Below are 72,089 nucleotides of genomic sequence, written 5' to 3'. Positions count from 1 at the left end.
ATGAAGCCAGATTGAGTCAGTCAGCTTAGAAGATAAGATTTTATGGAGGATATAAAAGCAAATCTGTTTTAAAAATGTAGGAGTATAAAATAAAGTGAACTATGGAGATCACACATTTGTTCCAAGCACTAAAACCAAGTTTCGATAACAATTCTCTTCAAACTCTAATTTTCTGGATATTTTGGAAGCTAACCTTCTATATGTATACTTACAACATGTTTTATAATAAAACTGCCCTTACTAAAAATATTGAGAATATTATTCTCTGAAAATATTTTTTGTGTCTTCTGTTTAGTCATTTAGTGCTAAAATTATTAAAATATTACTCTTACAACAATATGGGATTGCCACCAATGTAATAATTACTCAAGCAATTCATTACCAAGACAAAACAAGCCAACAAACAAACAAAAAACTACAGCTTCCTCCTAAACAGAGTGATCTACTGTCCCAGTCACTTCTCATAACCTAAGGGTTGATGTCAGTGACATCAGATACAGAAATGAGTCATTTCTCCCTAACATTACAATGGCCATTTTGGAAGATTTTCCATTGTATAAAATTTAGTGTGGACAGTCACAGAAACATTAAGGACTGGTTATGTTTCAGAGATAAATCCTTAATTTTAATGAGATACAGTCATACATTTACCTCTGCTTTCTGTTACCTTTTGAAACGGAGGGGAATGAAATCCAGTGTGGGAAGACCCAACACAGACATGTGTGTTTCCATTCATGTGCATTATAGAGATGTTGTTCCTTCAGTCTAAAGTGTCATGAGGCTTGGATTTCAACTCTGAATTCATGAGACATGTATGTATGTGATGGATGATGGATGGATGTACTTCCTCCTTTACAAGGGCCCGGGTTATATGACACATTCATTTTGTTTTCTTTCCTTTGTAACATCTGGCTTTTCCTTGGATGTTTCTGTTGTTCATTGCCAGAGTCAAACACCTTGCTGCAGAGAGCCAGCCCTTCTTTGTTGTTGTTGTTTTATTAATTAATTAACATCCCCAAAGCTACTTATCCTCTTGGTCCCTCCCTCATAGACTCCTTCTTCCCATCTGTCTCCCCTTCTCTTCTGAAAGGGTGAGACCCCTATGGGTATTTCCCTATTCTGGCACACTAAAACTCAGCCTGACTAGGCACATCCTCTCCCACTTAGACCAGATAAGGTAGCCATGAAGACTGAACTGCCTGACTGTTACATATATGTGGTCCCTCATTCCAGACCCTATATGTCCTTTGGTTGGTGGCTCAGATTCTGAGATTTCCCAGGGTACAGTTTTGTTGACTCCTTTGGTCTTCCTGTGGGTTTCCCATCTGCTTCAGGGCCTTTGATTCTTCCTCATTCCTTCCATAAGTGTCCCTGACCTCCATCAATGTTTGGCTATGGGTATCTGCATCTGTTTCAGTCTGCTGATATGTAGATACTCTCAGAGGACAGTTATGCTCCTGTCTGCAAGCATAACAGAGTATCATTAATAATTTCAAGGATTAGTTATTGTCTATGGGATGGGATTCGAGTTGGGCTACTTACTGGTTGGCCTCTCCTTTGGTCTCTGCTCCATCTCTGCATTCTTTATTTTTAGAGAGTGTAAGTTTTATGTTGAAAGTTTTGTGGGTGGGTTGGTTTCCTTATCCCTCCTCTGAGCAGGGGTGGGTGGCAGGTTCTGCCTGGCTACCAGAGGTGGCCTGTTCAGGTTCCATGTCCCCACTGTTAGGCATCTTTCCTGAGGTCACCAGCATTGACTACTGGGAGCCTTCCCAATTCCAAATCTCTAGGACTTCCTAGAGATTCTCCCCTCCTCCCACCCCTGCAGATGTTGATTTTCATTTGTTCTCCTGGTTCTCTGGGTTTCTCTCCTATCTCTCTAGCACATGATTGTGACCATACCCATTTCCCTCCCCCACACCACTATCCCTCCCTCTGTCTGCTTCCTATGACTATTTTGTTTCCCCTTTGAAGTCAGATTCATGCATCCTTGTTTGGGCCTTCTTGTTCAACTTCTTCGGGTCTATAGAGTATATTGGGGTATGTGATACTCACCTGTATATTCACATAGACCTCTCCAATTTATGCCCACCCATCATCTGACAAGCCTACAGCTTTATGATATTGTGACCATGTCACATGATGTGTACAGTTTGTGGTTAGGGCATACTGATCTTGCTATCTAAGTCTCTATGTTCATCTGAGGAGAGGTTGTTGCTTCTGGTCCCAGGTATGAAAGTTCAGAGAGAGAGTCATGTGACTCTCTGGTCTCTGTTCCCATTCCTACTTCTGTATTTGTAGGTAGTATCTAGGTATTTTTCCCATGGAAGATGTTTGTAGTCCAAAACACTTCATATATAAATCCACACATCTCTGATAGTATCACTGACAAGTGATGTAAACTCATTTCTTTCCATTTATCAATTGGATCTGTAAACTGTAGAAAAAAAGTTTTCCTGACCAAATCAGGACATGGGAACAGAGAACATCTATTTCACTCTTTACAGAAATGCCTAAAGTCTTTTGAGATGAATCACATAAAATGCAGAGCCTCCTTTCTTTAGCACAAGGGAAGGCTAATACAGGGAGAACCCAGTGTACAGGGTGAGGGTGGAAATATCTGAGTCCTTTATTCAGAGTAGAAATCTTTGGGAAGAACAAAGATGACAGTTTGCATTCACTGAGGGAATTAAAAGCCACTAAAACATTACAGTGCCTTCTCCCTCAATGAGAAAGGAATTGTTTGAGTTGGTCTTGATGTGAGAAACAATAAAATAATTTAGCCAGTGTTCCCTAGAAAACTTTTAAAAATTTGTATGTTTTAGTCATAAATACACCAATTAAATGGTTTCAAATTTATGAGATGTGGGTAACTATGAGAGAATGTGGTGGTTTTACTACATAATAGGATATCAACATTGGTCATTCTAAATAATAATTAATAATAATAATAATAAAACAATGCCAGTTAAACTTTTCCCACATTGACTTCCATAAATTAAAGTGCATATGTTTTATATAGTGGATGCTTCATTAAAACGTTTATATATTTTTATTTTTAAGTATATGAGTTTTCTGTCTGCATGAATGTCTGTATGCCATACAAGCTTGAGAAGGAGTGTCAGATTCTCTGAGATCACCCTGTGGATGCTGGGAACTAAGAGAGTTCTTAGGGAAGAAAAGACAGTGCTCTTAATCACCAAGCCATAACTCCAGCTGCTAGTGGATGATTTTAATTTAAATATATTCAGCATTTATTCTATTTTTATTATATTCATGTAACACATTATAGACACACACATGCATTTTCTGGTAATGTGTCATTGTCTAATTGCCCTTTTTAAAAAGTGGTTTTGACAGGTCTTTAAAACTAATGCATCTCTATGCATTTTTTAAAAATGGAGCCCAATAGAAAGAAGAGCATAGTCACTGTAAAACAAAGTTTTTTTCTTTCTCCAAACTTCACCCATTTCAGAGAATGTCTATAAACTTGAAATATGGTTGCTAGTATAGAGAGTCAAAATGCGCAAATGGGTTCACTACGAATTCTTTGCCAGTATCTCACATTAAACTGGCCTCTATAGAGAAAGATTTTCTAGTACAAGCAAATAAACTGTAGGTAGTTACTAGCTCTTTGTTTGCATGACATTTGGTCCAGTTCAATAAATAATACATTTTTAAAATTCATGCAAATTTGACAGCAGTAATAAAAGAAAACCACATAGCAGTTGGAATTGTAGTTGGGTGGAAGGATAGGTATGATGTTTAGTGTGCAAATTTCTCTTACTCAGTCCTTAGTGTCAAGGAAAGTAGAAAAACAGTAAAGGAGAGGCAAGGAGTACAGTGAAGAAATCCAATCTCCACTCTCTCTCCAAGACATGCTACCTTCTTCATGTGCTCACATATATTTTACTTCTCTCCAAAAAACAGTGAAGTACATGTCATTGTGACTGTATGATAAATGCAGTGTTGCCCACAATCCATAGCAGGTCCTAATTAGTCTGTACTCAGTCACATCAGAGTCAGTTTCTATCAAAATTCTCCCAACGTGGCATTTTCATGGAGCAAGTTCTTGTCTTGATCGGTGCTAAAGGACTGTACAGACTCTGAAGTACCTAGGATGTGGAATTCTGATGTTAAGAATAATGCTCTTGACATTAAGACAAATGCCCTATCCAGAGTCTTTGGCTCTGCAGAAATAAATAAGGTAAATGCAGCAGACAGTGATATAGGAGAGGGTGGTTATGTGACCAGTAGAACCAGAAGTGCATGAGTTCATCTCCAGCATAGGTGTGCCTGAAGACTAAGGAATACTTCCTTTCTTTCTCGGCTCTCTCTAGAAAAACTTGTTACTCAAAGTCTAGAAAATGCATTTTCCCAATCTTCTGTCAATCTCTACTACAACCGAGACCAGATCCTTGATAAAGACCATGTGAGTAGACAAACTTACTTCATGGCACAAAGGGTGATCAGACTCCATGTGTCTTGTATAATTTAAAACAAATATTACATGAGCAACTCTTGCATCATTTAATACAACTCAACTCAGCACAAGTTGTGCTGTTACCATGTATTTCCATCTTCTGTATATTTTTAGCCCACAATGCAAGAGCCATTTTCTGGCTTGTTGGTACTATTTTCAGTTCTTCACCTTTGTGTCATTCTGTTCTCATGGGTGAATTCTTCTGTCTGAAGAGCCCCAGTGTCTCTTAGTAGAGCCAGTAGGCTGGACATCTCTCTCTCTCTCTCTCTCTCTCTCTCTCTCTCTCTCTCTCTCTCTCTCTCTCTCTTTCTCTCTCTCTCTTTCTATCTCTTGTCAGAATTAGTCTGTTTTCTCTTGGTTTTTCAATGACATACTCCTTTGCTTGGAGAATAATTCCACTTTATTATGTGCTTTCTTTATACTCTGTATATTCTTTATTCTTTATTCTCTCGGTCATATCTGTGCCTATGTAAGCATTCTGACTGATCATTTTCTCCTGAAAAAAATAAGACCTAGGAATCTTTTAATCATCCCCTTCCTTCATCTTTCAATGCTGTGATAATGAAGCTTCTCCAGTAGTTTTCATGCAAGTTTCACTGCTGCAGAGTTATTGAGAACTTTGGTTTCATTCTTGCAGCTTTCCTTTATGTTTGAAGAGCTCTTTCAACATCTTCTCAAAGTCTAGAAACCTTCCTCATCTCCTATTAGGATTATTAATCTGGGTTCAAAGATTTTATCTAATAGATTTCATGCATGGTTCTCTCCATTTTTTCTTGTTTCTGTTCAGTCTGTGCACATTATCATGCAAAGTATAGAGTGATCTACACATATTTTATTCTCTATCTGAATTCTCCTGACCCTCTGCAGTAAAGTCTATTGGTTAATATCAGAATTTTGGGTATTTTTTTCATACATATAGTTCCTGTCAATGTTTTTCTATGTTTAAAATTTGTATGAAAAGTCTACAAGTTAACATTAATTTTCATTGGTTGCCTATTAGTCACTGTTTGTTTTATTTTTATGATGATTCTCAATTATCAACTATATGTGGAATATTTATATCAGTCCCCCTATTTATGTCAGAAAGAGCAGTATCATGTAAGAGTGGGCAGAAGTAACGTAAGAGCTGGAACATGAAAAGAAGTGCTATGACATGTTTTCTTCTGGACATGGCCATAACTATTGTGAACAGTAGCTGTGATGATCTCCATAAGAGGTACTTAAAATTGTCATAAAAACTGCACCACAGACTGGAGATGAGTAACAAGTTCCTATCCTAAGTTGATGAGCAATTAGCTGTTAATTGGCTGGGGGAAAGTAAGTACCTTAGTTTGGTTTCCACTGTTGTGAAGAAACACCATTACAAAAGCAACTGTTATAAAGGGAATCAGTTAATCAAGGCTGGATTACAGTTTCAAAGCTGCAGTCCCTCATCATGATGGCAGGAAGCATGGCAGCTTTCAGGCAGACCTGGTACAGGAGGAGCCAAGAATTCCATCTTGATCCACAACCAGCAAGGAGGAAACTGGATGCTTTTCTCATTGGGCATAGCTTGAACATTTAAGATCTCAAAGACCCTAGTACTACAGGAAGATCCTGCAATATCTCTCCTGGGCATATACCCAGAAGATGTTCCAATTTGTAATAATGACACATGCTCCACTATGTTCATAGCAGCCTTATTTATAATAGCCAGAAGCTGGAAAGAACCCAGATGTCCCTCAACAGAGGAATGGATACAGAAAATGTGGTACATTTACACAATGGAATACTACTCAGTGATTAAAAACAATGAATTCATGAAATTCTTGGGCAAATGGATGGATCTGGAGAATATCATCCTGAGTGAGGTAACGCAGTAACAAAAGAACTCATGTGATATGTACTCACTGATAAGTGGATATTAACCCAGAAACTTAGAATACCCAAGATACAATTGGCAAAACATGAAAATCAAGAAGAAGGAACAAAGAAGTGTGGATACTTCATTCCTCCTCAGAATGGAGAACAAAATACCCATGGAAGGAGTTACAGAGACGTAGTTTGGAGCTGAGATGCAAGGAAGGACTATCCAGAGACTGTCCCACCCAGAGATCCATCCCATAATCAGCCACCAAATGCAGACACTATTGCATATGGCAGCAAGATTTTGCCGACAGGACCATGGTATAGCTGTCTCTTGTGAGGCTATGCAAGTGCCTGGCAAATACAGAAGTAGATGCTCAGAGTCATCTATTGGATGGAACACAGGGCCCTCAATGGAGGAGCTAAAGAAAGTACTCAAGGAGCTGAAGGAATCTGCAACCCTATAGGAGGAACAACAATATGAACTAACCGGTACCCCCAGAACTCGTGCCTCTAGCTACATATGTAGCAAAAGATGACGGAGTAGGAGAGGAGAGGAGAGGAGAGGAGAGGAGAGGAGAGGAGAGGAGAGGAGAGGAGAGGAGAGGAGAGGAGAGGAGAGGAGAGGAGAGGAGAGGCACTTGGTCTTGTAAAGATTATATGCCCCAGTACAGGGGAATGCCAGGGCCAGGAAGCAGGAGTGGGTGGGTTGGGATCAGGGCTGGGGAAGTGTATAGTGGACTTTCGGGATAGCATTTGAAATGTAAATGAAGAAAATATCTAATAAAAAATTGTTAAAAATAAAAACCCAAAGATCTCAAAGCCCCACCTCCCCAGTGACACACTTCCTCTAACAATGTCACACTTACTCCAACAAGGCTACACGTATTAATAGTGCCACTTCTTGTGGCCAAGCATTCAAAATAATGAGTCTGTGAGGTCTATACCTATTGGCCACTAGTACATTCTCAGGTTAAAATGAATGATCCAGACACACAGACTTAGGGTAAGCATTAGTTGGACTCAGTAGGTTATAGTAACAAGGAAAGAGAAACATAACTAAAAGAAGACATAAAACTGGTAAAGAAACATATTGGAAGAAATGGAGAAGTATTGGGGGAAAGTAGTGGGATGAATATTATAAAATGCACCAAATGCATGGATTAAGTGCAAAAAGAATAAATCACTACTTATAGTACAAAGTAAAATGTTATTAATATGTGTATATAAACTGTTTATATGTATATTTCTTTTAAGTAGAAAAAACTTTGTTTCTTTTATTTTCCCTGCACTCTCTTTTTCTCTCTCTTGGCATGCTTACTATGTGTAAATTAATGGCAGTATGCATGCCAATTATAAGTTTTGGAAGCTAAGAACAACGTTTAATTTTGCAAATATGGGAACATTTTGTAAAGTCACAGATACAATCTTCTCTACAATATAGATGTGGTTTTCCTAATAGGGTATGTGTGAGTGTGTGTTTATGTTTGTGTTTGTGTGTGTGTGTGTGTGTGTTTATGTTTATAAAACTTCAATCAGGTTTTCACCATATTTGACACTTGGATTTTCTCTCATCATAAAAAGAGGAATAAGTCAGTGTTTTTAAAATTATTTTGGGGAAAATAACATGTTGTGTGGCATGGAAAACATTTGGGAATTAATTTTTCACATTTATTCCAGGATGCTGAAGAAGCATGAGAATAGCCATTAGCTAAACAGGAAATGGGCATTTTCCTATCAGACAGATATGCATAAAGGGAGCAATGCAGACTGGACTGACATTAACACAATTTCAAAGTCTTATTGAATGCTGATATTGACATTAAACAGTAGGCAAATTCTGTGAGTGCAGATGTGTGAGCACGGTGTCTGTTACTACCTGTGTCAGGGAAGTATATTACATAGATTACTAAATCACTGAGTTATGTGGTCACAAAAAAAGAAAGGAAAACAAAATGGGAAGTTAACATCACAGGACATTCAGAGCATTGATGATTTCATGCCCAAGATCAGCACAACATCAGGCTGGCTCAAATCCTTGCATGAATGGGGAGGTTCTCACAAAGCTTCAGCCCAAGTTGAGAAGATATTGGCAGCTGCTGGCTGTTGGTAGAAGGAAAAAAAAAAGATCATCTTCAAGGATGGGGCTCCTGGTAGACCCATTTACACTAACACATATGCAAGCAGTACTGGTTTGGTTCACTGGGTTCAAAATAAAAGTAGAGGTCTTTGAGAAGGAAATGTAGCAGGAGGCAGACAGAGAAACAGAGGGGAGATGGGAAAGGGACAATTGGATTTGATTGGCACGTATTATAGGCATGTATGAAATTCTCAAATTTATAAAATGGAACTTGGGGCAGCCTACTGACAAAATCATGAAATATCTTGCAATAACGTGTAATTGTTTGAAAGCCATGGATGTGATTGAAACAGAGAAATAATGGTTAAATATAAGTACCAGTATATATAAAGCTTTGAGTACTAAAATATGTGTCAGTAGTTTAAAAACCTTCAGTTGCAAAGGTGATCCACAGAATAGTGGGACAGCAGAATTCAAATTGAAAGGCAAGAAACTTCAAGAATTCATTAGGCAAGAGCAGAAGAAAAACCTTAAGAAGCAGAGGTGGTCTGCTAACCTTGCCAGAGGAACCTGAGAAGGGCTACGTGAACTCAACACGGGGCTTCAGAGTCACTCAGATCCCACACTGAGAAAAAAACATGCATTGGTTTAAGTAAGGAAGAAATCAAACACAATAAACAAAATCTCAGTTTCATACTGTAATGCATGGCTGGCAATGAGAGACAATGGAAAGTTTGATGAGATGTTTACATATTCCTGGATGGATCCAATAGAAGAGACTTAGAGAAAACGTAGTTTCACTCTAATGGTTAACAGGACACACTCAGACAAACAGAGACAAGAGTAGAGCCTGCTGTGGTAATTCCTTGTCATGAGGGGGAATCATGGGGTATTATCAATAGGGGAATATCAGCAACAATCTGTCAAAGAAACCAGTGCCCCATCTAGAGGGAATCCCAGGCTCAAATATTTCTTCAGCCATAAGAGCCTGACTTTAAACACACTCTGAGAAAACATAACATGGTAGTCATTGCAAAGTAACTATAAAATATTCAAAGAAGCACAAAGCAGACATTTCTGGTTACTTTGGAGACTGTTGCGTCATGGTTTTTCTGAAAGTTGTCCTATGAAAGGACGTTTTGCTGAGGCAGATGCTTGAGAGGGCATGTGGTGATTGTAAAGAGTATGTGTAGAACCCAGCAGGCCATAAATGTCACTCTTGTATTGGCTTGCTTTGCAGTGCTTTGCCAGTCTTCACTGATCTTTATTTGCCATGGCTTTGTAGAAAGACCACCAAAGAACATCTTGTGGTATTCTGGCTGCTTCCTGTCACTACTGCAGACTCATACCAATTTGGTGGAGCCTCTCAGTTTCTTCTGAATGGAGCCTCAGCTACTGAGTACTGTTTTGTGCTTTCAGATTGGACTGCTGCTACTGATTCATGGTTGAAGTTTTGGACTGGATGGCTAATATCCTGACAATGAAGACTGGAATCACACCCAAAGAACTAGCTATAAGCAGGTACATATCCCCCTTGTCCTACTATCTTTCTCTACTACCTTTGGTCAGTGGGCTGGAAAGGAGGTTGAAGAATTTATGAGCCATTATTAAAGTAGGTTTTGGAAAATATGTTCCTACAGGGGAAAGTTCTTTCTTAGCCATTACCATCTGAGCCATAGATATCACTCATTCATTTACAGCTTAAACAGAACTGATTAATGTGCATGTCTAAGAAGTAATGAGTAAACTTAAAACTTGAATAATTTGTTTTAATTATTGGTTCAGAGATTTGGGCTTCTGCTTGACTGTGGAAATGAGGCCATGCCTTGTTCTGGAACTTCACTCTCTGGGCTCCTACCTTGCTCTGCATACACATGCTTTCAGCCAATTGCCCACTGAGGGCCCCACACTTTGGATACCTGAGTTCTTCTCAAGGGATCATAGTCTGACTCAGAGAGCTCATCTACACCTTTCCGTCCTCACCTCCTGAACATTTTCTCTTAAGGAGCTATCTCGTCTGCATTTGCTACCTCCGCACTAATCACCTTGTTAGTCTTTGAACAAGCTTTATTTTGTGACCTCTCTCAAAGCGTGCATCATATTTTCCCTTAATACTGAATTTCAATTCGAATGTGTTACATGTCAGCCAGCCCTCTTAAATGCATGCTCCTTGCAGTCTTGTTACATTCTATCCTTCTAAGGAGCCTGTTATGTTATCACAATTACGATGAAACTTTAATAGGTGTCTTTGAATACAGAATCCTCTGTTAAATACTGCATGGTTATTCCACGCAGAGAATGTATTTATGCAGCTGGTAAATCCTTTGAGAGTGTTCGGTTTTTCTGGGCACATAGAGGATTTTGAAATACTAGCAACTTGTATCTCAGTCAGATTCTCACCATGGCAACAGCTGCTTACTTCAGGAAGAATGACAGCAACTGTTGTAGGCTTTGCAAAGCTTGATGCTCAGTGTTTTGTTTTGCTTTGTGAGATAGCATTGTGCCATGTGCACACAATAGCTCTCTTTACATAGATTATAAGTGTGAGATTATATGTCGTTAAAGACCCATTTATAAACATACTTTAAGTTAAAGGAAGATTACAACTATGATCCAGCTTTACATAGTGTAAAGACCCATGCCTATTGTTCACTAAAACTGTTTAGCTAGAAATTCATCTAATTTATGCTGTAAAATGACAGTATAATTTTCAAGGCAGCTGAAAAATCTTATTAATATACAACTCTCTGTTTTACATGTAAATATGTGTATAAATATAGATTTTACCACATTTTGGTATGTTTCTGACTATCTCATTGCAATGGCTTATTTTTAAATTTAAAAGTTTTGTGATCATTAGTGAAATTTAAAAATTAGAATCTACATTTATGTGAATCTTCTAAAAATAACATACATATTTCTCATGCATAGGCCTCTCCATTATTATTTGGTATTTTTCTGAGTATTATGTGACTTCCTCCCCAATATAATTTTATGACTTCTTTCTATGTTTACCCAACTCTCATAGAAACACATCTCTAAGATTTTCAGTGCTCAGATGAAGAGAAATAAGACCCTTAGAAAATTCTTTTTGTCCATATTTTTTTCTGAAAGAATAGTGGTTTTGATTATAAAATGATGCTATTTCTGTAATGCCACCTGAAATGGGAGGTACTTGTCTCTTTTGGTGCTTTTTTGGCCTCAATTTTATGCCATAAAATATTCTTGAAAGTAAAAATTTTGGATGCCCTGTATCTTAAAGTGTTTTAAATTCATATCAGACACATGTGTATGTTAGTACCAAAGTGTTTCTCTCTCTGAGTATTGAATACCATTTATTAGAAAATATGTTTCTGTCACACATTGCTTCTTTTTTTATTTTTTTTTATTTTTTTTTATATTTTTATTACATATTTACCTCAATTACATTTCCAATACTATCCCAAAAGTCCCCCATAGCGCCCCCCACTTCCCTACCCACCCATTCCCATTCTTTTGGCCCTGGCATTCCCCTATATTGGGGCATATAAAGTTTGCAAGTCCAATGGGCCTCTCTTTCCATTGATGGCCGACTAGGCCATCTTTCGATACATATGCAGCTAGAGACAAGAGCTCCAGGGTTCTGGTTAGTACATCATGTTGTTCCAACAATAGGGTTGCAGATCCCTTTAGCTCCTTGGGTACTTTCTCTAGCTTCTCCATTGGGAGCCCTGTGATACATCCAATAGCTGACTGTGAACATCCACTCCTGTGTTTGCTAGGCCCCGGCATCGTCTCACAAGAGACAGCTATATTTGGGTCCTTTCAGCAAGATCTTACTAGTGTATGCAATGGTGTCAGCGTTTAGAAGCTGATTATGGGACGGATCCCTGGATACAGCAGTCTCTAAATGGTCCATCCTTTCATCACAGCTACGAACTTTGTCTCTGTAACTCCTTCCCTGGGTGTTTTGTTCCCAATTCTAAGAAGGTGCACAATGTCCACACTTTGGTCTTCATTCTTCTTGAGTTTCATGCGTTTATCAAATTGTATCTTATATCTTGGGTATCCTAAGTTTTGGGCTAATATCCACTTATCAATGAATACATATTGTGTGAGATCTTTTGTGATTGTGTTACTTCACTCAAGATGATGCCCTCCAGGTCCATCCATTTGGCTAGGAATTTCATAAATTCATTCTTTTTAATAGCTGAGTAGTACTCCATTGTGTAAATGTACCATAATTTCTGTATCCATTCCTCTGTTGAGGGACATCTGGGTTCTTTCCAGCTTCTGGCTATTATAAATAGGGCTGCTATGAACATAGTGGAGCATGTGTCCTTTTTACCGGTTGGGACATCTTCTGGATATATGCCCAGGAGAGGTATTGCTGGATCTTCCGGTAGTACTATGTCCAATTTTCTGAGGAACCGCCAGACTGATTTCCAGAGTGGTTGTACAAGCTTGCAATCCCACCAACAATGGAGGAGTGTTCCACTTTCTCCACATCCTCGCCAGCATCTGCTGTCACCTGAATTTTTGATCTTAGCCATTCTGACTGGTGTGAGGTGGAATCTCAGGGTTGTTTTGATTTGCATTTCCCTGATGATTAAGGATGTTGAACATTTTTTCAGGTGCTTCTCTGCCATTCGGTATTCCTCAGGTAAGAATTCTTTGTTCAGTTCTGAGCCCCATTTTTAATGGGGTTATTTGACTTTCTGGAGTCCACCTTCTTGAGTTCTTTATATATATTGGATATTAGTCCCTTATCTGATTTAGGATAGGTGAAGATCCTTTCCCAATCTGTTGGTGGTTTTTTTGTCTTATTGATGGTGTCTTTAGCCTTGCAGAAGCTTTGTAGTTTCATGAGGTCCCACTTGTCAATTCTCGATCTTACAGCACAAGCCATTACTGTTCGATTCAGGAATTTTTCCCCTGTGCCCATATCTTCAAGGCTTTTCCCCACTTTCTCCTCTATAAGTTTCAGTGTCTCTGGTTTTATGTGAAGTTCCTTGATCCACTTAGACTTGACCTTAGTACAAGGAGATAGGAATGGATCGATTCGCATTCTTCTACATGTTAACAACCAGTTGTGCCAGCACCATTTGTTGAAAATGCTGTCTTTCTTCCACTGGATGTTTTTAGCTCCCTTGTCGAAGATCAAGTGACCATAGGTGTGTGGATTCATTTCTGGGTCTTCAATTCTATTCCATTGGTCTATTTGTCTGTCACTATACCAGTACCATGCAGTTTTTATCACAATTGCTCTGTAGTAGAGCTTTAGGTCCGGCATGGTGATTCCACCAGAGGTTCTTTTATCCTTGAGGAGAGTTTTTGCTATCCTAGGTTTTTTGTTATTCCAGATGAATTTGCAGATTGCACTTTCTAATTCGTTGAAGAATTGATTTGGAATTTTGATGGGGATTGCATTGAATCTGTAGATTGCTTTTGGCAAGATAGCCATTTTTACAATGTTGATCCTGCCAATCCATGAGCATGGGAGATCTTTCCATCTTCTGAGATCTTCTATAATTTCTTTCTTCAGAGACTTGAAGTTTTTATTATACAGATCTTTCACTTCCTTAGTTAGAGTCACGCCAAGATATTTTATATTATTTGTGACTATTGAGAAGGGTGTTGTTTCCCTAATTTCTTTCTCAGCCTGTTTATTCTTTGTGTAGAGAAAGGCCATTGATTTGTTTGAGTTAATTTTATATCCAGCTACTTCACCGAAGCTGTTTATCAGGCTTAGGAGTTCTCTGGTGGAATTTTTAGGGTCACTTATATATACTATCATATCATCTGCAAAAAGTGATATTTTGACTTCATCTTTTCCAATTTGTATCCCTTTGATCTCCTTTTGTTGTCGAATTGCTCTGGCTAGGACTTCAATACAATGTTGAATAGGTATGGAGAAAGTGGACAGCCTTGTCTAGTCCCTGATTTTAGAGGGATTGCTTCAAGCTTCTGACCATTTACTTTGATGTTGGCTACTGGTTTGCTGTAGATTGCTTTTATCATGTTTAGGTATGGGCCTTGAATTCCTGATCTTTCCAAGACTTTTATCATGAATGGGTGTTGGATCTTGTCAAATGCTTTTTCCGCATCTAAGGAGATGACCATGTGGTTTTTGTCTTTGAGTTTGTTTATATACTGGATTACGTTGATGGATTTCCGTATATTGAACCAACCCTGCATCCCTGGGATGAAACCTACTTGGTCAGGATGGATGATTGTTTTGATGTGTTCTTGGATTCGGTTAGCAAGAACTTTATTGAGGATTTTTGCATCAATATTCATAAGGGATATTGGTCTGAAGTTTTCTATCTTTGTTGGGTCTTTTTGTGGTTTAGGTATCAGAGTAATTGTGGCTTCATAGAATGAGTTGGGTAGAGTACCTTCTGTTTCTATTTTGTGGAATAGTTTGTGAAGAACTGGGATTAGATCTTCTTTGAAGGTCTGATAGAACTCTGCACTAAACCCATCTGGTCCTGGGCTTTTTTTAGTTGGGAGACTATTAATGACTGCTTCTATTTCTTTGGGGGATATAGGGCTGTTTAGATCATTAACCTGATCTTGATTCAGCTTTGGTACCTGGTATCTGTCTAGGAACAGATCCTGAAGACATCCAAAACACCATCAGATCCTTCTACCAAAGGCTATACTCAACAAAACTGGAGAACCTGGATGAAATGGACACACATTGCTTCTTAATGCAGCACAAAGGTCACTGATATTAAGAAAATAAATTATTTTTTTGTATTCTTTTCCCAGTTCTATTCTAAACTTCCTTCATTTGAACAAAGATATGCTTAAAGAAAGACATATATTTCACTGGTGATGCAATGGTTGGATCAGTTTGTGGCAGAGAATGGAGTATTTGTCTGCTGACCAAGGCCCTTCTCCCTTCTCTCTGCTCCACTCTCTTCTTTCAGCTACTGTGGCCATAAAAATAAGCTATAGTGCATTTCTTCAGAGTTTAGTTACAAGGACAAAGATCAATTTCCAGTATGATGAGAGCTGAAGGGATTTTTAGAGCCACAGTGGATGACAGACAACAGAAGATGTGATGCTGCTTGGGAAAAGAGGACCACAGGGAAGCCTGCAAAGAAACTGGGCTGCAGAACAAAGAGCTTGTAATCTGTTAGAAGTAACACTTTCTAAAAATTCTACTCTGCTTATCCTTTAAAAGCATGTGATTTTATGTATTATGATTTGTATTGTTATTTAAAATCTTTCTCAGTTCTCACTTTGCATTACACAAAAAGCTAAAAAAAAAAATCCATGAGCACATTCTTCCAATAAATTGGATTTCAACTATAATATATATAACAAAAGAATAACTTTGAGGAAGTCACGAATATTCTGTTTCTCATCAACCTTAAGATGTCTATCAACAAGCAGATAAAAGAAAGAGACTGCAACTGTGAATCTGAGCCCCAGTGAGCCATCTGCCACTCACTGAGAACTCCACCCAGCTTAACTGTACGAATTTCTTCTCTAAACATCATTCTTCCTTCTCTAAATGATAAGCCAGGAAGCAGACATAGGTGTAGCAACTCACACATAGGTGTAGCAACTCCATCAACTTAAAGAACAGATGCTTTCCCAAGGCTATAAATGCCAATAATAACATAGGTGTATCAATCCATCCTTTTACAGAATGATGATTCCCCAACCTTATAGATGTTAATAATAACATAACTGTATGGATTCTATCAATTTACAGAACATATGCTTCCTTGAAGCTATAAATGTCAATAATAATATGTGTATCAATGCATCCTTTCACAAAACAGATGCTTCCCCAAACTTATAGATGTCAATGAAAAACGTTAAAGGATTCATCGGTTTATCCTGATCTATTTTCACAATGGAACAATTTCCAGGAGGGTTAACTCAGAGAAAGTAACAGTTTACTGCACACTACACAAAATTAAAAGCAAGAATTTTAAAATTTGTTCTTCATGTAACAGTAATAAAGGTTTGAAACGGTGAAATACACTGAATTTTAAGGCATTCACTAATTTTTATACATGTATCAAACACAAAGTTACTCAATAACATGCTTAAGCTTTATTCAAACATCAGTTAAAATGAACTTGAATCAGATAGAAATTTTTGGTGTATATTTGTTGATTTGTTATCACTCCTCCTAGCACTTAACTAAGTAAATCCTAATGTACATGAAATGAATTATTCATTCTGACGTGTAGTTTTTGATGAATCCCGACAATCACATATAGCTATGTAACTCTGGAAGCCTAGCTAACCCAAATAGTCTTTCAAAATGTTGTCACACTGATGTTATACCCCAGGAAACACAATGGAGGCCAGTGTTACTTGAGAATATTAAAGCCTTGTACCACACAATGGGATCAGAATCGGAGTTTATCAAGTGCAAGTATATAGGCAGAGCAGCAAAGGACTTGATCACATAAAGCGATGCTTAAATCATTGAGAAGAATTGGAATCATTTACACACAAGGAAGCCATGCTGGTAGAGATGGATTTTTAAATTCAAGTCAAAATCCCATGACGTCAGTATAAGTGAGAGTATAGGAGCCCAAAGGCACATGAGACAAATCTGTAGTAAATCTGGTAGGCCTCGAGTTTTGCCTTCATCAACAATTACATAATCTGGATCAACAGGTGTCTTAAGGTATTTCCTACTTGAGTTATTTTAGAAGTACCAAAGCACAATTTATAGAGGAAAAGAATACTTAGCTATGAAATGAGGTTCTAATCAAGGGCAAAGAAAGAAGTCATTCAATCAGAACTATAAACTTTTCTAATTACCCCAGCTAAATGCAAGAATGTTCACTGATCAGTAGTGTGCAAAGCTGTACACTTACACAAGTTATCTTCTCCATAAGAAGCAAACAGGTTATAAATCTTTCCCATAAATCAAAATAATAGTGTAGTCCCTTTGCCTGACTTATTGCTGTATATTAGAGTGCTTGGGCATTTTTAAATTTTCTCAAGCTGATATATAAGCACAACATTTATTTTTGATAATTTCCACAAATGTGTGTTTATATTTAAACACATGAGCTATCACAAAGTACATGCTTTTCTGTTTTACCTGATGTGGCACACAAGTCATTTGTCTAAATGGTAATGTTGGTTATACTTTGGCCATTGCATGCCACATACTGTTGTCTGAAACTATGTAGAGATTAAGACTCCTACATACCATCCATTACTTCTGATTTATGTACGGTGGTCAGGATATTTCAGGAAATAACAAAAAGTTTCATGAATTTATCTTAGGAGAAAATGGTCATTGAAACCATCATACAGTAAAAATAGCACAGGTAATTCTGCAACTATGAGCCATAACAAAATCAGAAACTCAAGAGTTTGAAATATATTTTATATTAATGTATTATGTATTAAAGGTAATAAGCATAAGCCATTCAATACAGAAAAAAAATAGAAAATGATCAGAATTGTTACTAAATTTAAACATTCAGAAGCCCCAAATTGCATATCAAAAGTAAAAAACAAGCACAGGCATAGAAATAAATACTTCAATATGTAAAATTATGAAAATCAAATTTAATTATCAAACCAAAAAGCTTATAACAAATGAACAACACGAAGATTATGAGATGAGAATCATATTTCAAGAGGTTAAGAAAATTTAGCTCATGGTCTATCAAGGATTCTTTGTACAAACAAAACAGTTACAGTTCCCTGACTTTACTTCAAGCCTGAGGTAGTTAGACAGCATGGTGTTGTGTGGGATTTATAGAGAAGAGGATAGGAGAGCAGGGGAAAGGATGAGGTTGGGCTGGGTCAGGCTGGGTAAGTATTGTACATAGAGTAGAAGAGAGCAGAACAGAGCAGAACAAACAAGAGAGAATACTACAGGAGTGGAGGTGTAGAATTATTTAGAAATAAAGAAAAAATCTAGAAATATAATGTTCTTTTATTCTAGCTGTAGCTGTTCTTTAATACAGTATATTTCATGTGAGGAAAAAGTAGACTATAAAACTGGACATTACCATTCATAAAAATTAACTCAGAAAAAAGCTATATCTTAACTATGTGTGTACACAAGCCACTTTAAAATTGATGTAAAATTCAAAGTCAAATTTTATTTCAAATTAAATAAATATATTTGAATATTTCTGCAATACAGGAAATAGTCTATATATTTTAAAATTCAATTTAAGAAGACTGGGAAGAATTCTTTAGTGACAGTTTTGAGAGATGTTGATAAGGGAGAATTTAGTCATAGATTCAGAGGGTCTAGTAGAAAGACAAAATCTATCATAGCACCATCAGTCATTTTATGGGTCTAGTTTGAACCCATGTTCCCTTTGAGTAAAATCACATGACTTTAATTTTCTCTCCTCCTCTCCTCTTCTCCTCCTTCTTATGATTGTCCAGATCCAGTGCTGTGGAAGTGTGTTTTTAAAACATAAAGACTAAAGAAGAAAGGGCATCTGCTTTCACACTACTATTAGAGAATTACCCCCACAATCTCCAACACCTGGACCCAGCAGGCCTTGCTGCTGTGCTCAGTCCTACGGTGTGTATTGATTTGTGTGCTCAGGACAAGGTTCTCTCTTTAATCAGAAGAAATAAAATGACACTGGGCATCGACTTCATTGGCTCTACAAACATTATGGGTAATTATTTTAAACATCAGGGGAGGTGGCTTTTGTCTTTGCTGACTAACAACTGATTGATCCTTTTCTGTTCTTTAGGCATCTCTGAGTAGACAAAGCACACACATATCAGTAAACAGAAACTGTTCAGAATGCACATTATGCTGAAAATATGATCATTCAGTGTTTCCAGCTGAAATTAGTGTCTTTGTTACACTTTTAAAATCATTCCTAGATTATTATGCGGTTCCAAACAGTATGGATAATCAAAATCAGGGCCTTACACAAAGTAGGCAAGCATCCTACCAAAGTACTACACCCCCACATCCATGGACTTTCTATCTAAATCTTGTCTGATTCTGTCAGAACACTTAACTATAGAAAGATTTCTAACAGTTGTTTTGTTTTGTTTTTCTTTTAACAGAAAAATACCTAAACATTGAAAATATTCTGTTAGTTGCAATTGTATACTTGTCACAGATATTAGGGAGTTGTTTTCTTATATCTGAGCCATGCTTTTTCCTGTAAAACTTAAATGCACAATATACAGTCAGAAATATGTGCTTGGGGAGTGACATTTGGTGTTCTGGACCAAAATTCAGAGATTACTAACTTGTTAACCTTGAATCACTCTTAAAGGTGTTACCTTGTCACCTTTAAAGTGGTGGTGGTGGTGACACTAAAAAGTATTTCTCAAAATTCATTGGGAAGTTGATCACTCTAGTACAGAAAAAAACATGAACACATTAAGTACAATAAGAATAAAGTCTGGTACATTCCAGGCACTAAGTACTTATCAGCTGTTATTTTATGTATGGATAGATTCAATTCAATTTGTTCTGTATGGTAAAAATAAGCATAAATATTCTGCAAATAAAATTTGTTATAGTTTATTATAATTTATTTTTATCATTTCAGTTGAAAAAAAATGAGTATTTGTACCTGACTCTATTCTGCATTAAATTCTGGTAACCACATTATTTGTCATCACTTAAAACATAGTGTTTTACGGAAAACTATGGATTATATTGGGAAGAGATGGCTGCCTTAACCTATTTAAAAGAACTGAAAAAAAAAAAGCCCTAGAGCCCCTGAATGTTTGTAACAAAGTCTAAATTCTGCCAAGAAAATAGACTAACTAAAGGTCTGTTAATAACTATTCATTGCATGGCACTTTAGCCTATGATGTTTTGTTTAGATTTTCATATTTTATCTGCTGCTTTCTGTGTAGACTGGCTAACTCTAACTTCTCTTTTGAGTGCAAGCCACACTTACATTAATAAATTTATATTGGTTGAGTTCTAAGGACTCAAGGCAATGCATTTGAATGGGACTTAAATGCAATGCTACAGGAAAACTCAACATGTGTGAGAGGGTTCTGCCATACTGCTTGCCTGTTCTTTTCTCTGGCGTCCAGGACTCACTAAGGGGGCTTTCAAGACAGCACATTACAATTGATCGTTTTGTTTTAATACATAGATTCTCACTGTTAGCTCAGGCTAGCTTTGAATTCATTAAAAAGACCATGCTTGCCTCAACCTTATGGTAATCCTCCTCTTATACTCACTGATCCTGGGAATAGTGTAAGTATTTATCAACAAGAATGGCAAGTGTTGGCACTTCATTTGATTTTCTCAGCTTCCAGAACTATGTGAATAGATTTGTGGGGAGCCATTCCGGACTTCCTGGCCAGCCGGATGGAAATCTGATCCAGGCAATAAACAAGCCCATGTTTGGTGGATGGCCCGCCCTTAATCCCTGATTGGCTGAGCAAGCCTGCCTGGTGAGGTGATGTGACCTGTGGTAATTTGTGGGGGCGTGGTTGTGGCTGGAGTGGAAAACACTTGTAACCAGAGAGGCTGGGGGATTTTTAAGAAAGAAGCTGCCTGAGTAAACTGCTTTAAGAAGAACCGGTGGTTGCATCTTGCTTGCTGGTCGAGTTGGACTCGACAAATGGTGCCAAAGAAATCTGGGACCTGATTCCCCCACCGAAGAGGTTCAGAACTTTCTGCAGTCAGGGTCTGTCGACAGGATGAGTATGGTAAGTAACTCAGTATCCTGGGATTGGGATTAGGCTCTCAGTAAAGAGACAGTAAGGCTCTAGGTAAAGAGACAAATAGGCTCTCTGGCTCTGGAGACAAGAAAGTGAAAGTAAGAGAGAAAGTGAAAGTAAGATGGTAATAGGGACAGACTATGGGTTATTTTCATTTTCTAGCCATTTGAGTAATTTTTCTGAGGGTGTGAGTGACTAGGTATGGGGTCGTCACAGTCACACCCAATTTTTTTAGCATTTGATGAGCTGCTAAGAGCGAAGGGTGCAAAACTCAAAAAGCATACCATTCAAGCCTTCCTCGAGGAGTGTGACAAGGTTGCTCCTTGGTTTGCCATGTCAGGCCATTTGACTCCTGCTAGCTGGAGTAGATTGGGAAGAGACCTAGATTTCTCCTGGGAGCAGGGTGTCCTTAAAGAAGGTACTAGAGCAGTGTGGAAACTAGTGAATAGCTGTTTAGAAGATGAGCGTGTTGTCAAGCAGTGGAAACAGGCAAGCAAGCACTAGAACAATTGAAGGAAGAGAGATCATTAAAGCCCAAAAAGGAGAGCTCATCAAGCTCTGAAAGTGGATCAGAGGAGGATATAGAGGAGCTAGCACGGGAGTTAGGAAGAAGCTCCTTGTATCCTGATTTTACAAGATTAAGGAAAGATAAGGAAGGGCATGATGGGATGTTTCAACCATATGTGTTTGAGCTGCCCATTACCTTAGGGGGTAGGGATTTGTTAAAAATAGTGTCCTGTTTAGGAGCAAGGATCACGGCCCTTTGGCCTCAAAAGATACAGCTGAGGGTTGATTCCTTGCATACTTTGTTTCAAATTTTAGAAGGAGACTCAGAGTTAAGTTTCAAAGGGAATTAACACCTGAGGCTAGAAAGGCCCTTACCCTAGTGGAAGAAGAATTGATTAAAGCCCAGCTTCAGCATTGTAGAGAAGGGTTACCCATCATTTTGATATTACCTACTGAGATGCAACCCATAGGATTATTGTGGCAAGAAGGTCCATTGTTATGGATCCATTCCAAAATATCTGCTGGGAGGACATTAGATCATCACCCTACAGCAGTGGCTTCTTTAGCCTTGATGGGAATTCAGCATTGTTTGCATTTTTTCGGTATAAAACCCAGCTCTATTGTAATCCCTTATGATTGGTATCAGCAAAAGGTCCTAACAGCAAATATTGATGAATGGGCTATTTTAGCCTGTATTAATGAGGGCCCATTTGATAATCATTATCCCAAACATCCGTTAATGACCTTTTTTAAGGAACATCCAGTCATTTTCCCTCAACTGGTGAGGAAAACACCCATTAAGGATGCAGTTAACGTGTTTACTGATGGATCAAAAACCAGATGTGGAGTATATATGGTAGAGGGGAAAGATCCTGTGGTCAGGCAGTATTATCCCTGTACTCCGGAGATGGTGGAATTACAAATAGTTGTTGAGGTCATTAAGGATTGTGATTTTCCTTTTAATCTAATTTCAGATTCACAATATGTAGTTAATTTAGTTTTATCCCTAGAAGTGGCAGGCCAAATAAAAGCTCGTAGTACCATCCAAGCCTTGGCCTTACAATTACAGAAGTTGCTGTGGGAAAGATGCCAACCATTATATATTGGACATGTCTGTGCCCATAGTAGGCTTCCAGGACCCTTAAGTAGGGGAAATGATATTGTGGATAATTGTACTCATATGGAGTTCATATTTTTAGCATCCCCTATGGAGTTAGCCTCACAATTTCATTCTAAATTTCATGTTAATGCTAAACCTCTGCAGAGAAAATTTGGAATCTCTAGAGCACAAGCTCGGGATGTAGTCACTACCTGTGGACGTTGCCTTGAATTTCAACACCCACCTTCTTATGGTGTGAATCCTAGAGGATTGCTCCCTCTACAGGTGTGGCAGATGGATATGACACATTTTTCAGAATTTGGCAAATTGAAATACGTTCATGTATCCATTGACACATGTTCAGGAATAGTTTATGCATCTCCCATGGCAGGGGAAAAGGCCTCCCATGTTATACAGCATTGTTTGGAGGCCTGGGCAGCTTGGGGTAAGCCCCAACAACTTAAAACAGACAATGGCCCTGCATATACTGCCAAAACCCTGGTGTCTTTTTGTCAACAGATGGAAGTACAAGTTAAACATGGCCTACCATATAATCCTCAAGGCCAGGGAATCATTGAATGAGCACATAGAACCTTAAAAGAATTATTAATAAAACAAAAGGGGGGAATAGGCTATGGCCATACCCAAAGATAAGAATTTCATTAGCTCTTTTTACCTTAAATTTTTTTGCAATTGGATAAGGAAGGTCGCTCTGCTGCTGAACGACATGCTAATACCAGCCCCAGTAAACTGGGGTATGCTAAATGGAAGGATGTGCTTACAGGATCATGGAATGGTCCGGATCCCGTGTTAGCCTGGGGGAGAGGGTCTGTTCCACAGAATCGCGCAGAGCCAGTGTGGGTTCCAGAGCGACTAGTGCAATGCTGTCAAAATGAAGAAGATGATATTGCTGGTGATGAGCATGTGTCTGCCCCTGATGGGTGCGAAACCCAGATGGGGAATACTGTCGGTGTTTAAATTGGACTGTAAAATTTGAGGCAAGATGAATGAGCTTCACTTGGTGATTGTCACTGTGAATTCTACCCGAGTGGATCCTGGCTTGGCATCGGGAAAGAATGGACTGGGATAGGTGCCCTCCCTGTGGCCCTTGTTTTGGCATGCATGTTGGGTGTATGGTGTATGTGTCTGTTGCAGAATGCCCAGGTCCACACTGCCGCCATGGTGGTGCAAGCTTTTGCCACAGTGGAAGCAGGGCAGTCACCTCAGATTTGGCTTGCTGCCATGAAGAATGAACAATAAATCCATCGCTCCGTAGGGTTGTATGGCTAAGCACTGCACAGAGGTTAGTCTGGAAGCTGTTTGACAATCTCTGGGAGGTATGTCTGATTGCATGAGGGTTGAGTGTCCTAGTGTCCTTCCCCCCAGGAAAAACGGCACGGGAGCAGGTCAGGGTTGCTCTGGGTAAAAACCTGTGAGCCTAAGAGTCAATCCTGTACATGGCCCCTTTTTCTGCACACTGGGGATCAGACCTCTATCTTCACCCATGGAGCTTGTTCAAAAAAAATATAAAAGGGGGAATTGTGGGGAGCCATTCTGGGCTGTAAACATGCCAGCTGGATAGAAATCTGCTCCAGGCAATAAACAAGCCCATGTTTGGTGGATGGCCCACCCTTAATCCCTGATTGGCTGAGCAAGCCTGCCTGGTGAGGTGATGTGACCTGTGGTAATTGGTGGGGGCCTGGTTGTGGCTGGAGTGGAGAAAAACACTTGTAACCAGAGAGGCTGGGGGATTTTTAAGAAAGAAACTGCCTGAGTAAACTGCTTTAAGAAGAACTGGTGGTTGCGTCTTGCTTGCTGGTCGAGTTGGACGTGACATAGATTAACATTTTTTTTACATATTTATTGTGACTCTGGTATTCTTTAATAGCAATAGATAACATGGAATTATATCATACTATAGAAAATGGAACTATAGATTAACTTTGCTTAAATCCCAAATTCTTTGTTTTTTTTCGATTTTTTATTGTATATTTTCTTTATTTACATTTCAAATGTTATCCCCATTGCCAGTCCCCTGAAATCCCCTATCCCATTTACCCTCTCCTGCTTCTATGAGGGTGTTCCCCCACCCACCCACTCTTACCTCCCTGCCCTCAAATTCCCCTATACTGGGACATTGAGCCTTCACAGGATCAAGGGCTTCTACTCTTATTGATGCCCAACAAGGCCATCTCCTGCTACATATGCAGCTGGAGCTACTTAAGAAAATGTGTGTACTTTTCCAAACTTTCATCAGAATATGGCTTTCTGCATTGACTTACTAGAACTTGCAGATAACCACAGGTAGGTTCCCAGACTCTGTCACTCTTACTCAGGCATGGGCAGAGCGCTCTCTGGCCATCAGTGCCTTGCCTGTCTGATCTTAAATGCTTCAGCACAGTATTTTAGCTTTCAATGCCATGAAGCAATTATTTGAAATTCTTTAGATTCCATGCTGTTTTATAAAATCACAGCTATAAAAACAACTGAATTAACACCTGTCCTTGCCAATAAATCCAGCTTGATGGTGAGGCAGCCTGCTTTATAACCATGGTGATATGCCCTCTGTGTCTTAATACAACATAATTGTAAATTTAATTACTATTGTGTCCTTATAGTATCCTATCTCCTTAACTTACAATGCACCATTGGTTCTTTAAAAAATATAAATAAATAAATAAATAATGATGCTTTAAAATCTCTCTCTCTCCCTCCACCTCCATCCTACTCTACACATGAAAGTTTTAGTATTAATACCTGATGGCTTTTAAAATATGAAAATGATTACCCTAATTTTCAAAAGCTCTACATTCCAAGGGCACTAACATGACAGTAAATTACCCAGTAGGCAAGACTGCCAACTTCAGGTTCTGATAACATGAATTCTAACCCAAGGAACCACATGATAGAAGGAAAAAATGTCTTCATATGGTCATCTGACTTCCACATGAAAGTTGTGGCCTCCACCACTCTTCTCAGAATAATGACATGCAAAATAAATCAGAAACTGTAATAAAAGATTAAGTGTTATTGTCTTAAATATCTATACCTACAACATTATGTCTGAGAAATGACATACAATATGTTAAAGGATAATTAACAATTTTTATAAATAAACAATGTTACATTCCTTGTAAACTATTTTGAAACTTTTTAATATCAAAATTAGATTTGATAATTTTCATAGATATGTGTTTATTATATATACATTATTTGAGTATAATGGATGTATAACAGTATAAATTAATAACATGTTTTGTAGTCATTAATTAAAAAGGTCTGAAACAAAAGTTTGTAATGAAAATTGAAACTTTACCTTAATTTATATAAAATGTTGATAATTACATAATATTCTTCTAATTTTGATATATATTATCTAAATCACAATAATTATTCTAATATTTTATTCATTGCACTCCTCGCAGTAAGTTAGACCACTAATTTTAACATCTCTTTATCTACCAAATTCTAATGCATGTACAGAAAATATTGAATTCAAATTTTAAAAAAAAGTTGGGATTTTTTTTCTCTGTTAAAAACCCTGCCAATGCTTTATAAATAAATATAAAGGAATATAACATTTTAAATGTAACTTATTCTAGGTTGTATTTTGTGCTTCTTGCCTTTGCCCAGAGCCATGCACATTTGGCCACGCCAATATTTAAGTTGCAGTTTACAGAAGGAATTCAGAAAATACTACTAGCAGTATGGTTGTTTTCTACAAACAAAAAGTGAAGTGTGAATTTGTAAAGAGTTGTGTCTTCCAAGGGGAAAGCCAAACTGTAAATAATGCAAATTGGCAGGATGATGGAAGAAAACGATTCCAACGAATATTCTGAGTTATAATTGGAAATCATATGGAGAGAGACAGGTTACTCTTCTTTATATGCTTCTGAGCTTTGACTATAAAGCTTGCCATTGATTCAGTTATACAAAGAAAATGTGTATTACTATTACACCCATTAGAATTCATTATCACACATTAAAATGCATGGGGTAGCTGTTGAAGAATGTCATGTTCTGATTTGTAAAATGCTAACAAAATGTAAATGACTTCTTGCATGTGTCTGTGTGTGCATGTGTTTGTGTGTGTGTACATGTGTGTTTCTGTGCATTCATGTGTGTTCATGCATGTTTGTGAGTGTGTTATATGAGCATGTGTGCTTGGTGTCTCCATATGAGTGTGGTATATGTGAATATGTGTGTGCATTCAAATGTGTGCGCACGTCTGTATGCATGTTGTGTATATCCACAGGTGTGCCTATGCCTGCTTTCATGTCTGCTCATGTGGAGGCCACAGTAGAAGAAGAAAACCAACTCCTGTAAGTTGTCATATGATCCACACATGCCATAGCAGGTGAGTATACACTCATAAGTGCATACTCGAACATACTCATACAAACATACTCTAAACCACTAGACAAAAATGTAAAAACTTATCTATTTTAAAAAGACACTACAAATGCAAATACCCTTACTTAAATTAATGCATCAAAACATATTTTAATTACATAGAAATTTGTTTGATGAATAGAGGGCAATGTACATTTAGAGTAATGCATCGTGTATCCCAGGAGTGTAGAAGCCTCTCTCAGACTTTCTGAGAAAAAGGCTTTATATAGTGGGATTTCTGGCACAAGCACTCCCATGGATGTGCAGGTTAGCTCACACTGTTCCCTTCTGTGTGCTGTTCATTCTAATGACATCATTGACCAGAACTTTTTCTGTCACCAAAGTAGATGACTCTCCTGCTCCATGTTAAAAACATGGAAGCAACTGAAGCTGTGGTGAGGAGAGAGGCACAAAGTATAGCACACATTAAACAAATCAGACAGAAATAGGGCTATTTCCTGTAGAGGAAAACTCTAAAAATCTTTTAAAAGATTCTTGTCCTTCCATATTATATAAACCACAGGCTGAGTTTAAAATGTATTTAATTAATGCTTTGCCTTGTATAAAATATAAAATAAATTTCTCTCCAGGGATAAAAGGAAATGATATCAAAATTCATTACCTTCCAATTGACCCAACTTGGTATTAGTTAGTAAAATGATCAATGAATAAGTGAACGCTCTTCCACTAGATAGATAGATAGATAGATAGATAGATAGATAGATAGATAAATGATAGATAGATAAATGATAGATAATAGATGAAAGATAGATGAGAGATGGTTATATAGACATAGATGACATAGACACAGATGGGTAGAAGATAGAGCAGATTAGGGAAGATGAATCAATAATACAATCTGAGACAGACCTTTGTCTTAGAAGTTTGAAGACTCAGATTATCAGAACTCCCCAGTGACTGATAGAAATTTGTAAACACATTATTTGTGTTGGTTCACACTCCTGGAACCTCAGGCTGGACAGCAATCTGCCTCCACAATTATTCAATGTGGTGCTGTTCAGCTACTGAAGGTGATGTCAAGTATAAAGTACCTTCTTTTTACATGTCTCCCTTCATAATCTAGCTCTGTCCTCATCTAGTGCTGGTTCCTGCAATTAGTCTCACACTGGTAACTTCTTACTTTTATCATTATTTCAGAATCTGGTAACAGAGAAAAACGTGAACAACTCAGAAGTCCAATACTTATTATTCAGACATTTAATACTGATACTATATCACACATAGATAACTTTGAAATCAAGACTCACATTGCTCTTGAAAAAATTGATATGTATACCCCCAATTTTGTATCTAGTATTTTCATTGGTTACATCAAAATTCATTAATTTTTAACATAGTTTATAAAATATTATCTTATTATGGAGTTAATTTGTCTTCTTGTCATTGACAAGGATAACATCTTCCCACAATCTCCAATGTTAACTCCATTTTCATATTAGAGTACATAGAACTTCAGGCAAGTTCCAGTGAAGCAGCTTTCTTTTCATTCCAACTGCAATGAATGCATGTGATACAGCAATAAGTGTTGAAATTGTACTACGTATAATTCCTATCTTCTTTTCTTACTTGAAATTTTGAAACAGTTTGATAAACTGAGTTATAACTTTATTCCAGTTCCCTTGATAAATTCTTTTAGAGATAGTACTTTTTTATTCACAACCAATTTACTATTCTCAAATAAAACAATGTTTATTTCCTGCATTCTCTTCTAGAAGTTTTAAAGTTTAAGCTTTCACATTTTATTATTTAATTTTTTGGAATAGATATTCACATTCCTCTTAGTTGTCTCATTTTCTCCCTACCATTTAAGATATTTCTTTCCTCATTTCTTATTCTTTTTATTAAACTGCATTTTTCTCAAATAGAGACTGAACTATAATAGTTTCATCCTTTTTATGTTTGCATTCTACTTTGAAAGAATGGATTGTTTTTATGGGGAAAAGATGATTAAAATAAAATGATAGCTTACATAGAACAAGTTTCTTTTCAGCTTAGACATTTAACTTGAGGGCACTATTTAGTATTGTAATTTCTGCTTCCCACTGCTTCTGGGTTGATGTATTCAGGAGAGCAGGTGTATTCTGTGTAGCAGTAGAGAAGCAGGTTGACTATTCACACTGCCACATCTCCCTCTCACATGTTTTTCAGTCTCTTTATCAGTAAGAGGTCTATGTGTCATTACCTTACTGGCCTTAGACAACACCATATTCATATCTATGTCAGAAACTCTGACCCTCAGCATTTAATTCCAGTTGTAAATTAACAGATGGATAGTTGTCAAAGAATAGTTTGCTAGGACTGAGATTATCTGAGGTCCCACGTGCCTTGCTTTTGCCTTTCTTACCTTCCTTCCATAAATGTCTTATGACCTCCATCTCCTTTGAATGTAACACTTGAAAAGAGACCACTAGGAGCAGGCCTGACATTCACCTGTAAACCCTTCCTTCTCTTTCCCACTTGCTGATGCTATGGTGCTCATATTCTTGCTAACCTGTGGCAATTATCAATCAGACTCTCTCCAATGGTTACAAAACCACAACATGGGAGGGAGAAGGATTGACACATGATAAATAGATGAGGAAATATTTATAGACAGAATATAAGTAAATACATAATGAATGGATTGGTGATAGATGAAAATAGATGTTTGGTAAGTAGATAGGTGTGTACAAACATGCATGCATGGCTTTATAGATACATAGATGCTACTAGATAGAAGATAGAAGACAGATGATGAAATGCAAATGATAGGTAACAGATAGAAGATAGATACATAGGTATATAGATTCATAGATACATACATATAGATGCTAGTTGTGTTATAGACAGATGTATTGGATGATAGAAGACAGATGGATGATACATGCCAGTACTCACCCTTAACGTTACATTTGTTCTGCAGATCACAAAGTCTTCCTGCTGCTACCTTTACCTCTAATTATACAATATAATTCTTAACTCTGGGATCTACAGTGCCAGACTCAGAGTATAGAGTGTAGAATATTGATTCTTGCTTCCCTCATCTAGTTAATGTTCACTCCACATTACAGTTATTACCCAGAGATTGACAAAATGCTGTTCTTTCCCCCCAAAACCAGATAGATGGTCTTCCTCTCACATCTTATTCTGTGGAATTTTTCTTAGAGTTCACTAGTTTTGTCTCTGAATAGCAAAATTATCCTTAATTTTTCAAGAAGAAATTGAAGAGTAAATGTTTTACATCATTCATTCTAAAATACGATTTTTATCCCATTATCTAAAATGTAAGGAGTGTTTAATAAAATACAAGAACATTCACAAGTTCATTAATCTCAAAGGACCACTAAAGAAGTCAGCAAGAGTCTGATCCTAGTGTACCCCTGTGACCACTGAATAGTTTGCAAACTTATCCAAGCCGTGCAACAGGAGCTTCTCAATTAAAAGATAAAGATTCCTCTCTTCATTTCCCATTGTGTTTTGAAACCTTATATGAAGGTCTGAATTATTTTGATTATTCTTTAAAAAACAAAAACAAAAAACTCGGTTGTCTTAGCAAGGAAAGGGCTCATGGCTGTAATCTGCCTCTTCTATCATCGAACTGTATAATATTTAGCTAAGTTCCTTTCTTTGATTTTATTTCTTCACCCTTAATTAGAACAGATTATGACCAGACATTTTATAAGTTTATTTCTAACTTTAAAATGCCTTGATTCTGTCTTTCACTGGAATTTTCATGCCATGCAGCATGCTATCTCAGAGGGACCTCCATTTGCTTGCCACCCTTCTTCCCATCTCATCAGACCTGAGCCTCATGATTGATCCATGTTAGCCTCCTTTCTTCTCCCATCCATCCTCCCTGCTAGGTAAGCCCTCTGGGCCAAGCCAAGCTGCCCTGAGCAGTCTACTATCCCAAGGAGACCTCCATTCTCCTGCCACCTCTGCTCTACCTCCATCAGACTACTGAACCGTAAAGATAAGCTTCCTTTCCCCCATTCATCTTCTCTGCTTTCTGAGCCATCTGGGACAAGCCTAGCCACCCTGAGCACCTGCTAGCCCAGGGTCCCATCCATTGTCCTGTTGCCACTCTGTCTACCAATATTGGACCTGAGGATGCTAAACCATACAGTCTTGTAGGTACAGCCGAAGCCACACTAAAACCATTGAGTTTCACCCCTTTAGCAGGAACAACAGTGGCCACCTTTATATAAATACCAGGGAGTGCAGCTGCAAAAGCATTTCATGCAGGAGGATGGAATTGAGGACTGGCTGAGAGACCAAGGATTGCTTGTGCAGAAAATGCCAGCCAATCAGGAACTGCTGTTAAGAAGAGATGCTTTCTTGCGACCAATGGTTCATGAGAGAATGGTGTTAAAGGAGCTTGCAGCAGTGTTCAGATGAGCTTGCTGCAGAGTTACTCACCTGCTCACAGAGACTGTGTCCTTGACTCTGCGCCACTTTACCTTCAATCCCCAGAGGCTGGTAAGGTCAGTCAATGAGCTGTTTAGAGCACAGGCAACACACTACCATCCGAATCCCTACTTTAAGAACATTCAGGGATCAAAACAATCTAGTTGGATAAATGATCTCAAAAGAACACAAACAACAAAATCCAGGATAATATGACCCCTCCTCCAAAGTACAGCTACCTCACAACAAGAAGCCCTGGATATCCTAACAGAATCAAAACACAAGAAAATGACTTTAAATCCAATCTTATAAAGATGATAGAGGCCTTTAATAAGGAAAATACAAGCAAACAGGTAGAGGTCTTTAAAGAGGAAACAAATAAATCCCTTAAAGACATAGAGGAGGATACTATTAAACAGTTGAAGGAAATAAATAAAACCGCAAAAGACCAGAAAGTCGAAATAGAAGCATAAAGAAAATAGAAACTGAGGAACTCCTGGAGATAGAAAACAAAGGATAGAGAATAGAAACAACAGATGCAAGCATCACCAACAGAATACAGGAGATGGAAAAGAGAATCTCAGGCCTAGAGATAGAACAGAGGAGATTGATGCATCAGTCAAAGAAAATGTGAAATCTAAAAAATGCCTGCCCAAAACATCCAAGATGAGACGCTATGAAAGGACCTAACCTAAGAATAATAGGAATACAAGAAGGTGAAATTTGTAGCTCCAAGGTCCAGAAAATATTCTCAACAAAACCAAAGAAGCACATTTTCACAAACTAAAGAAAGAGATGACTATAAACATATAAGAGTCTTAAAGAGCAACAATTATATTGGACTAGAAAAGAAAAAGAAAACCCTCCCACCAAATAATAATCAAAGCACAAAATCTACAAAACAAAGAAAGAATATTAAAAGTGGCAAGGGGATAGGCCAGGTAAGACACAAAAGCATACCTATCAGAATTACACCTGACTTCTCAATAGAGACTGTCTTAGTCAGGGTTTCTACTCCTGCACAAACATCATGACCAAGAAGCAGTTGGGGAGGAAAGGGTTTATTCAGCTTACATTTCCACATTGCTGTTCATCACTGAAAGAAGTCAGGACTGGAACTCAAGCAGGTCAGAAAGCAGGAGCTGATGCAGAGGCCATGGAGGGATGTTCTTTACTGGCTTGCTTCCCCTGGCTTGCTCAGCCTGCTCTCTTATAGAACCCAAGACTACCAGTCCAGAGATGGTCCCACCCACAAAGGGCCTTTCCCCCTTGATCACATACTTCAGCAATAAACACTGACATTACCTCAGAGTAAAGTGCTCTAAAAAAAAAAAAAAGTTCTCCAAGCAAATGGACCCAAGAAGCAAGCTAGAGTAGCCATTCAATATCTAAGAAAATAGTCTTTCATCCAAAATTAATCAAAAGAGAGAGGAAAGGATACTTTATATTCATCAAAAGAAAAATCTACCAAATGATATCTCAATTCTGAATATCTATGCTCCAAACACAAGTTCACTCACATTTGTATAAGAAACATTGCCTAAATTGCACATCAAACCCCACACATTAATAGTGAGAGACTTCAACACTCCACTCTTACCAATTGATAGGTCACCCAGACAAAAACTAAATAGAGAATTAATGAAACTAACAGACATTATGAATCAAATGGGCCTAACAGACATCTATAAAATGTTTTACCTAACCCCAGAAGAATATGACTTTTTCTCAGCACCTCATGGATCCTTCTACAAAATGGTCACAAACAAGCCTCTACAGATACAAGAAAATTGAAATAACGCCTTGTATCTTATCAGAACACCATGGACTAAAGCTGGATTTCAACAACAGAAACACAAGGAAATTGAACACCTCTCCACTCATGGAAATTGAACACCTCTCCACTCAATGATCTCTGGGTCAGTAAAGAAATTAAAAACTTGCTAGAATTCAGTGAAAATGAAGGCACAACATATACAAATTTATGGGAAACATTGAAAGCAGTGCTAAGAGGAGAGTTTATAGCACTAAGTACCTCCTTTAAAAAATTAGAAAGTTCTTACCAGGTATGGAGAGAGAGACAGGAAAGAAACCCTGAAGGTGAGCAGAATGAATGGAAATATGCAACCTCAGGGGTGGAAGGTGGGGAGGACTCTCTAGAAAGTGCTAGAGACATGGGAAGTGAGCGAATATCAGGACTCAAAGGGAGGGACCTTAGATGAAATGCCCAACAGTGGGGAGAGGGAACTCATAGAGTCCATCTCTCATAGAAAGACAGGGCATCAAGTGGAGGGATGGGGTTATTATGCTAGAGTCAAAAACTCTGGCCCAGAATTGTTCCTATCTAAAATAACTGCAGGGAAAAAAATGGAGAAGAGACTGAGGGCAAGGTGATCCAGTGACAGGCCCAACTTGGGATCCATCACAAGGGAAAGCTCCAAGGCTTGCCACTATTACTGATGCTATGGGGTGCTTACATACAGGAGCCTAGCATGGCTATCCTTTGAGAGGCCCAACAAGCAGCTGACTGAGTCACATGCAGATACTTATACCCAACAATTGGACTGAAGTCGGGGACCCTTGTAGTTGCATTAAGGAAAGGCTGGAAGAAGCTGAGGAGTAGTGCATCCCCATGGGAAGACCAGTAGTCTTAACCAACTCTGACCTCTGAGATCCCTCAGACACTGAGCCACTAACCAGGCAACATACATAAGCTGGTCCGAGGCCCCCAACACATATACATACAGCAGAGGACTGCCTGATCTGGCATCAGTGGGAGATGTGCCTAACCCTTGAGAGAGTTGAGGCCCCAGGGAATAGGAAGACCTGGCAAGAGGGATATTCTCTTGGAAAGAGAAAGGGGGCAACAACTGGATTGTAAAAAAAAAAAAAAAATAGAAAAAAAATGTACACCTAAAAGCTCTAGAAAAAAAAAAGAAGAAGAAGAAAAAGAAAAAGAAGAAGAAGGCACACAAAAGAGGAGCAGAAGGCAGGAAATATTGAAAGTCATGGCCAAAATCAATTAGTTAGAAACAAAGACAACTATATAAAGAATCAACAAAACTAAGAGAAACTGGGAGCTAGTTCTTGAGAAAATGATCTAGATAGATAAATGCTTAGCCAAACTAACCAAAAGACAGAGAGACAGTAACTAAGTATACAAAATCAGAAATGATAAAGGAGATATACCAATAGACACTGAGGAAATTTAAAGAATTATTAGGTCTTACTTCAAAAGTCTGTCTTCACAACTAATTATATGGACAATTTTCTAGACAGATATCATTTACCAAAGTTAAATCAGGATCATTTATAGTATTTAAACAGCCTTTACCCACTAAAGAAATAGAATCAGCCATTAAAAGTCTCTTAATCAATAAAAGCCCAGGGCCAGATGGTTTTAGTGCAGAATTCTATGAGACTTTCAAATAAGAGCTAATACCAATACTCCACAAACTATCCCACAAACTAGAAACAGAAGAAACATTGCCAAAATCGTTTTATGATACCACTGCCACACTGATACCTAAACCACACAAAGACTCAACAAAGAAAGAGAACAATTAATAAATGGGACCTCATGAAACTGCTAAGCTTCTGTAAGGCAAAAGATATTGTTGATAGAGACATATTGGCAGACAACAGATTGGGAAATGGTCATCATCAAACCCTACATCTAATATCCAAAATTTACAGATAAGTAAAGGAGTTAGACACCAACAGCCCAAAAAGCTCAAATAAAAAAATGGTATATAGAGCTAAATAGTGAATTCTCTACAGAGGTATCTCAAATGGTGGGAAAGTACTTAAAGAAATGTTCAAAGTCCTTAGTCATCAGGGAAATATAAACCAAAACAACTCTGAGGTTCGTTTTATATCTACTAGAATGGTTAAGATAAAAACTTTAAGAGATAGCTGATGTTGGCAAGGATGTGGAGTAAGGGGAACACTTTTCATTGCAGATGGGAGTACAAACTTGAACAACCACTTTGAAAATCAGTTTGGCAGTTTCTGAGAAAATTGGGAATAGTACTACAACAAGACTCAACTACTACCACTCTTGGGCATATACCCATAAGATGCTCCACCATCTCACAAAGACACTTGCTCAAGTATGTTCATAGCAGATTATTCCTAAGAGCCAGAAACTACAAACAACCTAGATTTACTTCAACTGAAGAATGTATAAAGAAAATGTGTTATATCTATACAATGCAATACTATTCAGTTATTGAAATACAAGACATCATGAATTTTGCACACAAATGAATAGAACTTGAGAATATTATCCTGAGTGAGGTAACACAGTCCCAAAAGAATATGCATGATATGTACTCACTTATAAGCCGATATTAACCATAAAATACAGGTACCATGCTACAATCCACAGACCAAAAGAAGCTAAACAAGAAGGAAAGGCCAAGCAAGAAATCTTTAATCTTACTTAGAAGAGGGAATTAAATACTCATAAGAGGCAGATGGAGAGAAAGAATTGCAAGGGAGAGGTGATGGGGGGAGAAGAGGGGGAATTCAGAATCAGGTACAGGAAAGAACAAGCAAGATGGCTTGATGACCATGAAAACGAGAGTGAGAAGGTGGGTTGCCTCTCCAGGAAGACACAAAGGGAGGCATCCAAGAATCAATGGGGATGATCTTTGCTGTGACTTACAACATTGGGGTTATGGAACCTGAATAGGCCACCTCCTAGAGCCAGGAAGGATCCCCAGTGGAGTAATAGATATACCAACCTACCTACAAAAACTTTAACCCCAAATTTATCTTGTGTACAAAAGATGAAGGCATGGGGGATAGAGAGGAGATTGGGAGAATGACCAACCATTAACCAGTCCAACTTAAGACTCATCCCATGGGCAAACACCAAGCCATGACACTATTAATGACACTTTTCTGCTTGCAGACAGGAGAATGTGGTCCTCTGAGAGATTCCACCCAGCATCTGATTCAAACAGATATGGACATCCATAGCCAAACTGTGGGTAGAGCTTTAGGACTCATATAGAAGAACAGGAAGAAGGATTTGGGGGCCGGAAAAGGATGGGAACACTACAGGAAGGCCAACAGAGTCAACTAAACTGGACCCTTGGGGCTCTCAGAGTCTGATTTACCAACCAAAGAACATACATGGGCTAGATATAGGTCTCCCCACACATATCTAGCAGATTTGCAGCTTGGTCTTCATATGGGTCCTGAACAACTGTAGCAGGGGCTATCCCAAAAGCTGTTCCCTACATGTGGGATATGTTCTTCTAGCTGGGCTGCCTTGTCTGGCCTCAGTGGGAGAGGATGTGCCTAGCTTCACAAATATTTGAAGAGCCAGGGTATGGGATAGCTAGGGTGTCCCACCTGCCCAGAGGAGAGGGGATGGAGAAGGTTTGTGAGGGTGTGACCAGGATGGTGGCAGTGAGCTGGATGTAAAGTGAATGAGAAAATTTAAAATTAAATTGGAAATAAGAATATGGGTTCCGTGACTCCGCCGAACTTAGGAACTTAGTCTGCACAGGTGAGAGGGTGCACCACAGAAGCGGACAGCTTCTGAGACAGGAAGGAGCTACAGAGCCACTGAGGCAGCACCCTTTTCGGGCCGCAGACATCCGGCCATCCTCCCGGTCAGAGGACAGGTGTCCACCTGGCTTGAAAGCCCTCTGCCTCAGGAGCAGCAGGCACCATCTTGGTTCCTGGACCCAGCCGAACTTAGGAACTTAGTCTTCACAGGTGAGAGTGTACACCACAGAAGCTGACAGCTTCTGTGACCTGCCAAAGCAACACAGCTTCTGGGAAAGGTCCTGTTTTGGCCCTTCTTCTTCAGCCAGGAGGAGGTCCAAACGCAAGATATCTGTGCACCTTCCCTGTAAGAGGAGAGCTTGCCAGCAGAGAGTGCTCTGACCACTGAAACTCAGAGGAGAGAGCCTGTCTCCCAGGTCTGCTGATAGACGGTAACAGAACCGCCAGAAGAACAATCTCTAAACAGAGTCAACTATAACAACTAACTCCAGAGATTACCAGATGGCAAACGGTAAACATAAGAATCTTACTAACAGAAACCAAGACCACTCACCATCATCAGAACCCAGCACTCCCACTTCGCCCAGTCCAGGGCACCCCAACACACCCGAAAAGCTAGACCCGGATTAAAAAGCATATCTCATGATGATGATAGAGGACATCAAGAAGGAATTTAATAACTCACTTACAGAAATACAGGAGAACACTGCTAAAAAGTTACAAGTCCTTAAAGAAAAACAGGAAAACACAACCAAACAGGTAGAAGTCCTTACAGAAAAACAGGAAAACACATCCAAACAGGTGATGGATATGAACAAAAACATACTAGACCTAAAAAGGGAAGTAGACACAATAAAGAAAACCTAAAGTGAGGCAACGCTGGAGATAGAAACCCTAGGAAAGAAATCTGGAACCATAGAGGTGAGCATCAGCAATAGAATACAAGAGATGGAAGAGAGAATCTCAGGTACAGAAGATTCCATAGAGAACATCGGCACAACAATCAAAGAAAATGGAAAATGCAAAAAGATCCTAACTCAAAACATCCAGGAAATCCAGGACACAATGAGAAGACCAAACCTACGGATAATAGGAGTGGATGAGAATGAAGATTTTCAATTCAAAGGACCAGCAAATATCTTCAACAAAATTATAGAAGAAAACTTCCCAAACCTAAAGAAAGAGATGCCCATGAACATACAAGAAGCCTACAGAACTCCAAATAGACTGGACCAGAAAAGAAATTTCTCCCGACACATAATAATCAGGACAACAAATGCACTAAATAAAGAAAGAATACTAAAAGCAGTAAGGGAAAAAGGTCAAGTAACATATAAAGGCAAGCCTATCAGAATTACACCAGATTTTTCACCAGAGACTATGAAAGCCAGAAGATCCTGTACAGATGTTATACAGACACTAAGAGAACACAAATTCCAGCCCAGGCTACTATACCCAGCCAAACTCTCAATTACCATAGATGGAGAAACCAAAGTATTCCACGACAAAACCAAATTCACAAATTACCTTTCCACGAATCCAGCCCTTCAAAGGATAATAACAGAAAAAAAAAACAATAAAAGGACTGGAACATCACCCTAGAAAAAACAAGAAGGTAATCCCTCAACAAACCTAAAAGAAGACAGCCACAAGAACAGAATGCCAACTTTAACAACAAAAATAACAGGAAACAACAATTACTTTTCCTTAATATCTCTTAATATCAATGGTCTCAACTCCCTTATAAAAAGATATAGACTAACAAACTGGCTACACAAACAAGACCCAACATTTTGCTGCTTACAGGAAACTCATCTCAGAGAAAAAGATAGACACTACCTCAGAATGAAAGGCTGGAAAACAATTTTCCAAGCAAATGGTATGAAGAAACAAGCTGGAGTAGCCATTCTAATATCTGATAAGATTGACTTCCAACCCAAAGTCATCAAAAAAGACAAGGAGGGGCACTTCATTCTCATCAAAGGTAAAATCCTCCAAGAGGAACTATCAATTCTGAATATCTATGCTCCAAATACAAGGGCAGCCACATTCACTAAAGAAACTTTAGTAAAGCTCAAAGCACACATTGCACCTCACACAATAATAGTGGGAGACTTCAACACACCACTTTCACCAATGGACAGATCATGGAAACAGAAACTAAACAGGGACACAGTGAAACTAACAGAAGTTATGAAACAAATGGATCTGACAGATATCTACAGAACATTTTATCCTAAAACAAATGGATATACCTTCTTCTCCGCACCTCATGGTACCTTCTCCAAAATTGACCACATAATAGGTCACAAAACAGACCTCAACAGATACAAAAATATTGAAATTGTCCCATGCATCTTATCAGATCACCATGGACTAAGGCTGTTCTTTGATAACAAAATAAATAATAGAAAGCCAACATTCACGTGGAAACTGAACAACACTCTTCTCAATGATACCTTGGTCAAGGAAGGAATAAAGAAAGAAATTAAGGACTTCTTAGAGTTCAATGAAAATGAAGCCACAACATATGCAAACTTATGGGACACAATGACAGCATTTCTAAGAGGAAAACTCATAGCTCTGAGTGCCTCCAAAAAGAAACTAGAGAGAGCACAAATTAGCAGCTTGATAACACATCTAAAAGCTCTAGAACAAAAGGAAGCAAATTCACCCAATAGGAGTAGAAGGCAGGAAATAATCAAACTCAGGGGTGAAATCAACCAAGTGGAGGGCACAGGGAAAGCATTCTAATTAACAAAATCAGAAATGAAAAGGGAGACATAACAACATATCCTGAAGAAATTCAAAACACCATCAGATCCTTCTACAAAAGGCTATACTCAACAAAACTGGAGAACCTGGATGAAATGGAGAAGTTTCTAGACAGATACCAGGTACCAAAGTTGGATAAAGATCAGGTTAATGATCTAAACAGCCCTATATCCCCCAAAGAAATAGAAACAGTCATTAATCGTCTCCCAACCAAGAAAAGCCCAGGACCAGATGGGTTTAATGCAGAGTTCTATCAGACCTTCAAAGAAGATCTAATCCCAGTTCTTCACAAACTATTCCACAAAATAGAAACAGAAGATACTCTACCCAACTCCTTCTATGAATATATCCAGAAGATGTCCCAACCGGTAAGAAGGACACATGCTCCACTATGTTCATAGCAGCCCTATTTATAATAGCCAGAAGCTGGAAAGAACCCAGATGCCCCTCAACAGAGGAATAGATACAGAAGATGTGGTACATTTACACAATGGAGTACTACTCAGCTATTAAAAAGAATGAATTTATGAAATTCCTAGCCAAATGGATGGACCTGGAGGGCATCATCCTGAGTGAAATAACCCAATCACAAAGGAACTCTCACAATATGTACTCACTGATAAGTGGATATTAGCCCAGAAACTTAGGATACCCAAGATATAAGATACAATTTGTTAAACGAATTAAACTCAAGAGAAAGAAGACCAAAGTGTGGACACTTTGCCCCTTCTTAGAATAGGGAACAAACACCCATGGAAGGAGTTACAGAGACAAAATTTGGAAGTGTGACGAAAGGATGGACCATCTAATGATTGCCATATCCAGAGATCCATCCCATGATCAGCTTCCAAACGCTGACACAATTGCATACATTAGCAAGATTTTGCTTAAAGGACCCAGATATAGCTGTCTCTTGTGAGACTATGCCAGGGCCTAGCAAACACAGAAGTGTATGCTCACAGTCAGCTATTGAATGGATCACAGGGCCCCAATGGAGGAGCTAGAGAAAGCACCCAAGGAACTAAAGGGAACTGCAACCCTATAGGTGGAACAACAATATGAACTAACCAGTACCCCGGAGCTCTTATCTCTAGCTGCATATGTATCAAAAGATGGCCTAATAGGCCATCACTTGAAATAGAGGCCTATTGGACTTGCAAACTTTATATGCCCCTTTACAGGGGAACGCCAGGTCCAAAAAGGGGGAGTGGGTGGGTAGGGGAGTGGGGGTGGGTGGGTATGGGGGACTTTTGGTATAGCATTGGAAAAGTAATTGAGCTAAATACCTAATATAAAAATGGAAAAAAAAAGTAAAAAAAAATTATTGCTAAAATGAAAAAAATAAAATAAAAAGAATATATTTAGGGGTTAGGCTGGTTTATTAAAGTGGTATTTGTAGGAGCTCCTTCAAGACCTATGAATTCAATAGCCTTGGTTGGCAAGCCATATTTCTAATACAATGCATGATTTTCTTCCTATTCAGTGGGTCTTAAATTCAATTAGAGATCTGTTAGTTACTGCCAATGTATAAGTAGCAGTACTGTACCCTTGGGTTTAGTGTGTCATGCTGGTAAAAGCTGTGGTTTGTAGGTGTTGCAGCTGGTTGGACTGTTGGTAGCTTCCCTCTTCTGGAAATCTGCATAACACCTTCTGGTATCATGAAAGCTAGTCCTTATGGTGCAGGTGATCAAGTAACTTCCAGCTTAGGAGTCTCTGGATTCTGTTTCTGAAGTACATAGTCTCTAATTTAAGAGGGTGAACCAGAGACAATAGCAATAGGCTATAATTTTGGGGGAGTCTCTTGGAAAATTCTTACTTACCAACAACTCAAAATTGACATGTTATTCCTGGTACTGAGAATTTGTTAAGTGGCCTTTGGCTCTTTGAAGGAACATTGTCACCCCACATAAGAACATTTTAGCTAATATATATCATATATAATACTATGTATTATATTGTATTATATATGTTTAGTTAATATATATTTAAAATTATATATTTAGCTAATACATTATTTATATTTAGTATGCACACACACTGTATGTGTGTGTGTGTGTGTGTGTGTGTATGTATGTATACCTTCAGGATATATACCCATATCAAAACTTTTTATTTTACTGCTCTTTGGGCATTCTTTTTTATCCTTTGTGGAATGTCCTTGAAGGAATGCATCAACAGGCAGATTTATTAATGTAACCAGGAACCTGCTGTGCACTTGGGAGCTGATGCTGGGAGCTGGTCTTCTCCAGAAAATTGTGGCCCTAATGCTTGATCTGACTTTTCACTCTTTCTGGAAAAGTCAAATTAGTTTCTTGAAAAATGTTTGCCAAGAATATCTCTTCCTGGAGACCCCTGTGGTTGAATTAGGGAAAGGCTGGAAGAAGGTAAAGAGTAGAGCGACCCTATAGGAAAACCAGTAGTCTCAACTAACCTGGCCCACCAAAATCTCTCAGACAATGAGCCACTAACCAGCCAGCATACATCATCTGATACAAGACCCCTAGCACATATACAGCAGAGGACTGTCTGATCTGTCCTCAGTGAGAGAAGATGCACCTAACACTTCAGAGACTTGAGGCTCCCGGGAGTTTGGGGGAGCTGGTGGGGTGGGGACATCCTCTTGGAGATGTGGGGAGGAGAAATGGGTTGAGGAACTATAGGAGGGTAGACTGGGAGTGGGGATAAATACTGGACTGTAATATATATATTTGCCAGAACTGCTTTTACAAAGCTCTGCTTTACTTTTTCTATTTTCTTATATCCCCAATATTTCATAAAGTATCCAAAATTTTATAAAGAAATGAAACTGATTCATTATCACAACTGTGTTAATCCAAAGAAGATCCTTCCAGAAACTTCATTCATCTTCAGTGGGAACACCTGAGCAGATTTTGAAACTATTTGAGTCTCACCACACAAAAATCCTTGGGAAGACCCCACTAAGTTAAAATGTCAGATGAGATTCCTACTACTCATAAGATGCCTTTCTCTCAGCCATGCACTGGTGAATCATGGACTTCACATTTAGAAGAGAAAATAAGGGGATGTAATTTTTTGCACCTTTCATTTGCTGTCAATTATATTTGCATGAATGTGCTGGCATTTTGAGTCTGATACGTCATGCCTGTGCTTGCCAGTGAGTGAACTGCTCCCACAGTGCGAATTAGAGCTTGAGAGACGTCTCCTCTCTGTCCATTGGGACGTCATTTAGCACATTGAAGTGGCAGTTTATTAAATAGTTCCCCTGTGGACGGGAAGGAAGAATATTTCTCCTGAACATCACTGGCTGTTTCTTCTGAGTAATGATTTGATAAGTGCTGGCTCATTCTCCTTACTTCTGCTAAATGGATCAACTTTTCATAAAAAAAACTTACAGTATTTTCTATAAATTGTAATCAATTATGTAAACTCTAAAAACTAATTACTTTAGGTCATTTACATTATTTATTGTGCAGTTAATTAGGATACTAATTCAATATTGAGTAATTTATTACTTTTCAGGAAATAATCTAGGAATTCATGAAAATTTTAGATCAATATTAAATTGCAATAACACTCATTCCAAAACCTCTAAAGTAATTTACACTTTCATTTCAAATATGACATATGAAGTCATCATTAACTGATATTATTGGAGCAAGCCACTGTTAGCTGAAACTAATTTATTAATTACACTAGAATAAGTAATAAATTTAGTGACAAGTTACCCATTGCTTTATGTTTTAGACTGAATACTAGCATTATATTTAATTTTAACACTGTATCCATCCATAGAATGTAGGTAAACTTATAAAATTTAGTATGTCATTTATGCAGGCCAATATCACATTAACTGATATTAATGACAGAGGATGTTGAACCTGTAGTGAATTCAGAGAAGAAACATTTTTAAATAACAAGAAAATTTTAATTTATATGTGAAAATAAAGTGACTGTCTGCAGTAGGACACAATAGATAGATGGACAATACATGGTAGACGTAGATATAGATAACAGATGATGGATAGATAGATAAATGATAGATGATATATGGATAGATATATATATATAGAAGGATAACAGATGATAGATAGATAGATAGATAGATAGATAGATAGATAGATAGATAGATAGATAGATAGAAGATAGATAGGTATGTAGATATATAGATAATTGATGAATATGAAAATGATAGATGATAGATAGATAGATAGATAGATAGATAGATAGATAGATAGATAGATAGTAGATAGGTAATAGATAGGCATGTAGATGATTGATGAATATATAAATGATAGATGATGATGATGATAGATAGATAGATAGATAGATAGATAGATAGATAGATAGATAGATAGATAGATGAAAAATCGATCATAGATTGTCAACTTCTCAGCTGACCTGTTTTGATCTTGTCTGCTGAACCTGGGATCTGAGGACCTGAAAGAATTGGACAGACTACAGTCTGGTGTTGTGGAAACTTCCATTTCAGTGTTCTTTATACATGAATGCCAGTAAACGTATACTAAATGTTAAGAGAGCAGTTTGTTCTCAGGACAGGCTAATTTGTACATAACGACCTGCCATGTAGTACAGATTATATCTGAGTCAGCATGAAAGCAAGGCAGAAGCCCTATCCAAATTCAGCGTACACTGACCATATTGGGTTATAAGCTAAGTTCTGATATCCAACAAGAACAAGTCTTACAAACTGAATGTCAATTTAGTGTTGTACTCAAGAGGCACAAAAACAAATCCAAGAAAGATCCAAGTAAGAAAGTGAAATAAAACGCCCTCTGCATTTTTTCTCTTACAGTTCCTCAACGTACTGTTCACCGTGGCTCAATCTCTTCACCATGTTACCACAATAGCTGATAAGTAAATAGGACAGTAGAGAAAGATACATTGGAAGATATATAGAAGATAGATAATAGATCAATAATAAAGAAGTAAGCAGAGCCGGGCATGGTGGCGCACACCTTTGATCCCAGCACTCGGGAGGCAGAGGCAGGCAGATTTCTGAGTTTGAGGCCAGCCTGGTCTAAAGAGTGAGTTCCAGGACACCAGGGCTATACAGAGAAACCCTGTCTTGAAATAAATAAATAAATAAATAAATAAATAAATAAATAAATAAATAAAATAAAGAGGTAAGCCAAGAAAAAGGGGAAAATCTTTTTTAAACCCTTAGCGGTATTTCCCATATCACATTATAGCCAATGGTTTTGTGTGTCCCATTGCTAATATTTATATCTTAAATATCTTCTAATGACCACATGTTAAATGCTTGGTCCTTAGCACTATTGGGACAAAAGATACATATTAAAATGTGGAGTCCAGTTGAAGGAAGTTGGTGACTGCAACCTTATACTTGATGGGCATATTGGAACTTCAGCTCACTGCTCTTTCAACTCATTACCGCTCAGGGATCATGATGTGAGCAGTTTCCATGGACACATGCTGCCAACATTATTTACTGCTTTATCATCAAGGGGAATGATCAACCAAGCATGGAATTAAACCTCTAAAAGAAGCCCAAATAGGATATTTATCCCTGCAATTAAATTAGCTCCCATTTCACATTTAGTTACAGTGACAGAATGGTGCCTCACATAAAGACCTGGTAAAGGAAAGCTGCTTGCTGGAGTTATTGTGCTGCATGACATGGAAGAATCTTTGTACTGGACCAGCAGGAGTTTGGGCAGCTTGGAGAGGTAGACTAGAGGCAAACTTAACATACAGTTATGCTGGTCATTAAGATACTGGATCTGGCAGGCATGCAAACAGATTTCGGATGCAATACAGTGATCTTGGAGATTTGACCAAGGGATGTCCTTTTCATTACATGACAGAAGTTACAATTAAATTGTTATGATGTCTGAGACACCTTGAAAGCTGGTTCTACAGGTGATATACTGATTAATCTAGAGGATGGAACTTCAAGTAGCAGTGTACTCAACCTGTTGGCAGGAATGTATGCATTGATATCTGCATTTACCCCGATTTAGAGGAAGAAACAAGATTAAAAAGAAGTGGAGGAGAAACATTTGAAAATCTTGTTTGGCCAGAAAACAAGTGTGTTAAATGAATATAAAGGGAGAGGCATTGGTAGAGATTTTAGCCCCACCAAAGGAAGACTAGATTTCTACAAAATGACAAGAGAAAAATTCCAGGGTATGTCACAGATGTGTTAGACAATACACATCATTGGTTTAAAAAGTCTGAAGGTACAAATTTAAGATATAAGATACAATTTGTGAAACACATGAAACTCAAGAAGAACGAAGACCAAAGTGTGGACACTTTGCCCCTTCTTAGAATTGGGAACAAAACACCCATGGAAGGAGTTACAGAGACAAAATTTAGAGCAGAGACAAAAGGATGGACCATCTAGAGACTGCCATATCCAGGGATCCATCCCACAATCAGCCTCCAAACGCTGACACCATTGCATACACTAACAAGATTTTGCCGAAAGGACCCTGATATAGTTGTCTCTTGCGAGACTATGCCTGGGCCTACCAAACACAGAAGTGGATGCTCACAGTCAACTATTGGATGGATCACAGGGCCCCCAATGGAGGAGCTAGAGAAAGTATCCAAAGAGCTAAAGAGATCTGCAACCCTATAGGTGGAACAACAATATGAACTAACCAGTACACATGGAGCTCGTGTCTCTAGCTGCATATGTATCAAAAGATGGCTTAATCGTCCATCAGTGAAAAGAGAGGCCCATTGGTCATGCAAACTTTATATGCATCAGTACAGGGGAACCCCAGGGCCAAGAAGTGAGAGTGAGTGGGTAGGGGAGTGGGGGGGGGGAGGGTATGGGGGACTTTTGGGATAGCATTGGAAATGTAAATGAGGAAAATACCTAACTAAAAAAATTTTTAAAAAAGAAAAAGAAAAAGAAAAGCTCACAGGGGAAAAGAAGAGTCTGATAGTAAGGTCCAGTGTCCTGGTTACCCAGGCTCTGCTGCACTGTGGAGGCAATGAGAAGCACCCAGTGGATTCAGCATTAAATATGTGACATCAGCTCTGTAGATATGCAGATGTGGTGGTGACAGAGTGACTGAAGTATCTGCTGATATTCTAAGGATAGTTGCCAGGCCACGCCGTGTGCTAGCTTCCAAGTTCCTGCAAGCATCCAATGACGAAATAGCATGTGCAGCTCTGAGGCTGAAACAGAAGTTACAATGAAGAACCAGGATGCTGGATGTGTGAGGAGCACAGAGAACTGTGGAAGGGAGTTGTGGGCAGGGAACAGAACCATCCCAGGGAACGGCACGTGGTGTGCAGTAGGCAAGGTTTCAATGTGGGTATCTCAAAGGTTTGGGGGCTTATATTGAATCACAGCAGAATAGAACTAGATGTTCTGGATGGCAGGCTTAAGAAGATCAGGATTTGATAGCTGCTCTGCTGTGGTTCTAATTCCACCATATCATCTCCTGATTGCACCTTTGTGGAAGTGGAATGACCCCATCATAACCATTTCTTGAAGTCTGTGATTGATTATTCATTTCCATAGAGGCTCACAGTCATTTAACAGGAGACTCTGAATTCAGACGTTTGATAAATGCAAGAGGCAATAAGACTTGAGGAATCTCAGAGACAGACTACAAGCTTTTGTGTATTGTAAGATTCCCATGAGCCCATGGGGCAGATGGGGTAGGGAACACTATAGCCAGGATCATAGTGATCCCTAAAGAGTATGTATCAAAAGCTCCTTTAGAAGCCCATTGTTTTGCTGGAGGGTGGAGCAATGTGCAAGAAAGAAATGAGAAAATCACAAGCTTGGATGCAAAGATCAACTGCAAGGGAAGAACTCCCCTGCTAGGCAGCACCTCTAAAGAGCTTGTGGAGAGGTAAGCATAAAGAAAAGGTGCAGGAATCTTGAATCTGGAAGTAAATCTATCTGAATTTACATATTATATGTTCAACCATACAGAAAATTTGAAAGAATTGTTATAAAGTTCTTGGATTCAATAATCAGTCATGGCAGATGAGTGGGGCTCACTGTTCTTATGAAGTCCACAGCTCTCCTATACTAGCAATGAAGAACTGAAAGTGAGAACATATGGCCATCAACTTCAGCATACTCTCGGGCTTAGTTGATATGTGCTGCTATAAATATAATGAAGTATATGTAAAAACATACATGTATGTATACATATATAATTGCCAACGAAAAATAAAAGTGTAACATAAACTCATCATTTGAATTTACCTAAAAGGCAACTAATACAAAGCTTTTCTTGACTGCTTGTTGCTTGTTTGAGAAGCAAATGTTTCCTGTGGTTACTTCTGTAACTTATACATAACATGATTCGATTAAATAGCATATACCCAAAAGATACTCAGGGTAAAAAAAAACCACTTGATAAAGTACGTCATAGGAGAACTAAAATAATAACAGACATGCCACACTCATGGTTTGAAAAATGTAAAGGTGATGTTATTTTCCCCAATTAATTTAAATCTCCAACATGGCAAATGTCCAAGCAAAGCAAGCTGGTATGACAATGTGTATATAAGCTTAAATGACAGAATATTTAACCCAAAATTTAGAAAGATGAATGGGATTGGTGTTGTTATGCTACTTGGCTTCAGCACACTACAACGTCACTGAAATAAAGATATGTAATATTGGCAAATGACATCCAATAGTTCAGGCTGGAGGAGAACGTGAAAATAGCCACAGATGGGCACAAAACTATGATTTTCAACACAGATGATGAAATAATCTGGACAACGATTTGGAATACGGCGTGAGAAATTCAAAATGAATTTGCATCGTGCAGAAAGAATCTCTTGTGTACTGTATGGAAGCATCACCTGCCAGTAAAAAGCTGATTGGCCAATGAGCTGAGCAGGAAAGAGGAGGTGTGAGTTTCACTAGGGAAAGAGGAATTCTGGGATAACGATGGACAAGGGAGTTGATTCACCCCGAACTCAGAGAAGACAATCACATGAAACTGAGGAAAGTTAACCAGCCATGTGTCACTCGTAGAACAGAAGAAACGGGTTCATTAGTTATAAGCTAGAAGGGTTACAAGCCCAACCTTATGGCCTAGGCATTTATTTATATATAATTCTTAGCGTCGTTATTTCATGAACTGGAGCTTGGGTGGAAAAGCCCACCACCACAGGACATGATTCTGTGATTTATTTGCCTTAGTGTGTGACAGTGTATCCCTCATGCTTACTTGCATTCAGTTTCCCACTTTGATCCCAATAGCAACTTTTCTACCTGATCCACATTTAAATTTATTTTCCCTCTCTTCCTGCTGCCTGTGGATCCTGATGTAAAATTCTCAGCTACTTCTCTAGTGCCACATTTGCCTGCAAGCCACCATGCTCCCAGCCATGATGATAATGGATTAAACTCCTGAAACTCAATGGAAACCCTAACTAAGACATCCTTGAGGAGTTTGGCAATTAGCCAATTCATCCCTCCACTACTCTGGACATTCATCTCTTCTGGCCAACTTGCTGTAAAATGAATCTCAGTATGAAGCAGAAACAGGAGGGAGCCCAACAGAATGTGAAGAATAGTCCTGTCCCAAGGAGAATGCTGAAGATGATCCAGCCTTCTGCAGATGGATCCCTTGATGCAGAGAAAATGAGTTGCCAAAAGGCTTGTTCAAAAGGAAGCTTTGGGATGACCAGTTAACATCTAAGACTTCAAGCTGTGGTCCAGAAGCTAATGAAAATAAGGATGTTGGAGACCTCACCCAGGAAGCATTTGATCTTATAAATAAATAAAGAAAGCCCATCTTCTCAGTACTGGCAAGAAATGGCAAGACAGAGGAAGAAAGCTCTCTGTGAAGCACTGAAAGAGAAAGCGAAACTTCATAAAGAAATTGAACAAAAGGACAGTGAAATTTGCCTGCCTGAGAAAGGAGAATAAAGACTTTGCAGAAGTAGCTGAGCACGTGCAGTACATGGCCGAAGTAATCCAGAGCCTGAGTAATGAACCTCTGGATAACTTTGAAGAAACTGTTGAGTATTCAGAACTGGAAGACTCGGGAACTGGGATGTGTGCTGAAGAGACTGTGTCTTCCTCCACGGATGCCAGGCCACGAAGGTGAGGTGTGGGACCCACTGCCAATGTTGCTCTTTGGTATAGCTCTTGGTAAACTAACTACATGATGCAAGTGCTGGAAGCCAGGTTTGAATCCATGGGTTATTACTACGTTAAAATACAGATAGTGTGTATTTTTAACCTGTTTTATGTAAATAGCATTTTCATTTTTGTCAGTGTCAGGCATAAACTGTATATTAAATAAACTTAAATTTCCTCTTGAAAAAAATTATTTTCAATGTCTCATAAAGTCACTCTAGTCTGTTGTAGTTTTCTCCTTTGTTATGTTTTGTGTAGAATCAGGCACTGAACTTTCATTTCACATCTTACTTATGCCATATATATGAGTTGTCGATATGTGGCCCGTTGAGTTAGGCGAGATGTCACTTTGTTTACAGTATAACTAGTGAATGACAATTTAGAATCCATGCATTCGGTAGATGAATGTAAGGCTAGGAAGCTACACAAAGTGATCAATCTTAGGTACAATGTCCAAGGCAGAGCCAAACCTATATAATAAGCCAGATAAGTTTATCACCCATAAAAAAGAAAACTGCTGTTCAAATAACCTTGTCAACTGAAGTTTTTTGGAAAAAAAATATGTGCAGAGCTTAAAATAGTAAACACTGTTGTTTAAAATATACAGTGGCTCCTTGAAACTCCATATGAAGACAATGAACAATTTAATTCAAACATGGGCTAAAGAGCCAAGCTGACTACTCAGCCAAAAATATACACAGACTGCAAGTAGGCAGAAACAAAAAGTTGCCTTAGGAAAGGACGTGCTAGGAAAATCTACATTAAACTCCAGGGAATCAGTACTGTACATTTCCTGAAAGGGTAGTTCTGGAACAGGACACCACTACATAATGGCAGCAGGCCATCCCATTTGTTGTTCAGGGGAGTCTAACACAAACACAGCTTGGTACTTAATTAAATCTAATTAATTTACTGAAAAACACTATCCTTACAACAAATCCAAGGAGATTTCATCTTCCATACGTGAGGAGCACATATCTTGAAGTGGCTTCATTTTAACTCAATTGTCGAAAGTTAGGAGTACCTGAATCATCGTTCACTGTGGGAGTATATCCAGAGAATGAGAAAGAAAGCTACCCAAAGACAAGGAAGGACTGTGAATGAGTCAAACATAAAAGGAGCTACAAAGAAATGCAGAATTCTAGGTGAATTCATCCTTATGATGATCTGCAAATGGCAAAGCTGTGTTGACCACTGAAGACAAATCGCTACCGGAGATAGTGTGGAAGCACCAGGAAACAAGGATTTTACAGGACAGTGGGGCTAGCCTTTATGAGATTCCAGTGGCTGCTATATCCCAGTGTCTACCTGCTACCACCATAGCATGAACGCTGTGTGTGAGGCCTCTTGTTCTGAGGGTGAATACAGGTCAGCCTGTCATCACAGATTTATTGAGCATCACAGGAGTCCCACACTGACACAGGATGTTGTGTTGATCACGGTTGGCCCACATGCTGAGTGAGCAGACATGCACGTACTTTTACTCTGCTGTGACTACAAATTGCTTAATACAAGTTTATTAATTAAAAGTAGTGGGAGGAATACCATTAGATTAGAAAGATTATTTTAAAGTCAAATTTTATCGATGAATTTTAAGGACAACTAACATAAAAAACAGACTCTATGTGTGAAATTCTTGGTAATGATATGAGTCTAACCAACCTTCAGGTTGTCACATTTTAATCATTATATACCACTCTCCCAGAGTGGGCTATATTACAAAGCACATTCCCAGTTAGCTCATGTGTCTAAAATGAGGTCACTTTTGCAGTCTTACTAGGTAACCAGAGTATCTCTCCCAAAACTAAAATAAAAGAGGAAATGGCCAGATCTGAGTATAATACCATGTTAAAAAGTATAAAATTCTACTTCAGAAAAAAAGCATATTTGTTTGATCCTAATCACCCTGGAGACTATAATTTCTTGGCAGATATTATATCATATATGGTTTTTATTTCTTTTCACTTTAGTACATGGACTTCACAGTTAATATTTCAAGAAGTAGGCTTTTTTAGTAAGTTTTCATTTTGCCTTTATGTTGCAATATAATTCCAAGTATTAAATCTAGAAATAAAGTTGTTAATTCAGTGCACATATCAGCAGTTCTCTTCCATGTAAGAGCTATTCTTAACAGAATGTTAAACATGTAGTCTTCTACACACACACACACACACACACACACACACACACACACACACGAGAGAGAGAGAGAGAGAGAGAGAGAGAGAGAGAGAGAGAGAGAGAGAGAGAGAGAGAGAGAGACACTGATCTTATAAACACATATCCAAAGCCTGGTTTTGTGACTATGATTTTGAAATGTTACTTGAGTTTTAAAATAAGTACTCTATATTCATTTCCCTAAATTTCCAGTGTAAGGCTCCTGATTTATTTCCTCATAATTAAAAACAATATTATTATTGAAATTCTAAATATTGAAATACATACTATCTGCATTTTTCTGCATTTAGTGTATGCTGATGTATTTTTCTGTTAACACTACGCTTGGTCACTCTTTATTTTAGTTTCCATGACACCTTTGAACAAATTTCACAATCTGCATGTCAAAAATATATACTTGTATCCAATTCCTACCCTTTATTCAATTTTGTGTTTGTAGAATTGAGTATGTAGGCAACATCTATGTCCCCTGGTACCAAATAAAATGCAGAAGATAATGGTTTTGCATGATTATTATATCCAGGGATTTGTATCATTTACATATACTGCAGATAGTGAATGTTACAATCCTGTGGTAGTGCTATCTTGTGTCATAATGTGTTTGGCTTTGGATGTGCAAGGAATTTGAAATTTATTCCTGACCAAAGTATACTGTGGGATGCTCATGTGTCTCTGAAATACGTTTAATTCTTCCCTTTGCGAAATCATCCTTAAACTTGCTTCCTATACACGTTATGTTAATAATGCAAAGTGGGTGTCCTTTCACTGAGGGTGAAGACATGCTGAAAGAAAATTCCCGAAATGTTGCTAGAGAAGTGACATTGTGTCTTTTATTTGAATGAGTTTTATGTGTTTATTCTTATATTTGGTATAGCTGAGTGGACTCATGATAATTATAAGTAGTTGTCACACTGCTTAAAACTTTATCATTTTGACATGGATTACGTACCTTCCACTTCTCTATGTGTAAGTACAAGCAAAATTCATAAAAGCGAGTGAGATCCAGTTTAGAAAAGACATTGGCAGGATATATTCTGTTATAGAATCATTGGTTTGGCGTTTATTTAAAAATAGTTAAAGTGCACATTAAAAACACTTTATCAACCCCAAGAAATATATGATGTGTTGAACCATTGTGACCTTTTTAAAATTCTCCCTCTCAGTTGGCCAGTCATCTCAGTCCCTACAACAAGTCACTGGACATTTTAATAGGAGGAGAAAGGACTGGGCAGCTCCTTGGAAATCTTGCTTCGAATACTGAAAAGGTCAACAGACTACAGTGGGAGAATGTAAAAATGAGACAATTGCAATATGATACCTTGATTTCATCAGGATAGTTTTGCACAAGTTGAAAATAGCACAACGTGAAGTCAGTTTCCAAGAGGAAAAGAAGACCTTCGGGTACTCACTGAACCCACCAGTAGCATGGCATTAGTCTGCCATCTCAACTTTCAGCATAGAAGAATATCTAATCAAAATATGAGCATTCCAGATACTACATGGAAGAAAGCAATGTGATTTAGTGCTTTTGCATTCTTTTGGGATTTATAGGTTTGTAGGGAATCTGAGAATGCACGGAGCTATTTTTGCATGTTTTATACAGAATGGGGGATGCTCTGTGAGTTGGTGTGTCCAGGCCACCTATGATAAATAAGCAATAGTAAATGTAGTATCATTAAAATGTGTCCAGTCAGGATGCTTCTCAGACCATATTATGCTTCTCATAATTATGAATTAATTTCTGTAATGTCACTTTCAAATCTAGTAAATTTCTCCCACTTATATTTTTAAGGTTCACATTTTAGACATTGATATATTGGGCAAGAAGTCTGAATATCAGGTGTAACCAAGTACAATGAAGAGTGAACAAAAGAAAGGGAAAGGTGGAGTACAGTAGGATAAAACCCTGATCACCTCCAGGAGTGAGTTTACTCACACTCTGCGCTGTTGTCCAACTTTCCAAAAGGTAGAAGGATAATGTTATCTTTTGGATCAAATCTTTCAGTGACTTTTTAGAGCCTAGAGTCTTTATAAATCTGTGAAAAATCCTAAACAATCAAAGCTTTGCAAGCAACACCTTCTCTGCCTAGAATAGACTACTCTGAAGTTGAAGCAGAGAAGCAGTTATAGACAATCTGTGAACAAATGCACTGTCTCTATGACAATAAAACTTCCTTTCACAGAAGCAGAAAATGTCTGGATTTAACACAGTAGCCACAGTGACTTAAACTGCTGAAGTTTCAGAATAATCCTTGGTGGCCTGCCCATGGCCCATGTCATGGTCTGCATGCTTTACCAACCTATGCTGTTCAATGTCAACCCTGCCTCAGCAACATACCCCACACTACAGAGACATGGAGTATTAAGAGATATTTAGACAAATAAGCTGAGTTACTCCACAAGCTGGTGACTGCTTCCAGGTGTTTTGTGAATCCTGGATCCAGCAGAGCACTTGCATGAATGGTGACCAGCAAGCACTTCCCATTATCATTCTCGGTACTTACTGAGGTGATGTGCCTCAGTGGTTAGTACAGAAGGAAAAATTATCTACAATTCTCACTACCAACTGTGCATACATGATAGGGGGAATAAAACCCTGCTTAAAAATAAAAGTTTACTTGCCTTCTGAAGATAATAAAGTTCATTTTAATAGTTATGAGGACTTTTATGGTGAAGGTAGAAAACTCTCATGTGAAATTGTTTACCACTCAATTTGCACCCTAAAAATAAGGTGAGTCGTGAGTGGTCATGATGAATGCTTTTAAATTCTAAGGTTAAAATAATGACTTCAAGGAGACAGCAGGTAAGTCAAATTGTAAGTCATAAACAAACAACACACAAAAACTGAAAAGAAGGAAGGAAGGAAAGAAGGAAGGAAGGAAGGAAGGAAGGAAGGAAGGAAGGAAGGAAGGAAGGAAGGAAGGAAGGAAAAACAGAAGAAAAGAGCTGGAATTCAAATTTAAGAAAGAGAAAATCAGTAAAAGTGATTATCAGTGTGTGACCTTCAGTACTTTGAGTGTCACACGTAAAGCAAAGCAGATTTCAGTTATTCTCTTAGAACAAGCCGTTAAGTCTTTTCCAATTCAGTAACATCTTTTTTATTTTATTATTTATTTATTTACTTTACATCCCAATTGCAGCCCTTCTTCCTCTTCTCCTTCCCAGCTCTACCCTCACAAGCCGCTCCGGTCATTACCCTTCCCTTCTCCTCAGAGAAGACCCCTTTAGCACTAAGATCCCTGGCACGTCAAGTTGCAGCAGAACTAAGCACATCCTCTCCTACTGGGGCCAGACCAGGCAGCCCAGCTAAGGGAAGGGTATCTAGAGGCTGGCAGCATGTAGGTCCATCCCCTCACAATTGGAGATTTTTTTCATCTTAATGGGTGTGCCCTGAAGACAGAGTCAGCAATGTGTCAAAGCCCCTTTATGACAAAATAGCACTTTGTGAGATTCCATTTTATTAAGATGCTTCTCTCGTGGTTCACATGAACATGTGTGTGTGTGTGTGTGTGTGTGTGTGTGTGTGTGTGTGTGTAAAATATGCACTAGCTTAAAGGTGTTAAGTGCCCTGCTCTTCCACTGTCTGCTTTGGTCTTCTGAGATAGGGTCTCTAGCAGATCTTGGTTGTATGCTGATAACCACTGAAATATATAGCTGTTGTCTCTGCTTACCTGTGCTGCTGGGGTCATGGATACATTTGACTTGGGACTTGGCTAGTTGTACTCAGATCCTGAAACCTGTACAAGTTTCAGCTCCTGATCCATCATCCATCTTCCTCCGCCCCTCTATCAGGTTCTTAAATGAAGTAGTCTATGGACTAAACTGCTGCACAATTTAAATTGTTTTGGATTCACATTTTAGTTTCTTACCTTTAAAATTCTGAGTTGAAAGCATAAAAACTGATACTTTAAAACATAGTTGTAGTTTCTTAGGAGACTTTAGCAGAGGCTTGAGCACTGGCTTAAGAGGAGCTCAGGGAAAGGATAAGATACACCCAGGAGTGAGTATGGGCTTCTCGGGCCAAAAGTCACCTTGAAAATGCTATAAGTGGTGTATTTAGAATTTGCTTTTTGCTGAGCCATAACTCCCAGGAAAGCAAGAAATCAAAGAAGAAAATGCCAGTTGGCCAAATGTTGAAATGTGTGGAATAAGAAACAAATTAGTGATGTGTTTCCATTCTGTGAGCTATGGGAATGTCTTAGAGTTTCTATTGCTGTAATAAAGAGCCATAAACAAAAGCCATTTGGAGAGAAATAGTTCACTTTAGCTTACAGTCTGACCACATCGCCTGTGGAACTGTGTGGAACTCAGGGCATGAACCCAGGCATGAAACTTGATGCAGGAGCTGATGCAGCATCAACCAGAGGAGTGCTGCTTTCTGGCTTGCTCCTTCTAGCTTCCTAAGTCTGCCTTCTTATATAAATCAGTACCACCTGCCCAGGAATGTCATTGACTACACTGAACTGGGCTCTCCAACATGAGTGACTTGTGACTAAAATGCTCCATAAGTTCCCTCCTCTCAGAACACCATGACTTGTGTCAAATTGATAAAGTATAGCCTTCATAGGGAAATGGAATGAAAGTAGAAAATGACTATTTGGATGAAGTACATGGAAAACACACACCCTGGGAAATTTGCTTATTTGTAGATACACTTTGCAAGGGATGAAGGTGACATTACATCCACAGATGGTTGAAAAGGATGAGATGAGAGGCATGTAAAGGTTATTGATTATTGGTTATTGTTCTGTATTTTCATCATCAGATTCTATATGGAAGAATCCTGTCAAACACATGAGTTTTCTTAGTCTTGTTTACTTTCCCTGAGTTTCACTTTTCCAAACTTCATACACAAACAACGGAAAATAATGACTTTTATATCTTATTTCTTAAATTAATAAGAATATAATACAAATACTATCCATGATGAAAGATATCTGGCTGTTCCCTAAATACTCTACTATTTACTTTGTTCTTTCCACATGAGAAAATATAGAACCTGGTGCTGTAATACTCAGAGCTTTTCCCTGGCTCCCATTTCTGGGTGAATCTACTTAAGACAAAGTCTCTCTGGGGCTTTAGCTTCTGCTTTCATAGTATGATCAAAGGTAAAATCGCCTTTATAAGAAATGACTGAAACAAAAGACAATGTGAAAATCACTTGGTAAAAGCTAATTGCACACTGTAGAGAGCGCTGTTTTTCATCTCCTCAGATGAGATGGCTATCTTACTCAAAATTCAGTATAGTCTTGATGACTTGTGTACACATGCCTCTGCGGTCTTTATTCTTGTACCTCAGCCATCTTTGAAAAAGAAGAGAGTGCTAATAAATCTGAGCACAGCCCAGAAGATCCTCTAGAACTGAGTCATGGCTTTAGTGCCTGAAATGTTTGCAGTATGAGCTGAAATGGTTTGTGCCTCTGTACAACAGACTAAGGCACACACTTTCAGTTCACTGGATCACATAGAAATGTCTGAACTATGTTTGGACAAACTCCTTAATTTGAAAATGGAAAGACTTCAGATTTGGAAAGAAAAGTTCAAACTCTGTGAAAACCACTCTGCACATGACCTTTTTGTTGTGTTTCCACAGGAAAGGCAGTGAATCCTTAGCAGAGCGGGGACTGGCTTCTTCTGAAGCAGGCTGGCAGAGAAGTAATCACCAAAGTTCCTGCAAATTATTGAGTGCTTCATAATGCAAGGATAAAATTCTGTGAACCTATTTGAGGTAATTCTAAAGCAGGAACCACGTGCGACCCAACAGGAGCTGTGATAACAGCTTCACTTGGCTAATGTGCTGTTTATGTATACAAAGTGCTTTGCAAATGGTAAGTAGGAAAGTCACCAGCACAGGAGTTTCTCAAAGCATCTTAGTTTTCTAAAGCTATACTTATCTGAAACTGTGACAGAGCAGCGGGAGACACATGACAATGAAGCCCCTCACAAAACAGAGAAGTCACAGCCAAATGTTAAAATAGAGAGATGGAATTTCTGAGGTAAGAAGAGGAAAAAATTGTACTGGGAAAAGGGAATACAGTAGTTTTATAGAGATTTGGAAGTTTAAATTATTCAAAGCTGGTACAATCCCAAGGAAAGCACGTGCCTACAGACCATCTGTTTGCTCCAAAGAGGAGTCTTTGGAGAATTATTCCAGCTGCCAGAGATTCAGGAAAGGGAACCAATCTCCAGTTTATCCGAATCATTACTTGCAAACAGGATCTCAAGAACAGCCTATAGTTGGGCTGTCTGGCTTGGTCTCCATGGAGAGAGATTCCTTGGAGAATTCACTAGCTGCAGAAAAGTACAGGTAGAGAAATACAACCTACAGCCTGTGAAGTATTTTCTGGCTGAACGAAATGAGAAGGCTCTAATGGCGGAAAGCATCTTGTAAGAAAATCACCTATGTTTCAATAACGTTTAAAGTAGATCTTCAGTAGTTTCCAGAGGTGAACAATCTTCTGGTTGGGCTGCATCACATTTGTGAAGCCACGCTTAGGCCACACATTTTCATTTCTCCTTGTCTACTAAAATGTAGAAACTAGTGTTCATTGGTCAACTTCGATTCTGGAAAATTAGTTTCAAAAATCAAGGCTTCTATAATTCCAAAAAAAATTATTAGTGCCACCAGCTAGGGGAATAATGGACACATCTTCATGTTTAGCCTTCTCTATCACAATGCACCACAAACATGTGGTCATTTTTTTTTTTCCTGTAAACTAAAAAACTGTTCATCCAACCTTGTGATACCAAGGACTTCAAAATATAATGTAAGAAGTGTATATGCATACTTCAAACTGAAATTACAAGGGGTTAGAAGCAATTAAAAATATCTCATATGTAATATGTGACTTACAGCCAGGCAGAAACGTGAACATTGTAGGACTGTATATTGGAAGGAAGATGGAATCATTAGAGGTTGTAGAAGAGAGGAAATCATTCCCAAGGATCCAATTTGAAGAGAATCAATGAGGAGCCCAGTACCATGGAACATAAACTGTGTGTTGTTTGAGGTCTGGTAAAATGTTGACTTTTTTCCCTATAGAATAAGATGGAGCAAATAAAAATAAATGGATCCAGAGAGAAAGAAGTAGACAGATACCATTTCTCAAGTCTGTCACCCCTGCCCAATGAAGCATGAATAGTGAATAAATTTAATTTGGTGAGTCTAGATGTTTTCATTTTATGATTCATGTTATTAGGAAATATTCATTATAGTATACAGAGGGGGAGGGAGAGAGAGGGGGTGGCAGAGAGAGGCAGAGAGACAGAGACCGAGAGACAGAGAGATATTCAAAGAACAGCAATTAACTGAGAAATAAATTCTTCATCAAAGTACATTTGATAATATATCAATCAAACAAATAAAATTATTAAACCTTAACTTATCTATAAAGACTAATTCAACTTGAATAAGTTCTTCTGTAAAGACTTATGGGAGTTAAAACCAGTTTCTAAACCTTACACATAATATCAGTGTCCCTCAACATGTTGACATGGTTTCCAAATATATATATTAGAAGTCTTTGTTTGGCAGTTAAAATATATTCATTTGTAAATGTTTATGATTTGAGACATAAATATACATAAAGGACTAGCCAACATCTCATGTATGCCATCTCATTTTAATTCATACCACAGTTATATATTCGCCTCATTTTTACATGAGAAAATGAGGACTTCAGTGGTTGAAATTTATCAAGATCAGATAGGATTAGAGAGATACTAAACTAGCACAGTTGAGTGACTGTGTTTCTGTCTGCTCTAACTGGCAGAGAGTATAAGACAAGATGGAGATGGGAAGTATCCTTGCATGTCTGATGAATGTCGAATCTACACAAGAGAACCCTACCACACTTGGGCAACCCTACACACTTTGCATAAGTAAAATCATAAAGATGTGTAAGACTATGAACACCCACCAAGATGACACAGCTGAGAGGATTTTCAAGAGGCCTATGGACTTGTAGAGTCATTGCAGTGTTTATATGTGAGCTTGCAAAATATGCCCATGAAGACTTTCTATTGCACTTAACTGTGCATAATGAGAACAGTCCCTACCCATATTGCACAGTGCATTGTTCAAAGCTACTCCATGCACAGGATCTTGTCAAGCAAGCAATGAATTTGTATCAAATTGGAATCATATGGTCTATAAACATGTATTTACCTTACTCTGTGACCCAGTAAGAGTCCTAGTTCCTGTGTGATGAGAGGAAGGCAAAGCAAGCATGATAATGCATGCCCCTGGGATAGTGAGACCATCCAGGTAAGGGATGTGTTTGTAAGCTTGGTGAAAAAAAATATCACTGCAGTTTGCTACAGATTCACTCATCCACATATACAAAAGTAATGGCTAGAAAATGGAAAACACATAAAATCTCAATGTTTGTCATTGTAATCTCTGAAAAATATGTTTGAAATGTGTGGTCCTGAAACAGGCTTACCTAAGAGACTCAGGAACATCTATGGCAGAGAACACAATATTATTTTTAATTAGGAAAATCTTTAATATACAAAGCTGAAATGGGCTCACTGGTATTTTAAAGGCTGAAAGAAGCTGAGAAGGGCAATCCTGTAGGAGGACCAGCAGTCTTAATTAATCTGGACCCCAAGATCTCTCAAACACTGTAACACCAAACAGACAGCATATACAGCTAATATGAGGCCCCCAACACACATATAATAGAGGACTTCCGTGTCTGTGTTCATTCAGAGATGATATACCTATCCCTCTAGAGACTGGAAGCCCCAGAGAGTTTAGAGGTCAGGTGGAGCACGGGGTGGGGGCATCCACAAGGAGATGTGGGATGTGGTGCAGACGGAGAGTGAATGGTGTGCGGGGAATGAAATATGGAGTATAAAAAATAAATTAAAAATAAAATAAAATTTAAAAAGAAATGGTCACACTCCATTAATGATTTTCTTGGAAGAAGGATTAAAATAAGGTATCACACAAGTAATAATCTGTTTTCTAGAAATCGTTGTGTCAAACAAGTTTCAACAAAAGTTGGCTTTTATCACATCAATGTAAAAATCCACAACTCAAAAATTTGATGTACCTACAATAAGCTTAGCAGCCATCATGGTGCCAAGCACAACCAAGAAAGTACAGAATTTGTATTGTTTATCTAAGTATATATTTATTTTTATGTGTTTTGCCTGCACATGTATATATAAGTTATATGTATAGTATATATTATATGTACATTATATACATTTTATATGTATAATATATGTATATGCATGTATATGCACACACTCACATATGTGTGTGAGAGAGCACACGTGAGCCTGTGCATGTCTCAGGTTTGGTGCCAATAAAATCCACAAGGGGATATCCCATTTTTGGAAACTGTATTAACAGTCAGTTGTCAGTCACCATGTAGGTGGTATGAATCAGTAAGTGTTTTTAACCACTGAACGATCTTCCCATCCACTAAAGAGAGAATTCTTAAAAATTCCTTCATCCATCTCCAGAACTATAATGTATAAGTTTTATATTATAGAAAGTAATCAGAAGAAAAATTTTCGTGCTTCCAGTCTATAGCTACTTCCTTTATTTATTTATTTATTTATTTATTTATTTATTTTACTTCAGATGGAACAAACCAGTTTTTCCATTGGTGAATGTCCACTTCTGGCTGCCACCTACAGAAGGAAAGAAATTGTGATGCAGGAACTTAAATCTAGCAAAAGAAATGTGATTTAATATAAGCTTGATGTATAAGGAGTTCATTTGGCAACAACTAACACATACACTGGATGGAAAAAGGGCATCCTAAAATATGGAAATTCTCCTTCAGCCTCAGTACTTTTAAAATGCATGCTACTTCTACAAACCACAAAGACAGTAACTCAGACAATAGGTCTCAATTATCTTAAACCACTGAGGAAACTTCCAAAAACTTGTTTCTTTCAAGTTAAGTAAAATTCTGTTTAGTTTTTTAAGGAGTTTCCAGTTCTGCAGCAATATTAACATGTAGCATTTGCTCTCATTAGGATCATTAGATAAATGCCAACTTAGTGTTAGAAGAAAAGCATTTTCAGCTGAGCTGGATTCAAGATGCCCTACTTAGTTATGTTAAAGGGAATCAGAAATCAATCAGCCTTCTATTAGGGCACAGCTGTTTTTTGAAATGTTTCTTTGATATTCAAGAATCTATATTTTAAAGAGTTCTTATTGAGCATAATGGTGAGCCTAGATGTTGAGAGAAAAATAGTTTAAGTAAGCTGACGGCCACAGAAGAAAAATGAGGAATATCGAGAAAGTGGTGGTTTCCTTGGTCTGGTTAGGGCCTAACGAGTCTTTTCCTCCCCTGGAGTCTTGCCAAGGAATCATTGTATCTTGATAATTTACACATCCAAGACAATTCGAAAACACCAAAGAAAGTCAGTCTGATCTGCTGCCCTCAAAATCTCAGACCTGTAGAAAATTCTTATCTCTGCCTTTCTTCCTGAGTCATTAGCACAATAACAGAATTAATTTACAGAGTGCAATGACACATTAACAGGCTTCAAGCTAGCATTAAATGTCATCTTATGACCACTGTGTTTAACCTAGTAGACCTTGTAGCACAGAAGCTAAGGTTTCTGTCACTTGTGACTGACATATAGACTATTTCTTGCTGGGCCATTGAGAACTGGTTGATGTGCTGACATTAGAGCATACGTTTAAATTTTTTTTTCTCTCAACCAGTCGAGGAGAGCATCTACATGGATGTCGGGACACATGGTGTAATTAGAGGGCTCTGGGCTATGCATGCATATGAAAATGTTAGACCCTTGATATTTGTTCAAACAATACAAGACTGAAAATCAGAGTGAATGCCCCAGTTTCTCTTTTTAAATTTTTTTATTAGATATTTTCTTTATTTACATTTCAAGTACCCCCTTTCCTCATCCCCCTCCCCCTGCTCACCAACCCATCCACTCCCACTTACTGGCCCTGGCATTCCCCTATACTGGGGCATAGAACCTTCACAGGACCAAGGGCCTCTCCTGCCATTGATGACTGAATAGGCCGTCCTCTGCTACATATACAGCTAGAGCCATGAGTCTCACCATGTGTTTTCTTTGATTGGTGGTTTCGTCATAGGGAGCTGTGGGGGTGCAGGTTAGTTCATATACTTGTTTCACTTATGGGGCTGCAAACACTTTCAGCTCCTTGGGTACTTTCACTAACTCCTTCATTGGGGACCCTGTGCTCAGTCCAATGGATGGCTGTGAGCATCCACTTCTGTATTTGTCAGGCAGTGGCAGTCTCTCAGGAGACAGCTATATCAGGCTCCTGTCAGCAAACACTTGTTGGCATCCACAATAGTGTCTGGGGTTTGTGATTGTATATGGGATGGATCCCAGGTGGGGCAGTCTCTGGATGTCATTCCTTCAGTCTCTGCTTCACACTTTGTAACTCCTTCCATGGGTATTTTGTTCCCCTGGATGCCACAGTTTCAATGCCATTATGCCCCCACACCAAAAGCTACACTTTGTAACAGTTCATTATCAGTGTCACAGTCAGACACTAAAGAGAGTTCATTGCAACCTCCCTTCCTTCTGATAACTGGAGACTGTGAAATTGTTTGCTTAAAATTCATTAAAACCAGATCACACTTGGATGTCCAAAAGCCATACTTCTGTCCTTATTATTTATAATATGTTATTTGTAACTACTTATAAGCTCCTGTATGATGATTTAAAAATATGAATAAATGTAAAAAAAAACTTGAATAACGTGCATAGAGTGTTGGGTGCTACAAAAGAAAATTTCTTAATAAAAAGTATGCTTGTGTAGGTCTATGAACATGCTATGTATGTATGGTCTGTGATTAAACTACTAATAAATATACTTTTATAACATAAAATAAATAATTTTCCACTCTTAATTTTTCTGAGTTTTAGACACTGAAAAAATAGAATAAGTAACAGCAAACAATTGTTCTTAAATGAACGAAACCCAGAGTTCTAGAGCCAGGGAAATGCCTCCAAGCACATTCATATTCTGGCACTGGTTTCTTGCATGCTCTCAGTCATCCCCATTTACATTGGGACAGTGAAGTATTAAGCAGATATTATGTGGTTAGTGAATGGGCACACTGATGCTTAAAAGGTGATTAACAAAAACCTTTAGAATCAGAATGCACATCTCACCATCCACCTGCATCCCAGTGGTGCTCACAACAAGATGAAGATTAGCAGCACATTACAGTGCACAGCACACTCAAAACTAACTGTGGGACCAAATTCTATTACTTCTTCTTTGTGGGTTTTAGAGGCTAAATCTATTAAATAATGATTTTTCTTTTCTTTTTTATTAGGTATTTAGCTCATTTACATTTCCAATGTTATACCACAAGTCCCCCATACCCACCCCCCCACTCCCCTAACCACCCACTCCCCCTTTTTGGCCCTGGTGTTCCCCTGTACTGGGGCATATAAAGTTTGGAAGTCCAATGGGCCTCTCTTTCAAGTGATGGCCTATTAGTGAAATAACTCCTAGGTGCTCTCAGCTCTCAAACCCTGGATTACGATACCAGTATATAGAACGATGTCTTCAAGTCTAATTTATCTGCTTTCATTAAAATTTATGATCTATGCAATTATCCATAGTTAGCAGTTAAGAACTGTACCACAAAACCTCACTCTTCTGGCCCTTTCAGGTGCACCTTTAGTTCTTTGTAAAGAAACACACACATAGCATAGGAGACCCCAAGTGTCATGCACATGCTAAGTACCGAGGTTCACATCTAAGGCCACCCCCAGTGACTCTTGGGTTCCTCCAAGGTTTCTCTCTCATCCTGGAGATGCCCCGTCCCTCTCCATCCCTGTCTATTGCAGATTTCCATAGTCATCTGGCCATCTCTCCTGTTCCTTGATCCTGAACACTCCATACCCCTCCCCATTCCCTCTCCAACCAAATTCCCTCCCTCCAGCTGCCTCTTATGACTATTTTATTTCCCCTTCTTTTTAAAATTTTAATTGTTTTCTTTATTTTCATTCCCCTTCTAAGTGAGATCCAAGTATCCTCTCTTAGGTCTTCTTTCTTGTTTAGCTTCTTTGGGTCTCTGGAGTATAGCATGGGTATCCTATATTTTATGGCTGATATTCACTTTTTTTTTCCTGGTTAGAGTGAGTATATACCATGTATGTCCTTTTGGACTGGATTACTTAACCAACAGGAGGAAGGATTCTGGCCCCAAAGGGGATAGGAACTCCATAGCAAGACCAACAGTTAACTATCCTTGACCATTGGGGCTCTTACAGACTGAACCAACAACCAAAGAACATACACTGGCTGAACCTAGGCCTCTTGCACATATGTACATATGTAGCAGATGTGCCATTTGATTTTCATGTGAATCCTGAACGACTAGAGCCAGGGGCTATCCCAAAAGCTGTTTCCTGTCCTTGGTATATGTATTTCTACCTAGGTTACCTTGTCTGGCCTCAGTGTGACAGGAAGCTCCTAGCCTCTCAAAGACTTGATGTGCCAGATTGAGCAGATACCCAGCGTGGCCCCCACATACTCAGAGGAGAAGGGGAAAGGGGTGAAGATTTGTGGGAGAAGGTGACCAGGAGGGTGCAGTGAGCAGGATGTAAAGTGAATGAATGAATGAATGAAATAAATGGGATACAGAGCTAAAAAATAAAAGAGAGAGATAGATAGAGGAGAGAAGAAAGAAGAAAGAAAGAAACACATAAAAAACATTTCTGGGTCATCCACAGGGCTGCAAATTCAAACAAACTGATGAAATTTGTAGAATTCTAAGAGTTAGCACCCGTTCCTGTTAACAGCTGACTGTGCAAGAACTTCAGAAGTGGCTGAAGAATTGGGTAATGCATTTTGCTGCATACAAATGTTTTTCCTGTTTATTCTTTGCTACAAAACATGTTCACATTTATATCAGGGTAGTGATACCCACATAAAATCACATACATACTCAGAGAGAGAGAGAGACAGAGAGAGACAGAGAGAGACAGAGAGAAACAGAGACAGAGAATATCTATGTTTATGTGTTTAAAATATTGGATTGTTGCTTCTTAGAGGGATTAAAAAAACTCTGCTGCAAATATTAACTTTTTTATTCTTTTTCATACAATATTAAAAAATTGCATTTGCTCCAAATATTTAAGAGACATAAACAGCTTATATATAGTTCATATTCAACATCAATACATTAAGTAATAATTTAAAGTGGAAGGCAAATATCTGACTGCAAAGGAAAAAGGAAAACAGAAGAGCCCACAAATGATAAGTTGGAAGCTGACCTTCATTTTATGTTGATCTTTCCTCACATAATCTAATAATATTAAGTGAATAGTAATCTCTATTTTTATTTATTTAAGAAAATTTAATATTTAGATACCTCAATTTTACATACCTGATTAGTGACAGATAAAATGAGTGAACTATCATGAATGTACTTCATTTGCTATCATTTCATAGAAAGCAAAGATACACTGAGGATAAAGGGAGAATGGCAAGGTAAGAGAATTAAAAACCCATTTCCAATAACACTGAATAAAAGTGGATGTGGGTCAATGTCTCAAAACAAGGAGTCAGGTGCTGCTTTCAATTTCTTCTGAAGTAAAGTTGTTGGTTCTAAAATATCAAAGGAAAGCAGCCCAACCCAAATGTGTAGGATGACACTAGAACTGTGGAGAAAAGTTGTTTTGAATATACACTAGGCTTGAGGATTCATTACAAAATAAAAACCACACTTTCTCCTGTCCAGTGTTGCCTGAGCAATATCAATGATGAAAACTGTAAGCCTGTCATGGAGCCATAGTGACAGTGGGTGCTATAAAAATGAATTTTAATAGATAATGGGTATTAAATTTTAAAAATAAGTGGACAAGAGCTGCAAAGATGGCTCAGTGGTCGAGGGGTTGCTGGTCTTTCAGAGGACTCAAGTTTCATTCCCAGCACACATATGACAGCTCAAACTCACCTGTAACTTCAGCTTCAGGAAATCCTTTAATTTCTTGCCTTCACCAGTACCTGTACATGTGTCATACCTACATAATGACACGTGGATATAAACATAAACATAAAAATTAAAATTAAATTATTAAAAATAAACAAAGAGACTACGTCAATGAAAACAAAAGTTTAAATTAAATATTTTAATTTAATTACAAAGTATGAAAAGAAAAGGTGTTTATCCTTGATGAAACTACAGTTCATAGAACCTGAATATTGGGTTATAAGAAACAAAATAAAGTTACACATACAATAATATAGATGAGCACCTCAAGATTAGTAGATCAGAAAATAATGTTACTTAGAGAGCAGAGTCCTGTAGACTACAGACTGCAATGCATCGGGGAGGTGGGCCCTAGCAAATGCACCACCTCCAGTTTGGTTTATGAATTCAAGAGTCATCGATTGTCATTCACTTGGTTGCTCCAGATTTAACTTTAAGTTTCTGTCCCTGAAAACCTTGTTTGTTTTTGTATTGTTTTAGGTGAATTTGGTCCCTCAACCATCCTCATTTTGTTTCTTTTCTATGTCACTTTCTGAGTAAATGTTAGCATATCTGTTGTCTTAAGTGAAAACTTGATTCTTTCACAGTATTACCCACTCACTCACAGATTATGTTTATGTGTACTCATTCTATGTATTAAGATTGAATACAGAACAGTGGAATTATAATAGGAATTCTTCCAAGATATGACTTCAGTGGCAGATACCTTCCTCAGTGGCTTCATTGTAAGGAAAAATAAGGAAGTTGGTGGGTAACTCATTGGCTGTGTTGGATACAGTTATTTGTCTTTGGAAGAACTGCAGCGTTTATGTAAGCTGATGAGTGCACCTCTAAAGACTGGAAACATGATTGCACTGGGAAGGAAGAGAGGGAGATGCTCAAGTTCTTGAGGAACCAAGGAAGGATTGTATTCACTGAACACAATTAATGCTGTTGAAGAATGTGGAGAATTTATTCAGTAAAACAAGAGGAAAGGTAGAGTATGTGACCAAAATCGTGGCAGTTTTAATGGATTTAATTGTTGTTGCTTCTGTTACTCCTACAACAATCTTGGGGTTGTTAATTGAACTGGAAAATAGAGAATTTTTGTGATCCTTGGGATAAGGGTGAGAGGCTAGATGCTTAGAAAAATAACAAAAGTGAAATAACAAAACTCATCTGTGATGAGGATGGGATGGAGCAGAGTAAAACAGATTTTATAAGTAATTTTTCGCCAATTTACACTCAGGCCATAAAATTCCCAATGTATGTGCTTGTATAAGAAAAGTCATGTTATATATGCATTTAAGTCTTGGGATAAGTGAGTAGATCATGTCTACAGTAAAAGAGTGTCAAGTCACAGGCCAAACAAGAAATGTCACCACCTCAAGCTTTCTCTTTATTCTCATTGCAGGAAATGCCACCTGGTAATCTTGCATTTCATCAGCCAAGGCTTTTGCTGCAAGCTGGTAATGTGCAAACAGGCTAGACACAACCAGCGAAGTCAGGATAGAAATCAAAGTGCAGTATAGAAACTGGGATTATATAAACCATGTGGGGCCTGCACATGCTATGCATTTGAAGCTATCCCCATTCCAAGTTCCTAGGAAACAGGTAGCATAACTAATACTCTCAAAAGAAAGGGTGTAGAATACATTAATGATGAAGAAGAATGTTGTTTAATGCAGCTCAATATTTGGATATTGCTGAGAAACCTGCAGGTGGAATGAACTCAAACCATTATTAGCAAGTGAGGTAGAAAGGTTACAGTGGTTTGAACCTATGTTGGGTGTGTTCAAAATGCCAGGTACAGTGGGAGAAGCTACTAAATTTTTCCTCAACATCTTCAGTGAGCGTCAATAAGTTTGGTTTTAGAGATGATAAATTTAGGATGTGGGTCAAATTTTGAAGCTGAGATATCAAGAAAAGAGAGAATCTAAATGTGCTAGTGTCCACTGTGATTTCAACTCTGTTGGAGACTGAAACAAAAAAAAGAGGATTTCTTGGGTTCAGAACTGTGAGGCCAGCCTTAGCATCATAATGTGAATACACATCAAGTAAAAACTAATAATAATAGTTCAGACAGGCAGAAAGCCATGGATACATAGACTTACTTAAATCTGACATTAGAGAGAAGTTGTGCTGGGCAAAGGCATTCAGAAGACAATAATTTATTGATGCTAATGAAACCAGGAAGGCAGACAAAAGGACAAGAACCAACAACAACCTCCAGAGTCTACACTATTTAGCTGTTCTGGGAATGAGAACAGCCTGGAGTGCAGAATGCTATACAACAACAGAGGAAATCAGACTGAAGCCTACTGAATTGGTTTAACGGAAACTGATGCTGTGTAAAGGAATTCTGTGCAGAAAATATGATTTTTTACAGGTGTGCTAGCCATACCAGGAGGGAATAGAGAAGGAGTCACAGAAACTAGACCACAAACTTGTCTTCAAGGGAAAATGAGTTATTCAGTCGGTGGAAAGCATGGGGAGGGGGTCAGAGAGAAGACAAGAAATAGATATGACAATCAGTTTGCATTGCATTCCTTCCAAGAACTTTTGTTTCAAAGAAAGATCATCTATTAAGCCATGATAGCAACTCAATTATTATGGCAAGGTTTATCATTCCCACAACCCTATGTTTTAAGAAAAAAAAGAAAGTTTTCATCTTTGGGATGAGCTATGTGAAAAAGAAGTAATCTGTGTGGTTTTACTAAAAATAGATTTGGTTTTTCAATCAACACTGACCTCAATATTACCCCAACAGAATTACTTTCTAATTTTACACACGAAAACATTTTGTTTAAATAATTTCTGTGAACTGAATACTAATGGTTTGAATCTCTTTTATGTATACATGCTTAAAACTGCTACATAATTGTCTATGGGTTTCTCCTTCCACCCACACTGGCACCCTTCACCCCATGCTACCATGTTCCACACCAGTTTTCTCATTTGGTTTGTTTGAATATCTTCAAAAGAAAAAAATTGAATAATTGTTTGAAGATAAGCCCACTATCAAGAGAACACTTTCCTTTTTGTTCTTCTTTAACTTGAAAGAGATATATTTTTTATAAAAATAAAAGTAAAAATGCCCTGTGTGTGGCTCAATGTCAGAGGACTTGTCTAACATGAGCAAATCCTTGAGTCTAATCCTCATTATTAAAAAATATGGAAGTTAAAATAAACAATAACAGAGACCTAGAATGTGGGGGAGGCCCAGGTTGTCTATTGGCGACACTCTAGCTGAGAATTTTAACAGAGGAGTATATTGATCATGAAGTGGCCACTTCCTGTCACCAGGCAGGATTTCCTATGTAAGGATAAAGACAGCACTCACTCATAAAACCTTCAATCCAACTGTGTCCTGCCTACAAGAAGTGCAGAGACAAAGATGGAGAAGATAAAGAGGGAATGGACAGACAACCAATGACTGCTTAAATTGAGACCCATCACATGGAAAGAACAAATCTCAACACTGTTAACGATATTCTGTTTTGCTTGTCAGGATCCTAGCATAACTATCCTCTGAGAGGCTCCAGCAGGTAGTCAATGGAAAGAGATGCAGATACCTTCAGCTAAGCATTAGATGGAAATCATGGAGTCTTATGGAAGAGTTAGAAGAAAGACTGAGGGACCTGAAGAAGAGAGGGACTCCACAGGAAGACCAACAGCATCACATCAACTGAATTGGACTCTTGGAGCTGTCAGAGACTGAACCACCAACCAAAGTTTGAGCAGGAGCTGGGCTTAGGACCCTGCACTCATATATAGCATATGTACAGCTTGTTCTTCTGGAATGTCCCCCAACATCTGTAGTGATGGCTGTCCCTGTATCTTTTGCCTGCCTGCCTGCCTGCCTATATGTTCCATTCCCCTAACTAGGCTGCCTTGTCTGGCTTCAGTTAGAGAGGATGCACCTAGTCCTGCAGTTACTTGATGTGCCAGAAGGTGAGGGGTTGATACATAGATCAGGGCTCAGCCTTCTCAGCGAAGAAGGTGGTGGGAAAGAGGAGGATCTACATAAAGGGGTACTCAGAGAATATATGGATTAACATGAATAAGTAAATAAAATTTTAAAAAGCAAAAGCAAAAAAGAGAGTAAAGTATTGGAACCTTGTGCTTAGTTAACTTTAAAACTACCTGAGAGTATAGAAGCAAGAATTAGATTCTGTAAATTTGTTAGAAATTCCTCTGGAACAGTCATTCTCCACAAAAGATAGAATGGGTCACAACCTCCTAGGGAAACTGGTGGCTTTATTTGATGGTACAGCTAGAAGAGGTATTGATTGGTATTTAGTAAAAAATGGTGTCCAGAGATGGCACTAAGAGATCTCCCCTCCTATAAGCAATATTTGCATTTCAAAAAGTAATTAATGGCAAAATTGAGAAACCTGGCATGTCAGACTAGGGGATAGCAGAGACTCTGGGGACAGAAAATTGCAGCTGACTTCCTAAGTGATCCCTAGTTGGATAAATTCATTTATAAACACAATATAACAGAAATTATAAACAAAATAGCAATGCAAAGAGCAGTACAACAGAAAGTTGAATTTAGCTGAGCAAGAGTATTGTTGTTACAGAGCAAATAAAATAAATTAAGGGCAGAACACAACAGAGGCCATGTGTGCATATACCTACAATGATTAACTGAACTTGTGGATGGGCAAGCTGTAAAGGATGCACCAAGAAAGGCGACATTTCTGAGAATGTGGGAGAAACTTTGATGAGTGGGTAAGAAGGAAGTTCGGTATGCTACAGTCAACACTGTAGAGGTTTATATTGTATCACCAAATGAGTGAAGTGAAATGATATGAAGGCCAAGATCCTCTGAAAGAAGAGTGAAGTGAAGATCTTGGAAGATATCAGGAGAGAAGATCATTAATGGACAGAGTCCAAAGATTTGATGACTGAGATACTGCAGGGTTAGGTATGAAAGTGTAAATGAGAAGATGCTGAGGCCAGGTAACAAATGAGCCTCAGACTGGTAAAGGTGTACAAGGACCCCATTTGGTCATGGGACACTGAGATAAGGTGTGTGGACAGGAAGATCTGTCAGTAAAGGGAAGACAGAATTAAAGATGTCC

At 38.3% G+C, this 72,089-nt stretch overlaps 1 long non-coding RNA gene and 1 pseudogene across 1 annotated transcript; both read left to right on the top strand.

The window, feature by feature from the left end:
• Window positions 1-20,873: 20,873 nt before the first annotated feature.
• On the top strand, window positions 20,874-57,751 carry LOC115030627 (uncharacterized). The gene is made up of 3 exons (XR_003836225.2): window positions 20,874-21,044; window positions 26,918-27,019; window positions 57,630-57,751. It is a non-coding gene; the product is annotated as an uncharacterized LOC115030627 (long non-coding RNA).
• Window positions 49,109-49,840, top strand: LOC110291951 (geminin pseudogene; annotated as a pseudogene).
• Window positions 57,752-72,089: the final 14,338 nt, after the last annotated feature.

The sequence above is a fragment of the Mus caroli genome, unplaced genomic scaffold (genome assembly GCF_978045245.1).
Source record: "Mus caroli unplaced genomic scaffold, Mus_caroli_1 scaffold_3, whole genome shotgun sequence".
Classification (NCBI taxonomy): Eukaryota; Metazoa; Chordata; class Mammalia; order Rodentia; family Muridae; genus Mus; species Mus caroli.
Note: the sequence above shows the minus strand (reverse complement) of the source record. Positions and strands in the feature narration are given on the sequence as shown.